Source organism: Populus trichocarpa, chromosome 13 (genome assembly GCF_000002775.5).
Source record: "Populus trichocarpa isolate Nisqually-1 chromosome 13, P.trichocarpa_v4.1, whole genome shotgun sequence".
Classification (NCBI taxonomy): Eukaryota; Viridiplantae; Streptophyta; class Magnoliopsida; order Malpighiales; family Salicaceae; genus Populus; species Populus trichocarpa.
Window position 1 is genome coordinate 8,909,869 of NC_037297.2, and position 72,089 is coordinate 8,981,957.

At 33.5% G+C, this 72,089-nt stretch overlaps 2 protein-coding genes across 4 annotated transcripts; both read left to right on the forward strand.

Moving 5' to 3' along the window:
• Nucleotides 1–1,329: 1,329 nt before the first annotated feature.
• On the forward strand, nt 1,330–23,842 carry LOC18104289 (uncharacterized). Of its 3 annotated transcripts, none has more exons than XM_024583702.2 (18): nt 1,330–1,740; nt 1,823–1,881; nt 1,977–2,108; nt 2,311–2,451; nt 4,757–4,813; nt 5,185–5,279; nt 5,560–5,692; nt 8,295–8,453; nt 8,826–9,016; nt 9,140–9,206; nt 9,897–10,030; nt 10,413–10,479; nt 13,152–13,214; nt 14,155–14,399; nt 15,164–15,293; nt 16,007–16,099; nt 22,223–22,408; nt 23,280–23,842. In XM_024583702.2, the coding sequence occupies exons 1-18, from the start codon at nt 1,407–1,409 to the stop codon at nt 23,571–23,573; spliced, it is 2,580 nt and encodes an 859-aa protein (XP_024439470.2). In that variant the 5' UTR covers nt 1,330–1,406; the 3' UTR covers nt 23,574–23,842. The 3 variants fall into 3 exon arrangements, with proteins under 3 accessions (XP_024439470.2, XP_024439471.2, XP_024439472.1); XM_024583703.2 differs by having other exon boundaries at nt 22,262–22,408; XM_024583704.1 differs by having other exon boundaries at nt 1,650–1,740; nt 1,973–2,108.
• A 16,647-nt stretch (nt 23,843–40,489) lies between these two features.
• Nucleotides 40,490–58,307, forward strand: LOC127904206 (uncharacterized). The gene is made up of 5 exons (XM_052446513.1): nt 40,490–40,745; nt 40,830–40,959; nt 41,068–41,395; nt 45,363–45,524; nt 57,906–58,307. Exons 1-5 carry the CDS (start codon nt 40,490–40,492, stop codon nt 58,305–58,307), a joined length of 1,278 nt encoding a protein of 425 aa, XP_052302473.1.
• The last annotated feature ends 13,782 nt before the right edge of the window (nt 58,308–72,089 follow it).

Genomic DNA, 72,089 nt, shown 5'->3' on the forward strand with positions numbered 1-72,089 from the left:
GATTTGAGCAAAACACGCTACCCCTTAAGCTTTGCCCTCATCGGACGTTTCAGATGACATGGTAGTTAGGAGATTTTTGTTGCCGAATGATGTTGCACGCCCTGCTCATAGGGTGCAAGTGATGTCTACTCGTTGGTGTGTGGCCCGCACGCGCCAATATATTTTTAAATTATTATTTTTATTTATAAAAATACTAATGCGCTCCTAATCCAAATAGAATATAACAAAAAGCCGTGAGAAAAATACTAAAATACCGTTTGACTCATCCTTTAATTTTCTTAACTTTAATAACAATGAAGTAATTGTACTATTTGTAAAAAATAAAATTATGCAAAAACCCTCTTAGCTTTTAATGTTTTTTTGCCTGTTAATGATATCTATGTAATTAAACTGTATATAAAAATATAAACTACTAAATTATCTCTAATCAATTTGCAAATGATCTCTAGGTCACATTAAAAATACCATTTTACTCTGTAAGTAAGACAAAAACTTTGTATTGAAAAGGGTAAACAATAATTATATTGTGCAAGTTCATAATGAATTATCTCACCGTTCTCTAGGTTTTTTTTTATAATAATTATAATTTATAAATTCAATTTTTTTCTTGAATTTAATTGACTATTCAATATATTTGCTAATTAGTTATATAACTTGTTAATTCTAAAATCCTATCGTGATAAGTATCTTCGAGGTAACCACAACACGCCAATGTTGTTCTCTACCTAGCCTTCGGAGCAAATAATAATTTCATTTTCTAAAAGAGAAGAAAATGACTATAAAATTCTCAACCACATACTAAAATAATTAATTTTAAAATTTGTTGTTTTCTTGTTATGTTTTTTTATCTGTTACAATTCACAGACTTATTAACCCTTCAACTTCGGTCCAACCAAATAAACCCAAACAAAGTTTTGTTTGATATTGTTTTTATTAAATAAAATTTATGTTTTTTATAAATGTTTTTTATATTTTAAATTATTTTGATGTGTTAATATCAAAAATAATAATATAAAAACAATGATCCATGATTGTTTAAAATAATAATAATAATAATTATTATTTTTTAATAAAAAATACTTTAAAAAAGAATCGTTATTACATTTTTAAATATAAAAAAAAATGATACATGATTGTTTAAAATAATAATAATAATAATAATTATTTTTTAAAATATATTTTTATTTAAAAATATATTATAATAATATTTTTTATATATTTTTTAAATTTATTTTTAATATTAATACATTAAAACAATTCAATAATAATAATAAAAATATCTCAGAACTTTTAAAAACTTCTATCGGCAAAAGACTCCCTTGATATTCCTTCGTTTCCCCTTTGATAGAAAGAAAAACCCCAACCAACTCCAATACAATAGAGTAATAATTAATAACAACATTTCCATGCCCATCATCTCTCCCTCTCCCTCATGCCAAACTCAAATCTCCACGATGTTCATCACCCTAAAAACGTCACCGTCTCTCTTTCACCGATACAGCCTCCATTTCCGCTCCTCTAATTCCTCGAAATACAAATACCGCTGCCTTCTTGACCAAATTGCCCCCGTTTCCGCCAACGTCATCGCTGCCGCCGTCGCCTCCTCTGGTTCTGGCTACCTCCATGGTGCAGTTACCTCTGCAATAACTCACGTAGCTGTTACCGCCGTCGCTATTGCCTCCGGCGCTTGCCTTTCCACCAGGGTGGATTTTTTATGGCCCAAAGGAGAAGAACAACCTGGTAAAATTATTGATTAATTCATAAAATTAAAAAAGAGAATAGAATAGAAATAGAGCTAATGACTAAAAGTCTAGACATACAGGTTGTTTTATAGTGGACGGGGTTGATGTGACTGGGTACCCGATATTTAATGAGGCCAAGGTTGGTTCGGTTTCTTGTTGCTTGTTTTAATCACCGTTGCTTCTTTCTTTGCTACCTGTAAAAAAAACCGCTTTGAATTAAATTTGTGAAGGCAGGTGGTTAAGGCTATTGCATTTGCTAAGAAAGCTCACCATGGCCAGTTTCGCAAAACTGGAGACCCTTATTTCACTCACTGTATCCATACTGCTAGAATCTTGGCTATGTTGGTTCCATCTACTGGCAAACGAGTATGCTTTCTAATACTAACTCCTGATTCATGTTGTTGTACCTTTCTTTTCTCTTCTTTCCTGCACTCGTAAATAACCACATGATGAACACCACTTCCATTATTCTACTTTGTTGTTAGTGTCCCACTTGATTTTCGTGTATTTTTGTACTTATTTTATGATTGCATTGAGTCTCTTGCTTATATTTTAAAGCCCGCTGCAGGCCATCGACACACTTGTTGCTGGGATTCTCCATGATGTGGTTGAAGATACAAGCGAGAGTTTACTCAGTATAGAAGAAAACTTTGGTGAGGATGTGGCAAAGTTAGTAGCTGGTGTTTCCAAAATTAGTTACATAAATCAGGTAATAATTTTATATTTGTAAACTCCTCCTCTCCCATTCCTTTTCTTTTCAATTTTGGAATGTGAACTTTATTGATTCTGGTTGGCAAGTATTGTAGAATTCAACCTTGTGGAACTGTGTATACCTTTTTTTCCGGGGTCAAGGTTAAGGGGATGGGCAAAAAACCATTGTGTTCCCCTTTGCTATTGAATTCCTATCATATCAACCCCTCTACTCAATTTTGTTACATACCAGCCCTTTAACATATAGGATGAACTAACCTTTCCATCCTTCTCCACGATGGAACTCCATTAGCTTGACCTCATACTATTAGTTGGCTTAGCGTTGACTAGTCGGGTGCTTCCATGTGACATGAAAATAATTTTTGGAATTAAAAAATAATAAAAAACCAATCAGGATTATTTGTAATAAAGGGAAAAAAAGAAAAATAATTTTTGAAATTTAAAATTTAAAAATTAATACTTTCATTCCATGTGGCAACACTTGATTGTTCAATGCTAAATCAACTTACGATGTGAGGTTAAACTAACAAAGTTCTGTCATGGAGATGGATGGAAGGGTTTTCACGTCCTAAAAGTTGAAGTAGAAGAGCTGGTATGGATTAAAATTGAGTAGAGGGAGTGATATGACTGAAAGTCGATAGTACAGAGACAAATAGTGATTTTTGGCCTAAAGGGATGCTTTCATTTTGCTGTCAACCCATAGACCATAGTTGCCTTTTGTAGATGAATAAAAAGATCCGTATACTACTCTCTAAGTCATTTGTTTTTGGAAAATTGACATTTGAGGATAGGTGGAGCTAGGCTTTTTAATGAACTGATTTGGGGATTTGAAGAGGTACGGAAATCATTTTGCATTGGATTTAACAATAAATTTTAATACGACAGTTTGTTTCTAGAATTGGAAAGATAAATGCATCTGAGGATGTCCTTTTCAGTTCCTTGCCTTTCTCCAGAAATGTTGCATGAGAGATGCGTTCTTTATCCATTTTCATCATTGGAGAAGAGGTCCTTTCAGGATAATTAGAGATGCCATGAAAAAGTTTTGGTGAAAAAGGGGAATGATGCAAGCCCATATAATAGATTTTTAAGGCTACATATTTTAGAAAGAAACATAAGATTTAATTTTAATATTTTAGTTCCCTACTTTAAGACTTCTTATTTTATTGGGTGCATATAAATAAACACCCTGGACAAATATTCCGTTCAACTTATTATTATTGATTGAAATAAAAACCAAGAGTTTTCTCCAAGTCTGAGGGTGTCTCTCTTACTTTGGTTAACTCAAGATTAAGTGTGTCTTGATTTGGTGATCTTGTTGTGGTTCTACGTTAGAGAAAAATTAAGACATTCTCATAAATAGTTATATTGTTAGCAAAACTATATACCATCACAAATAATTCTCATACAAAGCATATACAAATAATATATTTTATATTTGACCTTGCACATGAAGTTGCTTATAAAAGATCTATCCTCTATAACTATATGTAGTTCTATAAAACAATATGAATAAATTTAAATTGCTCCCCTGTTACTTGTTCAAATAATGATCCATAATCAAAACTTAGTCTTATCTTTTCCTTAAAAAAGTTTGAAGTAACAGAAATTAGCTATCACAGTCATGTATATGGCTCCGACAACTTTCAAAGTAAGCACTCATATAAGTAGTGACAAAGGAAATAGTAGTAGTTGGTAAAAAAATAAATGATGAAAGAAAAACAAAGGGTAAGAAGATTAATGGATTAACTGAACAGAATAATTTAAATTCTTATGTTTTGTCACCGCTATTTTTTGTTTCCTTTATTTCACTCTCATTTCAGTGTCTAGCATTTTGTCTTCCCTTTGCCTTTAAGCATAAGATCAGATATACACACACATAAGGGTCAAATAATTTTGATTTAATGCACCACATATTCTGTTAGTAATTAACCCGGGGGGAAAGTTGGCACTCCTCTTGACCATGTTGCTTCAACACTGATGCAAAAACAAAGATTTTAATATTCTATGAATTATGAAATTTAAGATCATATGGATGGAAATAGTCTCGATAACAGCTCAGGGGAAAAAAAGGAAGCCATGCTGACGTTGATTGAAATAGATAGTTTAGAGTTGCAAATTGTAATCACTTAACCTCATGGCCACAATAAACTTAAACTATTTGTACTATTCTTTCCCTAATATTGTAAACAAATTACTTTCCTCTGTTTTCTCATATGGTGATTGTCCTAATTTCTATAGGTCTATGTACTCTAAGATTGGTACGATTTTCAGCTGTTACTATTCACCTTTTTTTTTTTTTCCAGCTGCTAAGGAGACATCGTAGGCTAAATGTGAACCAGGGTACCCTCGGTCATGATGAGGTATCCAATGTGTAGTCTGCATTGTGAAAATTTTATTTTGCTTATTGACAGAGAATACTAGAGTTTTATTATTCTGTGATTATCATAATCAGCATCAATGTGGAGTAAATTATAAATTATTCCCTTTAGTTTTGCAAAATGAATTAAATAATCCCTCTTGTTTAAAAAAATTAATTAGTCCTTTGACGAGTGTCAATCATCATGGTTAATTTAATGTCATTTGGTGTAAAAAATGTTTTCTTTTCTCATAATTCATTTCATATTATATACTTCTTTTTTTTACCACATATCTACAATAGTTATCTTTTTTTTTCCCACAAAGATTTACAAATTTTTTCTAACTCCCTTAATTTTACTGTTCACGTATCAAGGCAAATAATTTACGAGTGATGCTCTTGGGCATGGTTAATGATCCACGTGTGGTGCTCATCAAGCTTGCAGATCGTCTTCACAACATGAGAACCATGTATGGACTCAACTTCTGTTAATATCCACAATCTATGTCTATTCTAAGAGAGGTCCTTTTTTTTTCAAAAATAAAAAATGTTGAAAAATTCTCAAATATTTAAATTCTTTCCTCTTCCTTATTGTTGATGGACGTGGTGGTTTGCTTCTAGGTTCTTTATGGTTTGAGACAATATGATAATAAATCATATGCTGTTTTTATTTTTGAAGATGCCTTTTGCAAGCGAGTCTACTATATTAATCACAATTCTCGATAATGTTTTTTTATTTATTTATTGTAGTTATGCCTTGCAACCTTCAAAGGCTCGAGCTGTAGCTGAAGAGACCTTGCTTATCTGGTGCTCACTTGCTTCCAGACTGGGTTTGTGGGCATTGAAAGCAGAGTTGGAAGATTTATGCTTTGCAGTTCTTCAGGTTTCCTCACAATTTTTGTTGATTGTTGTGAAGTGCATTAACATTGATGATAAGCCAATTGCATATGTAGGTTAATCTAAATGCATAAATTTATAATTTGTGGTTACTATGATTGTGTGGAAAACAGCATGATAAACTAGTAATTTTAGTAATGGATGTTGAAACTCCTATAAGCAAAGTGCTTGAATAAAGAGGAAATTTATTGAATATTCTTGGCCTAATAACATCTATTATATTCTTTCATTAATGATTAAGATTTTCTAGGTTTTGAGGAGTTTAGGAAGAGTCCAAAATGCAGTTTGGTAAATCAAACATAACTTTTAATTCGATCGTTGGATCGAATTGAAATATTGACAGACAATTTTGAAGGCCCTGTTTGCTTTTGGGTTAAAATTTCATGATGATTGAAGATTGAAAAGGTCTTCAAATAAGCCTCAAAAGTTACTGTGTGAGATTGTTTTTTTTGTATTTTGATTCTCTTTCCTCTTTAAATTAGGACTTTTAGTTTAATTAATATTTTACTATTTAGAAATCATAATGCTAGATAGATGAATTCTATTAGTTATGTAAATTTTAATTAGAAATTATTTTCTATAAAAAATTTTAAATCTAGAATTAGTATAAATAAAAATGTCTAGTTTATTTTATGGAGATTCAGATGATTATTTAAATTTTATAAAATACTAGAGTTTATTCTTTAAATTTCTCTACAGTTTAGGTCTGTAATCTTTAGAGATTAAGAACTTTAGTTCTATCCACGCTATACGTCACATCAATTGGTATGAGAAGATTTGTCAACTGATATAAGGAGACAATCTGGCATGAAAAGTCTGCTGGAGTGCTGCTACTGTTTTGGGAAGTTGTCTGCTAGTTTATGAAGAAATTTTGGCTGGCTTTTTCCTATTGTTTTCTTTTTGATGGCTGCTGATTGTTGCACAAAACAAAGACAGAAGGGAGAAGGGCTATTGGTTTGTAAAGTAGTGACTGATTTTTTTTTCCTGTTAACCACTTAGTTTAGTTGTGAGAATAACTAAAAAAACTTTTGCTCTGATACCAAAAATGACACGGGATAAAAAAAATATTTTAAAAAAGGTAAAATTAAAGAAGAAAAGCTTAAAATTAGAAGAAAGTGGCTGAAGAAAAGAAAATTGTAGATGAAGGAGAGGAAAAATCAGGGTTGAAAAAACAAAAGTCTAACTTTTTTATTAATTTATCATAATCTAACTATAATGTCAAAAAATTATTTTTAAATAATAAAACCCAAAATCAATTAACAATTAAACCAAAAGCCTACAAAAAATAAACTAAAGTCCAAAATAAAATAACATCAAACTTAATAAAAAAACCAAAATGAAAGTTCAAATAAATTAAACCTAGTAACATAAGCTAAACCCTAATTTCCCAACCAATGAACAATAATTGGACTATCCTCCATCATCGAAGGTCATATGCTTGTGTGAACTGTCTCGGGTCTGGTATCCGCACCAAAATAGCAATTGAAAATTTAAATACAATGAAATTGCAGATCTGATTGTGTTGGAAACCTCGTATTGTTGTGACGATCAAGTTTAGGATAGTACTAGAATATTTATTCTTGTTACGCTGCAGGTCAGATTATTTTTTTTAAATGTTTAAAAAATATTTAGGTATTGCTAACGTGTTATCAAGAAGGAAAAAAAAACTAAATCATGTAGGGATTTATCCAATTTGACTTGGTCGACTTGACAAGTTCAACAACCTGGACAACTAGAAAAAAACATAGTTTAACGCAAAAAAAATTCTAGACGACATCTTATTTTTTAAATATTGAGATTATAATATATTAAATTGACCTGAGTTAACCTAGGTTAACATGTAAAATCAATAACCTGAGCTATGAGACCGTGATAACTTCGTAAAAAGCAAATTAAAAATTATTTTGAAGTTCAATTCTCAATCAACCCAATGTTGAAGGATTAAATTGAAAAAAAATCAATTAAAGAAAGGATAAAAAAATGACTTAAGTCAACCCGCCAAACTTGGGTCATAAGACCGGGATAACCCAATAGAAAGTAAATCATTACAAATTATGAAGTTCAATTCCCAATCAATCCAGTGTTGAAGGATTAAATTAAAAAAAAAATCAATTAAAAAAGAACACAATAAAAACCTATATCAACCTGGATTAACACGTTAAGACTAGAGTAACCCATAGTAAGCAAACTGAAACAAACTATGAAGTTTAACTCCTAATCAATCTATTATTGAAGGATGAAATTGAAACAAAAATTAAATCACAAAAAAAGACAAAAAAAACAACAAGTTAACTTGTAGAAGCCGCGACCTAGGTCATGACACTATGACAACCCTATAGAAAGTTAATCGAAATAAATCACAAAGCTCAATCTCTAATAAATGTAATATTAAATAGCAAAATTTAAAAAAACTAAATTTAAAATTAAAGAAAAAAGCAACAAAAAAAAAAAAAAATACTGTTACAATAAAAAGTACGGAAACAATGATTTCCCTTTCTCAATTAGTTTTTGTACATCTTTTCTTTTCTTTTTTCTTCTCTGATTTTCTCTAATAACATTCTCAATTTGCTTGATGTTACGGCATGCAGCCACAGCTATTTCAAAAAATGCGGGCTGACCTATCTTCCATGTGGAGCTCTAGCAATAGACCTGGATATCTGAGAAGAATTATAGCTTGGAATGAGAAAAATTCAACTCTTGGTTGTGAAAATTCTGTGACAATTGACAAAGATGTCTCGACCATGAAGGTAACTATTGAATTGTTGGCAAGTACTCTATCCTCTTGCCTTTGATAACGAAGGAAAATAGAGATTTTGGGAGATAAAAGGTCAATGCCATATTTTTTGTTGTCCTTGATATTTGGATTTAATTAAGCATCCATTTGGTTTGTTCTAAAATAGTATCTTACCTTTTGTCTCATTTCCTTTAAATTATGGGTTATTTCTATTACTATATGTCTCAAATGTTTATCATTTAATGATTCATTGCATTAATGATAGATAGAATTTGTCACAATTATTTTTGTATGGTTACACTTTTTGTACAAGGTTGCAATAGTTTTGAAGTGGCTATATTAGTTGTCCACAAGTCATTTTTATTCAATTATTGTCGGTGTGCAGGATCTTTTAGAAGCTGTAGTGCCTTTTGATATCTTGCTAGATCGAAGAAAACGGTCTAAATTTCTTAATGATCTTGGCCTAACATCAGAGACTCAAACACGACCCAAGGTTGTGCAGGATGCTGGAATTGCTTTAGCATCTCTTGCTGTTTGCGAGGAAATGTTGGAGCGGGAGCTATTTATATCAACTTCGTATGACTTCTTTTCTCATTCACATTTCTTGTATATCATTCCAGAAGATTGACAATTTTTATTCTTATCTTATGCTTTGCAATGACAGTAAAACTCATGCAATGGATTCTACCATGCTTGCAGTTATGTTCCTGGAATGGAAGTAACTTTATCTAGCAGACTGAAAAGCTTGTATAGCATCTATAGCAAGGTTTGTCACATTATAAAATCAGTGATACTAACTTGAGGCTGGTATTTCCAAGCTTCTCTATACTTTTCCAAGATTTAATAATTTTGCCACTTGAGAATTGATTTTTGTTGCCATGAGTTTTGCTTTGAGGCTTTTGCTTTGTTGTAGTTCATGAGCATATTCTATATGTTTTCTTGACAATGCATTTGCATTCAGAATTTACGTAGTTAATAGTGTGTTATAGGTCTAGCAAGTAGTCTAAAGGAATGAGGTAGTAAACCAGCTAACTATAGTTTCTGTTGTTCTTGAGGGATGCATTGGTGATTTCAATTTGAATCGAGGAAGATTGGATATCCCAATAAAGTTATTGAAAGCATAATTGTGTGGGAGTAGGTGCAGATTGGATGTGTATTGCTTGATTTGTACGAGTGAATACTGGGAGTAACACTTGCAACTCAGTCCTTAGTACTCCTTTGGAAGTTTCGCTGTTATAAATGTTGAAAGAGTATTCTCAGGCCATTGATGGTGATTCATTATTTTGTCTGGCCTTTAATATTCTCTACATCTTTTAAATTGAGTGTTCCTAACCATTTTCTTTTCATTGCTAGTTAAAGTTATATGGGACAGTGGCCTTATTTTCATTGCTCAAGTTCTCACAGAGAGTTTTCATTTGATTATATTAGAACACGTTTCTATCTTTGCTTCCTCTAGATGAAACGGAAAGATGTCAGCATCAATAAAGTATATGATGCCCGTGCTTTGAGAGTGGTTGTTGGAGACAAAAATGGAACTTTACATGGACCTGCTATTCAATGTTGCTACAGTCTTCTTGACATTGTGCATAGGTACATGAACATGTTCATCTATATCCATTACATGCTAGCTGAACAGCTCGTATTTGCGTCTAACTCATATGGAATGACCAATTATTAACCATACTTGCCACTTGTCAGTTGAGGTATGTTGGCATCATTTATGATTTATTCTAGTGGTAATGTTACTTGGACGAGGTTACTACAAAGCTTGGTAGTGTTAGCTCTGGGTTTTTTTTGACCCCTCAAGTCTATACATCTTTATCAATTACTTTGAATATATTGGCATATTTTATGCATTTCATAAAAAGGACTGGTTCCTGTCTTTCTCATCTATCTAGCTATCTATGAATTGTCTCGGTCTGTACTGATTGTGACCAGATAATGGGTTATGTCTTTCTATCTTCCTTCGCAGGCTTTGGACTCCAATAGATGGTGAACTTGATGATTACATTATTAATCCAAAGCCTAGTGGTTATCAGGTAATAAATATATATGAAATGAGTCAATAAGTGCTATTAAATGCTTATTCAGATAAGTAGGTCTATTGTTGCATTCAAGAACGCTATAGTCTGACAGACATATAAATGTTTGCTACTAGCTATAGAGAAGTCACTGAAAAATCAATTAGCATTAAATTCCATCCATCTTTTCCATAGAGCCATAAATACACACTCGAAACAAAGGGGAGAAGAAAGGAGGTTTTAGAATGGAATTTTAGTTCTCTAATATAGTCTAGGGAAAGATGTAATGACTAAAGCCTAGATACATTGTTATTACATTTTTGACCAGCAGCTGAGGAGCCTATTTATTATCAAGTGACGTACTCATAAAACCAATCTAGGCCTACAGACTAACGAAATGATGATCTTTCTGAATTCTTCAATCTAGGCATATAGCTACTGCTGCTGCTGCTACTGATAACAAAACCTTACCCCATTTCAAATGACATTCTGATGTATAAAGATGTCCACTAAATCTCAAGACGTGAGGGTATAATTACTTTCATTATACATTTTCTCAACTTGGGTAAGTGAAACATAGAACCAAATGATAAAGGAAACAAACCTGAAGGTAACCAAACATGAAAAATCAGTTTATTTGATCAATTAAAACCAATCCCTGGAGAATGTCTATTTAGGCTCCTTATGCACCAAAGTCAAAGCACAAACTCAATAGGAATAAGAAAAGTGAAACATAAGATTCTTGCCCTATACTCTCTAGAATGCTTTTGTTATGATATCTCTCCTTAAATGAATAGCTTTTAATAATCTTGCATGCAGTGAGCATGAAATTGGTCTAAAAGGAATAGTATGTATTTGGTCTTATTACAAAACTTGGCATGATTTGCATTTGACTTGACGTTTGTTTGGCTATTTGTCTCGATAAAGCTAGGTCTATTCCGCACGCGCATGTCTTGTCATATTTTAAATCTTAACTTTTATTTACATTTGCAATCCCTCCACAGTACAATGCAAGTTCTAAAAGGATTATGATTAGTATGTACTAGATTTGTGGCCTGTGATTTATCGTGGTCCGGGTTGATTTTTCTGTAACATAAAAAATCGATGCTCAAGTGCTGCAAGTCTGTTTTAAAGAAAGAAAGAAAGAAAGAAAAGCCTCGAGTTGACCTGAGCTAGCATGCCAAACTCTCAACTTGAGTCTTGAGGCTGGGCCAGCCTTATAAAAAGCAAATTGAAAAAAATAAGGATAACCAATCCCCAACAATCCAAATGTAGAAGGCTAAAATAAAAAAAAGTCAACATAAAAAAGCTCAAAAAAATAAAATACCTGCAAACCCAGGTAAGCTCGCCAAACCTTGCGAGTCTGATATAAAAGTCAAAACAGGAAAAATTACAAAGTTTAATTTTAAAGGGAACCCAATTTGGAAGGATGAAACCAAAATAATATATAAAAAAATGATCCAAAAAAAATAGCCAGGTTAATTGGCCAAACATTGAACAATGAAATTGAAAAAAGAAGCGCAAAAAAAAAAAAACGATGCCAATTCGTATTAACTTTTCAAATTCATGACTCAAATTACTAAACTGGGAACATCCTATCCGGAAAAACCATAGTTAATTCCCAACAAATAAAATATCGAAGGATAAAATTAAAAAAAAACAATTCAATTATATGAGAAAGAGGATCAAATGTAAAATAAAAATAAATGAGAGGACAACTTAGAATTTTGAATTGAAAGGTAAAATTGAAAAGAAAAATTAAATTCACCAAACAATTAAAAAAAACATTAAAATAAAAAAATAACTACCAGATTTGAAAAAAATAACAAATCCTAATTATAGACCCAAGGATGAAATTGAAAACAAATTGAAATTTGACAAAAGGGACAAAAAAAAAAAAATGAGGATCAAAATTAAAATATCAATAAATAAGAGGACAATTTTGAATTTTTGAAGGGCTAGCGCGAATTTCAATGGGGTGGAGAGAGAATAGAGGAGAAGAAAGAAGAGGCTGCCGTTGATAAATTTGTTGCCTCAATCACTACACGTGTTGTTGAAGAGCGGGAAAGAACTCCACAATTTGGCGTGAGCCATGTGCTAGCTAGTTTTTTTATTTAATAATATTATACATTTATCAAAATACCATACTTCCTCGAAGCCAACTTGATTATAATAAAAAAACCTGGATGAAATTACTAAAAAGCTCCTAAAAGCAAGTTTAATAATTTTTGTTTTTAAGGCTATTAAAGTCATTTTACTATGTTAAAAAATTGAAAAAGACAAACACTTCTGAATGCAAGTTTAATATTTTTTATTTTTAAGATTAATTAAATTATTTTACCATGCTAAAAAATTATGAGAAGACATTTTGTTTCTAATTAATTTGATAATGATGAATGAACCCTTATGAAAAAATCGTTCTACACTTAAGACAAGTTATTGAGTTTTTTGGTAAGAGCAACATGAGAATTTTACTGTTTCAATCTATAGTAACCTGAGGGTACAATAAAACTCTGATTTTTTTTTTTGTTTTTTAATTTGGTCTTATTGTAGTTCTTACTTACAAAGTTTAGCATGATTTGCATTTGACTTAAATTTTTTTGGTTACGTGTCTCAATAAAGCAAGGTCGACTCTGTTTGTGCGTGTGTTTTTCATATTTTAAATCTGAACTTTTTGTTTACATTTGCAGTCTCTACACACTGCAGTACAAGGTCCCGATAATGCACCTTTGGAAGTCCAGATAAGAACACAGGTATGAAGTGAAATTTAAAATGATAATGCACCTTTGGAAGTCCAGATAAGAACACAGGTATGAAGTGAAATTTAAAATGTCAATTCTGTGATACGGCTCATAAAATTGCAATAGATCATTTTTTAGTGCTGTTGGATCAATTTTTTTACTGTAAAAAAATATTCAAATATTGATAATATGTTTTTTTAATAATCTTTTTAATTATGAACTTAAAATATAATACATATTGGATGATATTTTTTTAAAAAAGTATTAAGACAGTGACATATTGAAGCAACCCGGGTTAATTTGTTAAATCTGTGATATAAGTTATGAGATCGTGATAACTCTATATAAAACAAATTAAAATAAATTATGAAAGCCAATTTCTACTCAACCTAATATTGAAAGATGAAATTGAAAAAAGAGAACTAAATTAAAAAAAAAAAAAACGAAAAATACTACTTGAGTCAACCGAGTTACCTTGCCAAACCAGTGATCTAGGTCATGAGATGAATCAAAAAACATTATGAAGCCTAATTTTAAATGATCAATTAGAAAGTGGCAAAAAAAGAAAAAGAAAAAGAAAAAGCAGCAAAAATAAAAAAAAGATTCCAGTCAACTTGTTAAACCCGTAACTTGGGTGATGAGATTGAGATAAATTCATAGAAAATAAATCGAAAAAAATTACATAACTTCTTTTCTAAGGATCTAATATTGAAGGTTGAAATCTAGAAAAAAAATTAAATTAATAAAACCAGTACATAATTACATAATCTAACAGGAAAAAATAAATTGCGAAGCAAACACAATTCCCAGAACAATTTAATATTGAAAGATAAAAAAAAAAGGTTGATGGATAAATTTTTTAAAAAAACAATGAAGTAGTATTATGTGGGTGTGAATATATTGATTTGGCCACACTATGTTTTGTTAATAATTAATATCTATTCTCTCACAGAAAATGCACGAGTATGCTGAACATGGACTTGCTGCCCACTGGCTTTACAAAGAAACTGGAAACACGTTGTCTTCCATTGGAAGCACTGATGAATCTGAAACTGAAGCATCTTCGTATCTTTCCAAAGATATTGATGATCAAACTTCCATGGAAGATGATCAGTTTCAAAAGTACAGATCCCTCAAAGCAGGACATCCTGTCCTTAGAGTGGAAAGAAGTCACTTACTTGCTGCTGTTATAATCAGGTATGCTATGATTTCTTTCCTCTCACAGGAAAAAAATTAGAGAAAGTTGTTGATTATTTTAGGCGAGTGCTGTAGAATATGGTGATTTAGGTGCTTAAAAGTTAAAAACACTGGTCTGAACAATAAAGCTTTAGTCCCAAACTAGGTGGGTCTGAAGTTGGGCAAAATTAAAAACAAGATAGAGTACTACTAGACTCTCATCATGAGGTTCAATTAATTGCTTTTTGATTAAATGTATCACCGCTTTCTCACATATCTAGCAAAAGGTTGTACTTGATTCATGATAATTTTCTGCTACACTTGAAAGACTACGAAGCAGATTTATAATGCTCGAGTTATTCTTGCTTAGATTCCAACATAGGAACGTTAACAAGCCCGCCTATTTAAGGTCTGAATAAAACATCTACTAGGAAAAAAAAAACTTGACTCTGCTAGAGAAATTCCTAGCAACTTGCAAAATTATGGAATTATCCCCGACTCTACTACTGGGACACAGCTGCTGCTGGAATCGAAAGCACACTGGAAAACCTAAACTAAATTCCTACTTGGAATTGTCAAAGCATTTATGGAACCAAATTAAAGCTTAGGGTTGAATGTTTGTCTCCTTCTGTTCCTTGCCTAAATATTCACCTGAATCAAAGCTAAATTCATAGGTTGCATTCATGGTGGGTTTATTGTTTGCCATCTTATTATTTTTCATCCCATCACATTATAGCCAAACATAATGACTTAGAGGTTGAAATTCCCCAATATTTGCATTTCAGAGTAGAAAAGGGTGGAAGAGAATTGCTTGTTGCTGTTAGCTTTGGATTGGCAGCTTCTGAAGCAGTAGCTGATAGAAGATCTTCTTTTCAAATAAAGCAATGGGAAGCTTATGCAAGATTATATAAGAAGGTTGAGCTGCTCCTCTTTCTATATTTATTACGTGTAGTGAATTTTAACAATATTCAAGATAGATATTTGGAGATTCTAAACATCTCCCAAAACTTTTATTCTTTAATGCTCAAAATGCCATGCTTTGTGAAGTATAAAGAAATTGGCTTTTGAGGAAAAGAACTTGAGAAGAGTTTGATTGGAATTTTCCGAGCCGTTAGGGGTTTGAACTCTTTAGTCTTTTATTTTTCATAATAATCTTGTTGTTTGCAAACAACTTTTCCCATCACTTGGAACAAATTTTACAATGTTTGATAGTAATGATGTGAAAATATAGTGGTAGCAAAATGATGATGATGTGTTGTAATTGTGATTGTTGCAATAAGATAATGGTGGTGATAGTGGAGGAGGTGGTGGCGGTGATGACAACCACTACGATGGTAATGGTGGCAGCAACAGCAGAGCGGTAGTGATAGTGGTAGAGTGATAGTGGTGAAAGTGATGTTGGTTGAAATATTTGGATGATTGTTACTTGATAACTGTCTTATTTTATAGAACTTTATGATATGAAAATATTTTCTAAAAAATAAACTTAGTTTATAGTTTGATTGTAAAATATTATACACAAACCAATTTTTTTGTAAAATATTTTACACGAAACAAGAACCCTTAGATTTGTATGAATGATGAGGTTAATTACCGCTTGCGCTTTTATTGATGACTTGGCTTTCTAGGTATCTGACGAGTGGTGGTGTGAGCCAGGACATGGTGATTGGTGTACTTGCCTTGAAAAGTATACATTTTGTCGTGATGGTATGTACCACAAGGTATGTTTAATATGAACCTTTTTTTTTAATACATGTTTTATGTGACTTGATGAGAAAAGGTAAATGCTGACTTCATTGTTCCATGATATTTAAACATGGCATGAAATTTTTTTATAATGTGAAACTTACATTTTTCAAATAAGAATTATGAAGGAGAGTCACAGTATTTTGAAAAATGGTAGTTCATCACTTCACATGTTGTCAAATGCAAATATGAGTGATTTCTAAAAAAAAGCTTCCTATAAAGGATTTTTCTTTCTCCCAAAGCAACTGGAGGTAGTGTTATAATCTCTCAGCTCCATTTCCCCATTTCCCTAGCTTGTACTAGTGTTATTGACCCTATAGCAGGCCTTTACCCAAGCAAGAGTCTAGGTCAATTGGTCACTAGTTAAACCAGTAGGGCATTGGTAGAACTGTTATCTCAAGATAAAATAAGATTGTGATTTTGTAATCTTTTAATTTAAATTATAAAAAATAGAAAACAAAACCCAAATTTTGTAGAGATTACTTGGTCGCAATTATGAAGCCCACCTTTATTTTTATTTTTTTTGAGGGAAAAGCTTGTTAAGAGCTAGAAGTGAGGCTAGAGACTTAAAGACAGGTGTGTTGGAGTGTGGAGTGGGGTCTGTTGTTTGGTGTCGGTGTCAATTTTTATTGGTTATTTATTATAACTTATACTTTTTCTCAAGGAGTTGACCTTTTGTTGTTATTGTTTATGGAAATATGTATTGTATATGAGAACTAGATTATTACCCCAAGGACTAAACGATGTGGGTTTCTTGATCATGTGGTCAAGTAACCTTTAATGAAGTTGAAATATAACTCGAAAAGCTGAAAAACCAGGTTTTATAAAATAATGATATAGAGGTAAACCCAATACATAAGAACCAAAAGTATTGGAATAAACTTGGACTCAGATATAACTCTGTACCTAACAACTCGAAGTATGTAAATGATGCCACGAAACCAGTTAATTTTCGATAAGGTGGCTGTACGATTTTATTTTATTTTTTTGCAGAAAAAAGATGTTCTACCACAAACAATCAAAAGGAAGAAACTCACGTTTATTATCATTAAGTTGCTGAAATTTACGGCTCCAAAAAAAATTATATAGTCTCATCTAAATGACCCTAATGCATCCCTTTTGGATTGCAAGCCAATGGGTCCAATCTAAGGATTAACTACCATAAGTCCAATAATGAAGTAAACCCTAAACAATATTTAATGGGCCATAACTAATCCAAATTAAAAATATTTGTTCAACTTCAAATAAATAAAATAGGATAATAAAAACAAAGTTTTCATGCTAGAATTTCTCCATGTAGCTAAAATCTCAAGCTCTCCTGAGTGGTGTTTTGGTCGAAACTTTTAGTGTTAGGAATTCATTCAACTAGGAAACTTTGTTTTGATTGCTATAATTTTCTTTCTTATATTGCCCCTTTTTAGTCTTCTTGATGTGCTAGGAATACCTGCAAAATAAGAAAAAAAAACTAAGAAAAAGATCTCCTTAGATGCCATCACATCAAGTCGATGTGGGATTTGAAATCCTTGCAAAGCATGAACTCCAATTATTCAATGAATCCAGGCCATATTAGGAATCCTTGTAGCCCAAGTCCATGCATAAGTTTAGGGTCTAAATAAGTATCATTTAATCTGCATTTGCTGTTCAAAATTAAACCATTACAGATTTGGATTGATTGGGCTGAAAATAGCCAAGAAAGAACACTTTGTCGACGAATCTGCCAAAACAGTAACAATAACTTCGACCAATTTAAATAATATGTTCTTGAACTTTGATTGACTTGAAACTTTACCACAATATAATTTCATATGTCTAGTATCTCTTTGTAAATTTTCAGCTCGCTCTGATATATGGTTTGAGAGATATGCTCGATCTCGCAAAACTAGTTAGTAGGCATTTCAAGTCAAAATTCGGACTTAACCTGATTCATATCATCTCCTCTCTCTTCAAAAGGATTCTTTCTCGAATCTATAACATGAAGATCATCTCTTGAAGAAAACAAATGAGTACCAAGCTGAAAAATAGCATCATCATTAAAGTTCGGAAGAACTTTGTTAGCAAAGAAGATCTCCTTGATATACAAGCGTCTCCCTGATATACTAGCTCATTTTCAGCCATCTTTTCCTTTAATTTCAGCCATCTTTTCCTTCAATTTCAGTTGCTGATTAAATATTTGCCTAGGTGTCAAAGGTGCAAGAGTTTAGGCCTTCCATCTATCTCAAATGAATATTTATTTGTTAATCCATCATTCATGACTCTTCTATTATACTGCCATGGTCTACCAAGCAACAAATGACTAGCTTGTATTGACACAATTTCACATAACACTTCATCACAATAGTTACCAATTGAAAAAACAACTAAAACCTGTTTTTTCACCTTCACCTCACCACCATTATTCTATCACTGTTATTTATAAGGTATGTGATGTTTGGTATTGTGCAAGTTTAACATTTTTACTAATTTAGTACTAGTTACATTAGTGCAACTACCACCTTCTAGAATTAAAGTTACATACCTTATTCTAAACATGACATCTCATGTGGAATATGTTCTCCATCTGATTTTCCAAATCATCCACCTTGACATGCATATTCAGTGCTCTCATCATCACAAGTGTTTCCCTCAACCTGATACTCAACACAAACATCATCAGCATCTTCCAATGGTGACATCTTTTCCTCTTCATCCTCCCCATCAATCTCAACCTTATTATTGGTTTTCATAACCATGACTCTTTTGTCTAGATATTGTGAAGCAACATGATCTAAACCCAAATAATGAAAACATTTAATATCATGGTTATGAGAAGTAGAAGTATCATTGTTACCTTTACCAGCGCCTAAGATGTCTTTCTTCTCTCTTGGGTATTCGATTTTTACCCTCATCATTCGGCTGTGATGGACCAGCCTTGGTGTTAGCCTTCCCATTAGGTTTTCAAGGTGCCAAAGGGCGTAATCATTGGCTTTGCTGAATGGTACCTTTCTGTTTAAGCTATCTCTCCACCTTCACGACCAGATGAACCATTTCCTCCAACTCCACAAAATGATGCAACTCCACAATATGAGTTATATCACTATTAATTCCATTCATGAATCTAGCCATAGTAGCCTTTCTATCTTCCTCAACATTAACCCGAATCATAATAAGTTTCATCTCTTTGAAGTACTCATCAACACTCTTTGTATCTTGGCACAAACTCTGCAATCTTTGATACAACTCTCTGTAGTAATGGCTAGGCACAAATCTCATCCTTAAAATGGATTTCATCTTATTCTAAGTATCAATTTGCCTCTTATAATTCTTCTTGTGGTTTGTCATCAACTAATCTCACAACACAATGACATAGTCATTAAAAACAATCACAACAAACTTGATTTTCTTGAGCTCTAGATAATTATGACAAAAAAAAATATCCATTCCACTTTCTTCCACTCTAAATAAGCTCCCATATCATTCTTTCTCTAAAAAGCCAGTATTTTCAACTTAATAGTATCAAAATCTTCACCAAACTCAATATTATGGTCACCATACCTGTAATTACTTCTTTGGTTGAAATTATCATCATATCTATCATCTTCATACCAATGATTCCGCTGCTGTCCAAACTGTTCCCATGGCCCAACGACATATTATCAAAATCAATATCACTCATGTCCACATTATTAGCCACAAACTCATCCACATCGGTGTTAACTTATCTAACAACCCTTATAATATTAAATTCTCTTTGCTCAGGTCTATTTTGAACCTCATCTTGATCATTACCACACTGCCTCTCCAACCTATACAATCTATCTCCAAATTTATTGGCTTTCTGATCCATTCACTGATTCATAATTCGCAACTAAGTTCCAATCATATTTTCTTTTGTCCGTGGTGCCATGTTATTGCTTGACTTAGCCATCTTTGAATCTAAAAAATTGGTTAGTTGATAAGAAATATATATTCTTCACCCATTTCCTCACGTGTTTACACTCTCGTGTTTTACTTAAGGATCTGTGATGATTCACAAGATACTTTACGACAAGACGAGGATATACTAGAATTAATAAACGATATGAGAAACTGAAATTAACACAAAAATTATCTCTAAATTATAGAAATAATCTAATTGAAACTTAAAACAAGTAGGAAAACCCGTAACTACCCAAATTTATTTGAACCGAACCGATTAAATAACTTTTAACCCAAATCGATTTGAATATACAACAAAAATTTTCTGGACGATAAGTATTTTGTTTTATCAAGAAACCCTAATTAACGCAAACCCTAGTGCTAGGCGTGAAGACAAATCAATAATGAAAACTGGTCACTAAACATTTTAAGGAAAAATTCACATCTAACTTGATGCATATCATTTAAGATACACCTAGCAAATAAAAGAGGGGAGTAGAGGGCGGGCGGGATAGTCCCTATAAAAAGAAAATAGCAAAAATACAAGATTTAAATTTGATTAAATTGTGAAAAATGTCAAGTCAAATTGAACCCTTTGGTTTCAGATTTTCAGTTATTTTTTGGGTCCATTTATGTTTTTCATTACGTTGACCATGATTTGTTAATTGATGGAAGATAGCCAATATCATGATGACACGTGCACTACACCCTGTATTAAAATTAATTGCTCCATTTTTTTTATTTCCAATTTTATTGACCTTAATAAATTTTAATTGTATTTTACTTCTAATTTTTCTGTGTTTTAATTTTTTTTGTTGAATTTTTAATTTCAATTTTAATTGGCTACCTTTGGTCAATTAACAAATCATAGTCAATCTAATGGAAAACATGGACGAAGGGTTTAAAATAACTTAATTCTAGAATTAAAGGATTTGATTTGATCAAATTATAAGTAGAGGGTTTATTTTAGCTAAATTCACATATCACAGAGGCATCCGACAATTTTCAGTCTTGTTATAGTGGGACTGTAACATGTCAACATCTGATTGGCCAGCAACTGGTCAACTGACATCGTTCAATCAAACTTTCGGACATGGATGGAGGATCTAAAATGGTCCAATTCAGGTGGTGGAGGGGTCAAGTCAATTATAGTTTTTTTTTTTTTTTTTCATGTGTGTGTGTGTATATATAATCAAATTGATATGATACATGGACATATGGTAATTTTAATTCCTAAACTGCAAGGTCCCTGACAAATAAAAAATTGAAAGGAGTTTGGACCTTGCCTCTTTAAAAGAGAGCTTTGCCATTGCTTCTTGCTAGTAGTTCCAACTTCCACCTACAAACCTGGCTTCTTGGCTTCACTTTTGCATGGATGGGTCATCTAGATTAGAGTCATCGAGATTTTAATGGATCAATTGCTTAAACAATCAAAATATTAATTCGGAATGGATTGGTGCCAGATCTACTGGTTAGCTGGTTCAACCAGCCTTACCTTTTATATAAACAATGTTATGTATCCAATTTCTTCCACCAGTTGCTACAATGAGGTAGACACCCTAAACTGAATGTTTTTTTGCAACCTGACCTTCCTGTTGGAGCTTCGGAGGTAGGTTTAATGATTGTATTCATGATTCATGCTTCAAACTAAAAGAAGCAACCTCAGAATTTCACTGCTTGGGGTAGTTCTTTCCCTGTCTTTGATTAGCACTGATGATGGTGGAACTTCCATTGCAAACTGTCTTTTATTCTTTTCTTTTGCTTCTGGAAGAGCTTGGTCAAACAATAGAAAACACATTGAATGTAGTTAGATCTGTTTTTGTTTGAGAGCCTTGACTTGCTGTTATAAATGTGTGGTTGGGAGAAGATTTAGCTAGAGTACTAGATGATTGCTAGGATTGCTGCCACTCTCCTCTCCCTTTCCCGCTTCTTTCCTGAATGCTTTTCAAAACCTGCTTAAAATATGGAGGATCATAATTAGATGTGGGAGTGTAAAACTATGAGAACTGTGGTAATAACAACTGTCTAAACATGATATTTCTCGTTTAGGTTTTGTGCTACCCTTCTACAAGTGTCTATTATCTCACTCACCCCTTGCTTCGTTTGGTGAACTTTTATATCTATGGACAATCATAAATTAGCCAACTTAAGTGGAAAATTGGACTTTCTATGAGAAATGAATGAATTCATATGTTATCATGCAGCAAGATCAATTTGAGCGCCTATTGCCAACCTTCATCCAGGTTATTGATCTAATGGAAGAAGAAGAATCTGAATATAGAGCTGTTCTTTCTGCTGTTTTTGAGGGCAAGCCAGTTGATTCTATTGCATCTAGGCCAAACATAGACACTGTTGCTTCAACTTCTATGGAAGCTAGCATCAATAATAAGGTTAGTTTTATTATCCTGTTATTTCTTAACCCTGATAACTAACGGGTCAAATACTAAAGACATTCTTATATTCTTCCCCAATTTCATGTCTTGCTGCCATTTCTATCAATTACATATAGTTTCAGTTTCTTACACACGTACAAATATTATGTGTGAGAGATCCTTTCAGAAGTCTTGAAAATTGGTCACTTTTGTACTCTCGCTCACACGTCCACATGTCCACATTTTCCTTTAGCTCCATGCATGATTTACTACTGTTTTATGATAACAAGTCTAGGCAGTGAGTATCAACTAAAGGCTTAGCATATTATTTAAGGAACATCACAGGTGTGAATTGAGAAATATGTGTTGTGAAACATGCTTTATTTGCAACAAGTTTTTACATGTTGCATTTCTCTTATCATTTCAAACTGAGCTTAAAAAATGGGGAAGGATTTTGAAACCGTTCTCTCGCTTAACTAATTACATGATTTATTTTGCATCATCCGCCAATTAAAAGATAACGGAATTCATCTCCCCTCCCCCTCAAATTCCATAATGAGAAGCAACAAGGGTCCATAACAAGTTCATCATGATATTCATAAAAAAATTAAAAATCACATTGGAACATTGATCAGGAAATATCAAGCTCTCAGCCTATCTTGTTAGATTAATGATTCACTCTGAACTACATACAGCTACATGTAATCTTCATTTGTTTACTGTTTATAATGTAGAAATATCTGTCGCACAAATCTACGTCTGCTCAAATAAGATACCTACGAGTGTCCATCCACAGAGGCATGCATGTGAGCCCAGGCACATGTTCTTGCCTAAATAGGATAGGAGCTGCTCAGAACATTCTCATGATTGAATTTTGTTTTACTTTCAGGTGCGTCTTTTAAGGACAATGCTTCAGTGGGAAGAGCAACTACGATATGAAGCAATTCTTGGGCAACCAAAGCATGAGCGGAAGTCTTATAGTAGTCTTGAATCCGGTGGCCTGGGGGAAGTGGTCATTGTATGTTGGCCTCATGGTGAAATAATCAGGTTAAGAAGTGGTAGCACTGCTGCAGATGCTGCAAGAAGAGTGGGATTTGACGGAAAGCTGGTTTTGGTTAATGGTCAGTTGGTATTACCCAATACAGAGCTCAAAGATGGTGATGTGGTTGAGGTCAGAGTTTAAATACACATTAAAAAATCAATTGTAATTGTCTGGTGTAGATAGAAGGAGAGGTAGAAGTCATAGCCATTCTTATGAAAATGTGATTGTTGTAGGGGGCAATGGAGCTTAGCATTCAATGATTACTCCATCCCTGGTTGGAGGAAATATCCTTTGCCGATAGTTGTCATGATATTAGGAGAACATATGTCAGCAACATTTATTATTTTTAATATGTTATTTTTTGCTATCTTACTATTTGTCTCTATAATAAATATATTGTTTTTCATTTATTATTTCCCCTGCAAGTTTAAAAGATTTTTTACCACGTCCTAATAATAGCACGACACCCTTTGACGAGGAAGTTCCATCAATACGGGTTGGATGAAAGTGACATTAATCTTGAGTATTGTACATAAAATTAATAGCAATAAGAAAGCATCCTTCTTCTCTACAAACGGTTTACTCGATTCCCTCCCTACATTATGAATTCTCATACCCCGGATATTGACCATGTCTAGTGGTTATGATTATAATGGATTGCTCCCTAGCCTTCAATGTAGTTTCACACTGTATGTGGTATAAGCACACTGGTGTGTTTTTCATCGTATTTCAGAAGTGTTTTTAAAAAAAATTGATTTTTTTTTTATGTTTTCAGATTTTTTGATGTGCTGATAACAAAAATAATTTTTTAAAAATAAAAAAATTATTATTTTAATATGTTTTGGAATGAAAAACATTTTGAAAAACAACTGTTACCATACTTCCAAACACGTTTTAAAAAAAAAGAAAAAGAAGCTGTATCTTTAGAAAAAGAAAAAAGAAAAAGAAGCTATATAGTTGTGCATAAGGAATTTGGAAACATGTTCAGTTATGAAATCGTACAAAGTTTGGGATGTATTTACGCCATGAGATATGTGTTTCTTGCCAAATTTTCTAATTTGTAATTCGTTTTATACATGTTTTTCATGTTAATGTCTGCGTGTCTCCATACTAGGCTGGAATTGTGTCATTCAAGGGTAATAAAGGATGAATAGACTTAGGTTACAAAAAGAAACGACGGATCCATTATCCGGAGGAAGTTGGAAAAGGTCTGCTTAAAAAAGTAAGGGGAGGGAGTTTTGGCTCGTTTCCACTATCCCAATCTAGCACCTGCATATTCGCGATGCATGGCAAAACAATCGTAATTGGACGCATATGTATTTCCCCAATAGGCCAGACTGTAGTGGTAGTTGATGAAGTTGAAAATCTATAATGATGAGGTGACTCTTTTCAAGGATGATATAGACCAGAGATTATTAGAGATGATGATTATGTTAGCTGGAAAAACTAGAAAACATGTAAAACTATACAAAATAGAAATATGAACTCTAGAGAGGAAACATATGTTCTAATTGAAAGGAATTCTCCTTTCTGATATTTCTTTGATTTTGCTTTACAAGATGATGTTATATACATAGACTTGTTGGTATAACTAACTTTAATATGTTAGTAACAAACTCTAACTAACTCTAACAAGTAACCACTTTCTATTTAGCTACAGACTTTAACTCTAATTTATCAATCACATTCTGTATATTCCAACATCTCCCCTCAAGATGAGAATGGATATTCATCATTCCCATCTTGCTAAGAAGATGATGAAAATTGAGGCAACCGAGAGGTTTGGTGAGAATATCAACCAACTAAAACCTGGAAGGAATGTGGATGATTTTGATCTAACCCTCCTGCAATTTCTCCCTAACTAGATGACAATCTAGTTGTATATGTTTAGTTCTTTCATGGTGTATTGATTGGAAGCAATTTCTGAAGCAAGTTTGCTGTCATTATACAACAATGCAACCTGAGAATGTGTTATTTTGAAATAAGCCAACAAATAAACTAACCATTGAAGCTCATATGTGGTAGTTGTTAAAGCTCTATATTCAGCTTCTGCTGAGGACCTACTGACAATAGGTTGCTTCTTTGATTTCCAAGATACTAGAGAATCCCTAAGGAAAACTGAAAAACCAGTGACACTCCTCCTAGTATCAATGCAACCACCTCAATCACTATTAGAATATGCCTTTAAATGCAAATCAGAATCCGCTTTGAGAAATAAGCGTTGACCTGGGGTTGCCTTAAGATATCGAAGGACTCTCTCTGCAGCTTGTAAGTGCATTGTATGAGGATTGAACATAAACTAGATGGGAGCTTGGACTGCATATGATAAATCTGGTTGTGTGATTGTGAGATAAAAAAGTCTTCCAATAAGTCTTCGATAGGATACATGATCAGATAATAAAGGACTAGAATCATTAGCAGTGAGTTTCAAAGTTGATTCTATAGGAAAGCTAATGGGTTTAGAATCAGAAAAACCATTGTCTTCCAACACATCTGAAGCATACTTTCTTTGGCAAAGAACAATACCTTTAGCAGATCTGGCTACTTCAATGCCTAGAAAGTATTTCAGCTTACCCAAATCTTTTATAGTAAAAGATGCATGAAGAAACCTTTTTACAGTAGCTATTTTTGCAAGATCATTGAAAGCTATGATCACATCATCAACATATATTAACAACGCCATAAAGTTGGTTGATGTTTGTCTGATGAAAAGACTGGAATCTGACTTTGCCTGACTGAAACCAAAATGCAGTAAAAAGGAAGATAACTTGGAGAACCATTGTCTAGAAGCTTGTTTCAGACCATATAAGCTCCTTTTGAGTTTACAAACTTGAGAGTCATTTGTAGTGGAAAAACCTGGTGGCAATTGCATATAAACCTCCTCATTTAAGTCTCAATGCAAGAAGGCATTATTAACATCAAGTTGATGTAAATGCCATTGTTTAACAACAACAATAGTAAGAAGAACTCTAACTGTTGTCATTTTTGCAACAGGAGAATTAGTGTAAAAAAGATCAAGTCCTTCCTGTTGAGTATAGCCCTTAGCTACTAGTCTAGCTTTGTACCTCTCAACACTGCCATCAACCTTAAATTTCACTCGATATACCCACTTATAACCAATAACAGTTTTGTTTTGAGGCAAAATTACAAGATCCTAAGTTTGGTTTTGCTCAAGAGCTTTAATTTTATTAGTCATGGTAGTTTACCAATGAGGAATTGAGCTGGATTGTTTGTAAGACTTTGGTTAAAAAATAGATGAAATAGCAGAAGTGAAAACTTTATGTTTAAAAGATAATTTGGAATCAGACAAGGAGAATATAGAATAGGGCTTACCAGAGAAAGAGCAGCTATAAGATGCTGGATTTGCCGAATGAATCTGAGTCATATTATCACAATAATATTGCTTCAAGTAATTAGGTAAATGCTTAGTTCTTTCAGACCTTCTAAGATTAAGAGCATCATTATTTTCAAAAGGTGGAAGTTTAGGAACAAAATTTACTAAAAGTAAATCTGTAAGAGGAACAGAGTTTTGAGAAACTGATTTAGATGGGATACAAGAGATGGGTTCATAGGTTTGAGGAAAATCTGGAAACACAAAAGATGTATGAATTGTATCTGGAATAGATAGAAATGTAGATTAATGGAAAACTACTTTTCGAGAGATAAAAGTTTTGAGAGTTGATAAGTCAAGGACTTTGTACCCTTTGATGTGTGGAGGATAACCAAGAAAAATACATTTTGTGGCTCATGACTGAAATTTACCTCGGTTGCTTGTGATTGTGCTAGTAAAACATAAACAACCAAAGACTTTGAAATAGTTATAGGTTGGTGGTTTTTAAAACAGAAAATGATATGGTGTTTGATTATTGAGAATGGATGAAGGAGTACAATTGATCAAATGAGTGGCTGTTAGAATACAATTTGTTCAGTAGGGTAAAAGAAGTTTGGACTGAAACATGAGAGATCTAGCTACATTTATAGGTGTTGATGTTTTCTCTCAACCCTTCTATTTTTTTTAGGTGTTTCAACACAGGATAATTAATGAATAATGCCATTCTCTTGATAAAAAGCAGACATATTAAACTCTTGGCCATTATCTGATCTAGGAGTTTGAATATTAGTGTTAAAATGAGTATGAACATAAGCTAGAAAGTTGGTAAGAATAACTCTAGTTTCAGATTTGGATTTCATTAAAAATAACCAGGTAAATCTAGTGTGATCATCAATAATGGTAAGAAAAAAATCTATAACCAGAGTAAAAAGGAATTGAAAAAGGTTCCCAAATATCAATGTGAACTAATTGAAATGCTTGATTGGATTTATTAGTTGATAGAGGAAATGACAACCTTTTTTACTTGCTTAGCTAATGGACAGATCTCATAAACAGAATCGCAAGTAACCGTTATAGAAGAATCAAAACTACTTAGGAGATTAATTTTTGTAGTTGGAATATGACCTAAACGAAAATGCCAAAGATTAGAGGCAACACTACATGATTCGACTAATGAACTAGAAGGTAAGCCAATAGAACTAGGAAGCATTTCAGTATTAGATTGATGATTAGTACTTAAAAGTGCATTTTTATCAAGGTTTTATATCATCATTTTGCACTTGAAGTATCAATAACTCCTTAACTAAAGCATGTTTTATAATAACATATCTAATAATATAAGATACCTTTAATTTATGGTAAATGTTCATCTTAAATGCAGGCCTATCACATAAATGAAAGAATTGATTGATGAGTTGAAGTACTGAAATTGAAAGGACAAAGAGATGGGCAAATTTAGAAAAGAGATGATTGGTGCAGTCCAAACTTGAACACTGTTCGGTAATCGGGTCATATCTGGAGTTGTAGATCTTGGATTTAGGTCCATTTTATATGGATGGAAAGATAAGACATAGGCCTACAACTTTCATGTGGAGCCCAAGATTTAAAAAGGCCGTTTTCAAGTCCAAATTGCAGCAACAACAAAGAAGTCCGAATCTGTCCTGCAGCCCAGACACTGTTTAGTGTTCAGCCCATATCTCGAGTTCTAGAAGTCCAAATGATCTCAAATGTTTACCCTGGAAAGATGAGACAATTCTCTAGAACTTTCATGATTGAAGTTTGTTCAGATTATGATGTCATCAATGACGTTTTTGGCAGACAAGAAGATAAGGATTGTCACCAAGTCAAGATGTGGCCACCCACTCATCAATTAGTCAACAAATCAATAGTTCTGAATTTTGACCTATAAAAGGAGGCATTTGCCATGTATTTAGGCATCTTGATTTTCAGATCAAGATCATGCTCTTGCTCTCTCTTTATATTTTGTAATGCTTGAGTTTTGCTTATATTAATTTCTTGCTTATGCTTTTCATTTCCTTTCCTTGTTTATTTATGTTTCTTTCTTTCATTATGTGTTGCTAAGTTAATTATGTCAAGGTGAAAAGGGTACACTAATGGTGTAAGAATAAGTATAATATAAACTTAACATGGACCTTAATGTTGGATACTAACATGTTTTATATTTGTTATCTTGTTCACTTTTAATACTTTGCTTGTTAAATGGTTAATCTAGATTTATGTTGTATAACACTTGGTACAACAAATACTTGGCACTTTCATAGCCCATACTGTATGGTATAACCGACACCTGAGCTATGAAAGGAACTTGATTTGTTGTTAACATAAGTTATAATCATGAATGCCTGACAACATTTACAAGTATTAGCATTATTCGAATAAGAAAACTAATGTAATCATGTTAACAATTTATAATCCGATTGGAACCTCCTTTGTGTGTGGTTTCCAATTGAATAATAAGAGTTTATACTATACTTGTTTGAAATACCATTAGTGGATCCTCTAACCTTGACATTTGTTGTTATCATTTTTTAATCCTTACGTTAATCTACCATCTCAAAGTTCTCATCAACTTCTTCTTCTTCTTTATTATTATTATTATTATTACTATTATTGTTGTTGTTATTGTGTTGTTGTTATTGTGTTGTTGTTAACTATAATTTATACAATTAACCTCCCTGTGGTTCGACCCCGGTCTTGCCGGGTTATTTATTACTTCGACACTCCTGCACTTGGGAGAAGACATCAATCTTTTGGTCGTGTCAATTGAGCAAATGGTTTGTGAAGATGGTAGAGGCCAGATTGAACTTCAGCAAGCCTAATCATCCTCCACTTGCTTAGATCTTGCAAGATACATTTTGATTGAAGAAAAAATAATCTAATAAAATTATAAGTAGTTAATCTTGAGATAGAAACAAGATTGATATTGAAGGATGAAATATAAAGAGCATTGTGTAAAACAATATCAAGGGAAAACAGTTCCAGTAAAAACAATTGGAACCGTTTGACCATTTGGTAAATGAACATTGGAAGGTGTTTTAGGCAAAACAATTGAATAAAAAAGAGGACAACAGATCATATGATTTGTTGCTCCTATTTCAAGAATCCAAGTGAATTGATTCTGTGATAAAGAAACAATATGACAAGAAAATGAAGTACCTGATGCATATGCAACATTAGCATTAGCAGTAAAGGTTATGTTTGAGTTAGAAATCCTATTTGCAAGAGTGATCAGATTTTGAATTTGCTCTTGAGAGAAAGTATTGTTTGCAGTGGATAATCTTTGAAAATTCTTAGCAATAGTTGATGTAGAAACAAATCTTTTTCATCTTGGGCCTTTCCATCCAGGGGGATATCCAATTAACTAAAAGCATTTATCAACAAGATCTTGAACAACCATAATGAGAGCAGATTGCATCAAACTTGCCTTTATGTTTAGTAAATCGATTGGCATATGTTGAACTTGGTCTTGAGGATTGATTCACAGATTGTTTAGCAACCATTGCTTGTGAATCAATATAAATGCCAATTGATTTTTCAAAGACCTCTGACTTTTTTTTTGCAAAAGTAAAGAAAAAAATCTACTCATAGATGGCAAATGAGATTGAAACAATAGTGGACTCCTGACTGCATAATAAGAATAATGATGACCCACAGGAAACTTGATGACATAATTTAATTGCTGTTGATCTGTCAGATGCTTTAGAATATTACATGAACAATGATAAAGATTTCCACATTTGCAACTGGGAATTGGATGATAATTGATGTATTCATACCATAAAGCCTTGAATTCACTAAAATACTCAGTGACAGATTTGGATTTCTGATAAATAGAACTTAAAGATTTCTCCAAAGAGAAAACCCCTGGTCCATCACTTTTAAGATATCTAATTCTTAGTTCTTCCCATATATCAAAAGCTGCTGTGAAGTAAAAAAGACTACCATGAATATCCTTGGCAATTGAATTCATTAGCCAAGATATAATAAGATTATTAGATCTTAGCCAGGCAACACGAAGGGAATGATCAGTGGTGATAGGCTGAACTAGAGAACCATCAACAAAAGCAATTTTATTTTTCACTGTTAAAGCAATTGACATGGATTGACTCCATGCAATGTAATTCTCACCAGTGAAGATCTCAGAGACCAGAAGAGCACCAGGGTTGTCAGAAGGATGCAAGTAGTAGTAGCCGAATGAATCATCAGAAAGATTCTGAACAAAAGCATTGGATGAATCAATATGTGTCTTAGAAGCATTATCCTCAAGATGATCAGACATCGTGAAGCTTAGAAAGATCAAGAAAATGGTGAAAAAAAATGATTTTACTCTAATACCATGTAAAAATATACAAAATAGAAATATGAATATGAGAGAGGGAAAAATGTGTTCTGATTGAAAGGAATTGTCCTTTTTTATATTTCTTTAATTTTGCTTTACAAGATGATGCTATATATAAATATATATACACACATACATATAGACTTGCTGGTATAACTAACTTTTATCTGTTAGTAACAAACTCTAACTACTAACCACTTTCTAATTAGCTATAGACTTTAACTCTAATTTATCAATCACATTCTATATATTCCAACAAAACAAGTCCCTTTTGTAGGATAGGGGAGCTTCCCATACTTAAATTTGTACATGCATGGAGGAAAATGAGTCCAAAGAGAATGTGTTATGCGTTGTAGAGTTTCTATATGTGAAAGAAAAAAAGAGATTGGAGATGATGAATTGAGTAAAAAAATGAAGATTACAAACCTTTTACCCTAAAGCTTATGCTTTTTTATATGAACATGAACCCTAGCAACTTGCATGAAGATATGGACAAAGATGTCAATACTTTAATCACCTATAGTCTTAGACTATGATTATAGCGGAAGTATCTTTGGAGATGATGGATCACTATTGAATGCAGATATTGATGTTACGAACATTGTCTACTTGATAAAAGCAACTCCAAAGATGTGTGAGCATTTAATATGTGTACATTTTGTAACTATAGTGGGTGTGGGGTAGGTTAGGATGCCTAGAAGGACCCTAGTTTGATCTTTTCCCTTTAAGGCACATCTAATTGATAAAGGATCAAAAGTCTTTGTCTGATGGGTTGCTTAGAGACCCATTCGGGTTTGTGCCATGTTGGTGATGGTTGTTAAGGGTTGGTTGTCCATTGCGTGTAAAATTCTTGTCCATTATAGTATACAATGTGGGCTCCTTGTAAGGTCCATATGTCGTGTGTTTTAGCTTGGCTAATTAGTTGCCCACCAAGTCTTAGTGGCCTAAGGCATTAGGCTGACTAAACCTTTGTGCTCGGGTGGCATATTTATTTAGTCTTAATGAACAACCTTTACGTCGTTAAACACAGCTGGGATAGCGCCATTGACTACTAGATCTTGTCATGGATAACTGTCTAGAGCAAATATCCCAATGGGTTGATGAGATGCTTATACAAGTGAATTGGATTATGTGTACATATGAGAAGAGTAGAAAAGACATGTATAGGTGAGTGACTGGAATTTAGGATTGCATGTGAGAAAGTGCATGGTGTTTGTGTCTAAATGTGCACAAGTCATTTAGAAGACACATGGAGCATGTTTGGTGTTTGTGAGCACACGGGGACATGTGATAAGGAACCAAAAATCATCACTTGAGTATAGATTAGAAGAAGCGCTAATCAGATTAATTATAAGGTTAAAAAAAAATTAAAAAGATATTTAATAGACTAATTCAAGATATTTAAGCCAAATAAGTTTCAAAACTTCAACAATAAATAATGAAATTTTAATTAATTTGATCCATGCAAAAGAAAGGAGACTAAGTCATTTAGCAACACTGGGCTGCAATAGTGACAAAGTCAGCAGACATGAGTTATTATTTTGGCAAGGAATCTTGATTTACCACGGACTCATAGTTAGCAGTTGATTCTTTATTTGCTAAGGAAATATAAATGGTAGCTTTTGGGAGCTTTAATTATTTGATAAATATTTTTGTGTTTTACAAGGATATAAAGGGTGTCAACAATTTTAATTCCGAGGCAAGGTTAACAACAACATAACTTATTTATACAAGCATAATTATTTTAGCAACTCTTTTAGGAACTCAATACCATACTAATTAAAATCAGATTTGAATTTTTTTATATTTATTTTACAAACTTTGATGTATTAATTTTAATTGGGTTTTACTTACATCCCATTATTCCATCAAGGTTATTTATTTTGTGAACTATAAATACCTTTTTTGAGAGGGGACAAAAAAAGACACTGTATTTTTTAGAAATAATATTGTATGTGTGAGGTTTTGGTCATACTTTTGGTTATTCATTGAACTTATCAAGAATTATTAAAGATTAATTATCTTTGTAGCGTTCATCCTTATACTTTTAGTTCTTGATTTGTTATAATTAAAAGATTAGGGTCTTTCATCCAATAATTTTGGTTTCTTACTTTAAGTAATCATTGGATTAAGTTTTCTATCAATATAATTTTAGTTTTTTTAGGTTATTTATATTTTGTTTATGAGTTCAAGGATTCTTACCTTACCATCAACATTCACATCGACATGTATTTAGCATTTGGGAGCACATGTAAGCTTGTGTTTGGTTTTTAGTAAAGTGTCTAGACATTTAGGAGAACCATGTAAAAAGTATGATGTATGTGTCTAGTGTCTATAATCATGTATGAATGTGTATCTTGGTTTAGGAGCATGTGCAGATGCCTATCTAGCATTTAGGATTTGAGTTATAAAAGGCCCCTTTTTTTTTCCTCTCTTCCATCCTTCCCTCCTCACATATTTTTGTTGCACTCCTTTTCTTTTAATGTTGAGTTTTGACATTTTTTTTTTGCAGTTTTTGGTGAATAGTAAGGATAAAGTTCTATCTAGACTCGAAGCCATCTTAAAGGCAGTGAGTCAAAAACTCCTAGGGCTTACAACTCCTATATCCTGGCACTTGGGTAAAGAAACAGCTAGCTCCTACCAAATAGGATTGGTTCTACTATCGGCTGGGCTATACCAAGCCCACTAGACATTGAATATCTATAGAAGATGATATAATCCCTTTTCTTTTCTAGGTCTAATGTTAAGGCGTACTTAAACAAGCCAATGTCGAATTGTTAGGTCAATTAGCCCAATTCCCTCCCAATATGGGAAAATTGGAGAATTCCTTTGATTCCCAGATATAGGAACTATATAAACTTTCCATGTTTATAAGTCATCTGTCTTCGTTGTTTTTACTTTTACTTCTTACAAGTTTTTTTTTTAATATCATATTTGTTTGTGTTATAGCTTGCCTAGATTCAATTCCACAATATTAAGAGATATAAGGTGAAAAAAGAGGGGGTGCGGCCACCTCTCCTTAAGATCTCTGATAAAATATGTCGTAACTATCATAAAAAGATAGAGAAATGAAAGGGCTAGTGAAGAGAATTCCTGTTTTGGAGGAACATTTAAGGTTACCCAATACAAATTTTTCTTGGGCATCTAAGAGAAAGTTGATGCCATCAAAAACTTGCAAATGTCTAAGAATATCCATATGAACTCCAAGTTCTTGTTGTGAGAAGAAAGGCAAAGAAGGAAGGAGCTTGAGTCATCCTTGACTTCAACAACTTTTGAACATGATGCTCTTACATTCGAGGTTGCACGATTAAAGAAGGTAGGCAATTCCTCTAGAGCCTTAAAGCAACATGTATGAGGATAAACAAAGATAGAGAGGATGAGGCATTGGCCTAATGGTTATCAACTCTAATTTCAGTAGACTAATAAATTAATTTAATCTAAATGAGATTATCATACTTGAAATTATTTAATGTTGTATCTATAATGTGATTGAGTTTGATGGAAACAACAATGGATTACAAATTCTTATCATGGATATTTCAAGTATTGAAGCACAACATTTTAAAAGAATGAAAAGGGATTATATAATTTTTAAGTCAAGAAGCATTATTTTTAAGAATGTTTCTTGAAGTGTGAAGATTTGAGCTTTAAGTGATCAAGATATATTTCATATGCTCGTGTGATATCAAAGGAATTTTCACCAGTGAAGGATTTATTTCTAGGTTTAGCCTTTTTTTTTCTCGGCAAGTCTTGTTCTTTAGGCCATCATTCTCTATAAAGTTAGGCACTCAAATAAAGGCAAAAACTTCATTATCCTCTTTATTAGATTCATCTAACAACCGTTTAATATGGGTGGAAAAGAAGATGGTCATAAAAAAAGGTCAATGCATGGAATTATGTTGGTTAATGATGACCTTTTTTGGCACAAGACGTAGATAAGGTTCTTAACCAACATCTCCATATTGATAAAAGAACTTCAATGTATGTTCTTTCATGCATTCACCATCTTCTTTCGAGAATTGTTTGCAAGCACTAATTTTTACGACTCTTAAAATAGGATAATCAACATCCACACAGTCTGGGTAGGGTTTGCTTTGTTTTTGCTCAATTGTATTAGTAAAGCCATTATTTATCTTTAATATATATTTTAATTTATGAATTTAATTTTTGATAAATGAATCTAGAGTAAAGATAAAGTCTATGGAACAAATACACTTTGCAAAAGAAATTATAAAGATGTTATAATTATGATATTCCTATCATGGTTGTTAAAAACGAGTTTTGACTCGTAAAATCGGGTGATTTTACGAGTCAAAAGGGATAAAATGTGTAAAATCAGGTTTAAAACTCGAAAACCGGTAAAATCGGTCAAACTCGCATAAAATGCGGTCAACCCGTAAAAAACATGAAAACCGGTCTGATTTCATGATTTGTGCTGAAATGAAAAACAAGTAAACAACTATGAACTGCCCTTTCTGCTTTACCCTTTCCCCTTTCCCCTGTTAACATATTCATTCCCCTGTTAACATATTCATTCCCCTTTCCCCTGTTAACGTATCCATTCCCCTTTTCTGCTTTACCATTTCCCCTTTTCCCCAATCAAAATCTGCAAGAACCCCAAAATCACCAGCGACCAAGCAGATTAAGAAATCAGACTGAGAAATCGGTCCCATTCTTCACTCTCCACTCACCAGCAGCGCCTTTGATTTTACACGTTTCGACTCTCCACTCACCAGAACGTTCTTGGCGAGAAGAAGGTAAGAATTTATTACCAAGCTTTTTTTTCTGTATGGTTTTTAATAATTGCTTGCTATCAGGTCACGAGTTTTTCATTTTGTCATGTTCTGTGTTTTATTCAATGGTGGTTTATTTGAAATGGAATCTGGTATTTGAGCATTTAGGATGCTGTTGTTGCATGATAATTATTTCCTTGCTATTTTGTGTTCTGGCATGAGAAGAAGGTAAGAATTGTTGCATAGATTTTATGATGTGGCTAGACGGTGGAAATGTTCTGGACATTGTTTGTTTTTTTCCTCTCCCAAATAATTACAACATGCTATCTTTGTGGTTTTTAAGAACCAGGTGAAAGAGAGCGAGGAAGTTTTATGTTAGTGAAATTTGCAGTTCTTGAGAAATTGTGAGGCTTTGAAGGGATGCTGAATTGTTAGAGATTTGTGGAGTTTTGTTACTCCATGGTGTTTTTCTTTATTAATTTAAAATATGTATTCTAAAATTATATCCTAATTTGGTGTTGATTTAGAAGGCAGGGGTATTAAAGGATAACCTTTTTGGGATATAGAATTATAGATTCTTTCACGTGTATTGAGCATGCTTGCTAGTTTCATGTGTATGGGAAAAGATGCTGGTGCTGCTGCATCCTATAAGTTAACCATTGGTAGTTTACATGCCATTATAGGCAATTAACTTTAAAAATATGATAGACTGATGCCTCGGTAGATTGAAAACTTAGTTTCCAAAAAAAAAAAATCTTATCATTAGCCCCATGATTTTCTGCTGTTAAATGTCAGAATTACAAAGTCATCCAAATAAAAAACAACACATCATTGCCATGATAAGCTTCTCATAAATTGAAACATCCAACAACAGCCTTGAATGTAGCATTACAGATCAGCAAAGAATAGTTGCTGGCAGGCATCCAATAAATATTGTCGTGTTGGAACTTCTGAAGAATAGAGAGAGTTGCCGCAGGAGGCCAATATGTTTTCTACATGTTTTACTGTTGCCTTGTATGCGAATGTATTATGCTAACGATTGGATGAGCTTATTTTGAATTCTTCCACCAACTTTGAGAAGCTGAAGTGCTATCGGTGAGTAACTAAGCAAGGGAAGAACATTCTAGGACATTATCTGCATAGTTATAGAAAGAAAAGAAATGTGTTTAAACATGAATTCTATTCTATACTGGTGCCAATATTGATTGATGAGTTTTATTCTTCTGCGATGTTTTCTGAATGATACTGTCTTGATTTCTCTGTGTTCCTATTTTGTCTAATATTTTATAGATGCATAATTGTATTGAGGCAAATGGATTGTTTGGTATTGAGGTTGCTAAGATAACAAGGGATAAAAAGACTCTAGCTAAATGGTGGGATTCTTATGGGGATGAATGTCTAGAGCTACAAAAATTTGCAATTTGAGTTCTAAGCTTGACTTGTAGTTCATCTGGATGCGAGCGAAACTGGATTGCATTTGAGATGGTAAGTTTTTTTCTTCTTAATTTTAATGTTTTTATATTTGATAAGAATCTTATATGTTATCAATTTGAATTGCTTACATAGGTTTATACGAAACAAAGAAATCATTTGCACCAGAAAAAAATAAATGACTTGATATTTGTAATGTGCAATCTGAAATTAAATGATAACCAAGTCAAAAAGCAAGCTAATGATTTTGGTGAAGTTTTTTTTATCATCTCTCATCTGATGATGATTGGATAACCGAGGGAGAGAAACATGATGGTTCATCAAACTTTGATTTGCTTGGTGTCATTGATAGTACAACACGAAGGAAAAATGGTAAAGAAGATGAAAGTGACGATGAAGAAAATCTTAATGATGCTGGAATGGAGTGTCATGGAACTGAAGATGATTTAGAGATTCACAATGATGTCAATCCAGATAATTCAAGGAGCTTGGAGTTAAATATTATTGACAATATTGGTGTTGGTGTTGGTACTAGTAGTAGCACTAATGTTCATAATATCGGTGCTGGTACTAGTAGTAGCAGTAATAATCCTTTAGATGGTAATGATTTTGATGAATGTTTTAGGAATAATGAGGAAGATAAAGGCAATGAGGATGTGTTTAGTTTACATGACACACCAACAGATTGTTTGTTTTAGGTTTGTTAACTTTTAGTTAATGAAATTCTATAGACATGTATGAATTTTTGTTTGAATTATGTATTTTAAGGTATTTGGACATCTGTATTGTTTATTTCACTTTTATTTTAATTGTGTTATATTATTATTTACTACTTGACTGGATCTTGCAATTTAGTTAAAACATTTTACTTGTGATTTTATGATTTTAGTTAAAATATTTTACTTGCGATTTTACGATTTTAAGATTCGAGTTTATATTGTATGTTCTGTGTCATGTCAAAAAAGTGTTTTTGACAACTTTGATTCCTATTGTATCAAAATATTGTTTCTAAATGTTCTTGGTCAATGCTCTCTTAATCAGAGTTTTAAAACCCGGACCGGCCTGGCGGGTCGACTCGGGACCCGGCCGACCCGGGCCTGGGACCGGTCCCGGTGGAGGCAAAAACCCGCTTGGGAATTGGCCAGGCGAAACCCGGTCGACCCGGGACCCGGTCCACCCAGGTGAGACCCGATCACTTTTTTTTTATATATATTGGCAGTCATTAAACGACGTTGTTTTGGCCTTTTAAAAGGCCAAAACGCTGAAGATTGAAGAGTGAAGAAGAACGTAGCAATATTGGGGACAATTGCTGCAAACCTAATTAACTCAACTCTTTGAAACCCAGCAGAGGAGCAGAGGACGTCTTGACTATTGATCGTTGTTGTTTCTCTGCGAAAAAGGTTTGAATCTCCTTCTTTCACTCTCTGTTTTCTTTATTCTTGGTCGTTTTCTGAATTACTGGCACCGATTCCTTCGCAGCCCAATTTCTGGCATCAATTTCAATCGCTGACATCGATTCGTTGTTCGTTGATTCATTCGCAGCCCAGTCACCTTAGGTTTGTTTCTCTAGGCTGATTTCTGAATCAATTTCTGTCTTTTCTTTTCTGCAGCTCGATTTCAACTTCTGCCAAAAAAATGAAAACTCTGCTGTTTGCAGTTTTTAATGTTAATCGATGATGAACTCTAGAATGTTGTTACCGTGATTCTGTTTGTGTATGATTTGATGCTTATTACCATGATTCTTTTGATGCTGTTACGGTGTTACCATGATTCGGCAGTTATAAGTTAGCTGTGTGGTGGTGTCTGTATTGTGTGGAATTGAATTGTTAGTTTGTTACAATTGTGTTGAATTACAAGCCAACAAAATGAAACCATGATTCTATTTGTTATCGATTTCAATTGCATTGTTAATTTGTTAATTTCCTAGAGCATTGTTAATTCTTTTGCCTAATTAGATTTGTTAATTTCCTAGAGCATTGTGTTGAATCTGTGGTGTCTGTATTCAGTGTATTGTGTTGAATTTGTATTGTGTCAATTGCATTGTTAATTCTTTTACATTGAATGAAAACCATGGGGCTGCCATTGTTAATTTCCTAGAGCATCAACTGAGTAGTCTTTTTCTGTTATGTGTGATTAACAATGAGGCTGTCATTGTTAATCTAATGAATGGATTGCAAAGTGAGTTGGCTTGAAATTATATTCCCTATTATAAATTATGTCAGGTCTTAAAATGTCTTCACATGATGGTAGTACTCCAAGTAGTGATCTTTCAACGACCCAATCATCTCAACCTTCAATTTCCATGTCAAGTGGTAACAGAGGAAGAACAGATTTAGCATGGGGTCATTGTAGAGAAGCTCCTGAACTTAGTGTTGGATGTAAAAAAACTAAATTAGTTTGTTTATATTGTGCTAAAGTATTTGCGGGTGGTGGTATTAATCGATTTAAACAACATTTAGCTGGAGCTAAAGGAGAAGTTGAACAATGTCGCAAATGTCCTCCTGATGTTCGACATCAAATGGTTTTGAATCTTAAAGGAAATGCTGAAACAAAAAAAAAAGTTAGAGAAATGCAAGCAAATTTCAATCCATTTAATGCACAATAAAGGGAGCATGAAGAGATGATGATTAGGCACTTAGAAGATGATGATCATGGTGATGATGATGATGAGGATGATGAGGATGTCAATACTAAAAAACATATGTTACCACCGAAGATTGCAAAAAAGAAAAAGATTCAAAGCACCAGCACTGTAAAACAATCGACTACAAGTTATTGAAAGCAGAAGAAATCTGCAACATTAGGGACATATTTCATGCAGAGAACAACTCCTGGTGCTCAAAAGTCTCTTCAGAATTATTGGCAAAGGAAGGAAGCAGTTGAACGGTGTGATCTTGCTTTAACGAAGTGGATGATTGATGCATGTGTGCCATTTAATGTTGTTAACTCTGTGTATTATCAGCATGCCATAGATGTTGTAATAGCCATGGGTCCTGGTTATAAATGACCAAACTTGCATGCTATTCGTGGTTATTACTTGGCAAAAGCGGTTGATGAAGTCAAGATTTATGTTGAGACTTATTGAGAGATTTGGAAGAAGACTGGTTGCACATTAATGGCTGATGGATGGACAAATCAGAAGAGGAGGACTTTAATTAACTTCTTAGTATATTGTCCTAAAGGAGCAGTTTTTTTGAAAATTATGGATGTATCAGATGTCTCAAAGACTGCTAGATTGTTGTATCAGTTGTTTAGAGAGGTTGTTTTGTATGTTGGGGTAGAAAACATTATGCATATGGTGACTGATAATGCTGCAAATTATGTTGTTGCTGGCAAGTTATTGATGGAAGAATTCCCTTCAATATTTTGGTCTCCTTGTGCTGCTCATTGCATCAACCTCATACTCCAGGACATTGGTAAATTGCAGTCATTTTGTTGTGTTGTTGAGCATGCTTCTGGTATCACAAAATACATTTATAATCATTGTTATCCATTGTATTTGATGAGGAAGTTCACTGGAGGAAAATAAATACTTTGTCCAGCTCCTACTCGTTTTGCTACCAATTTCATTACATTGCAAAGCATTTTAGCTCATAAAGATGAGTTGAGAGCTATGGTGACATCTAGGGAATGGGTCTCATCTGCTTATGCTAAAGATAGCAAAGGAAAAAAGTTTGTTGAGAGTGTGCTAGACTCTCTGTTTTGGGAAGAATGTGCAATAATTGTGTGAATGAATGAGCCTTTAATTCGAGTTCTACGAATGGTTGATGGTGATGATAGACCTTCGATGGGATATTTGTATGATGCTATTCATCATGCAAAAGAAGAAATGATGAGGAGATTTCAAAAGAGAAAGGCTAGAGTGAAACGTTTCATAGACATTATCAATAATCGGTGGGATGGACAACTTTATAGAAATCTTTATGCAGCGACATTTTGGTTGAATCCTCTATTTCAATATGATGCAAATATAATGGATAAACATATGAGCACCATTTCTGGACTTCTAGATGTTCTTGAGAAGTATGCACATGGAAATCTACCATTGCAAAGTAAGATTACAAGTGAGATGAAGTTGTTTAGGAATGCTGAACATGACTTTGGTCGAGTGTCCGCAATAAATAATCGCACCCTTATGCCTCCAGATATATAATTTTTATATTTAAAAATATTATTTGACATAGTCTCCTTTTACTTATTATTTTTTTGTATAGATGAATGGTGGATGACATATGGAACCAGCGCTCCAAATCTACAATAGTTGGCTATACGAGTGTTAAGTCAAACTTGTAGTTCTTCGGGATGTGAGAGAAATTGGAGTATGTTTGAACATATTCATTCCAAGAAGAGAAATAGATTGGAGCACCAAAAGCTTAATGACCTTGTTTACGTCCATTGCAATCTAAGATTGAAACAAAATTATTTTTCTTTTCTCTAATTCCTTAAATATTATTTTATCTTGTTTGGTAACATTATTAATACTTATATTGTGTTTATCTTCACTTTTAATATATAGAAATTATTGGAAAGGATGAAATTATGATCCAATTAATGTTGAGACAATTCTGACATTGAAAATTAGGTAGTAGAAGATGACCTGTCAATCTTGACAACTAAAGAAGCAGAGAGTTTTCACCAAGCTCTATCAACTATGACCATACAAGATACTTTAGATGATGGTAATTAATGATTGATTATTTAGTGATAAATATTATTTAAAATAAATTTTGTTTAACACATAATATTTATTTATTAATTGTGTTTGAAATGTAGATGTCATAAATGTTAATGATATTGAAGATGATTGTGACGATGAAGTTTCAAAGGAGCATGTTGATGATTTATTAGGTGTTGACGAGATTGGCTCAATTCCATCGACATTTCATCCAAATTTTGCTCCTATGGACACAAAAGAATTTAATGTGTTCATTCAATAAAAGTGAATGTGTTGTTGATTTTGAATTTATGTTGTTGGATGTTTTGTTTTAAATATTTTAGAATTTATGTGGTTAGATGTTTTATTTTAAATATTTTAGAATTTATATTTGGTTTGTGTTTTGGATATTGAATTAAATTTATGTTGTTGGTTTATAATTTAAATTTGGTTTATGTAAGTGTTGCATTGTAACTAGTTATATGTTTTTTTTATAGGTGTTTTTTTTTTGGGTTGACCCGGGTCAACCCATCTGACCCGTGACCCGATCACTTGATCGGGTTGATGACCGGGTCGGGTTTCAAAACTATGCTTTTAATAATGGACATATATTATAGTTGTTGAGACTAGTACATATTATGTTACTTCCTTTATGAAAAGAATCAATTGATCTCAGAAATTGAGGTATTAGATATACGTAAAACTAGTATGCAGGTGTTTGACAGATAATATGTACATTGAACTGACACGTATGAGAATTCCATATGAAGATATCATTTGTGTCTTTGGAAATGCTCACATGAAGGTTGTGTAAGTGATCCTTAGACTTGAGATCACTAAGTTATTTTATATAAAGAGTGTTATTTTTTGATCATGTTACATATTATTTTGGTAAAGGTAACACATGGGCAAACATTGGATATAACATGAACTATATGAAAGTATTTGAGTGATCAAGAGAAGATTCATCACCCTAGGTGAATTAAAAAAATTATTCCACATGTTCTCAAATAGTATTGATTATTAAATTCTTGTGCAAGGTAGAATGAGATTTGAAAAGAGTTTCAAATCTTATTCAAAGGATCAATGACTATAATGTTGCGAACAAATATGATTTGACATGACACACACACTCCATGATAAAATGTCTAAATCGAAATATTATTGATGAAAGGATAATTATTACACTGAGAAAGCAATCATTGAAAGGTTAAGTTAAACCACTTATGACTTTCCTAATATTTGAGGGATCATAATACGTTTCTAGACGGTGCATTTGATCTTCAAATATAAATTAATCAATTATTGAATTGATAATAAATTAAATTGTTTAATTTATTTAATTCTATTCATTTAGAATTATAATTTATATTTGGGTCAACATATTAGGAACCTAATGGGTCACACACATTAAGAACTATTAGTCATAAATTAAATTGAAATAATTAATCAAGTGTGCCTAGATTGAAAATAATTTTAGAAATTAAGCACTAGAATTGTTTTTAATTCATGGATTATAATTCTAGTCCTAGAATAATCAAGTAGTGACTTGATTGATTAAATTATTAAATTATCCTTAAATAATATGAATATTATTTAAAGGGAAAATAAATATTTTGTCATTTATAGGTTTTTAGGATTCCCTATAAATATAAAGTTATGCCTCTTATTTTTGAAGAGGTTGTCTGTTAGACAAAAAAAACTATGTAAGTCATAAAATAGAAATCTAGCACTCTAGGTATAGCAATCCATTTCTCCTAAATAGAGATTTATGAGACTTTTCACTGTAAAACCCGAGAATAAACCTTTATAAAAAAAAATGGAGATGGTTAAATATTTGGAGAAAATCAAATAAATTAAATTGCTACGGGGGATTTAAAAAGAAGAAAAGAGGAATAATTCAATTGTAAAAAAGGATGAAAGAATCGGCCAAAGTATAATTAAAAGAGAATGAGACTATAAATATCACATTCTCTCCTCTATGTGGCCAAACATTTGAGAGAGAAATAGGGGGAAGATTTCAGATTTTTCCTTCACCAAATTTGAGAGAAAAACAACTAAATTGTTAAGTTTACACAAGTTTTAGATTACTAGGTAGAAAAAAACATCATTTGACAAGGAATTAACAAGAAGTAAAGTGAAGAAATTGTGAAGGAAAAAGAGGGGAGGGGCCGACTACATGCAAGGAGGGGGGAGTTAAAAATCTTCAATCAAATCAGAATTTACACCCAAATTTCCTCAAGGTAAGAAGCTCTAAATCAATTGTAAAAACAAATTTAAATTCAGTAAAGAATTGTGAACCGATTTGAAGTTTGAAAATTAGGGTTCTTAAGTGAAATTTGGGGGAATTGCAGAAATGGTTGAAATTAAGTTAATTAGAGTAGTGTAGGTTGCCTTAAACATGTAACCATGCAAAAATACTAAAGAAACACCAATGACCAAAAGGACAAGAGTGGCCGGCCATTGTGGGTTAAATAAGAGGAAAATAAATTCTGATTTTTGCATGATAAGAACCTTGTGATATGTTGCTATAATATGAACGGCGTCAAAGGTGATTTTCATTCGTTTGCTTGTTAGTTCTTAGGAGTCGCCACCTAGTATTTGGTTTAGGGTTACTAGAAAACCCAAGTGTACTGGTCTTGTCAGAGATTCACGAGTAAGGGACTGGTTGTGGCTAGGAAAGGTATTAGCACCTCTAGTGCACCCTACCTGAGGTAAGCTGCTTCGTGGTTCGATGTAATTTAAAAGTTTTGACAATTTATCTTCTTGCGTATAAAAAAAGAAAAAAAAAGTTCTCCTCAGTAAGAAAATCCTTATCTTATCAGACAAAGAAAATTTAACGTTTCTAACATCAATAAAAAAACAAAACAAACTTTTTTTATATATATCTTATGTATAAGATCAAAATCCTGGTCATGTGCAAATCAAAACATAAAATTCTTTTTTTTTCTTTTTGATTTTATAATTCTAAAACATACATAAAAGAAAATACAAACACACACAATTTTTTTTTCATTATGTTTTTCTCACACACACACATTTACATGTTATAAAATAATAATAAAAATTAAAATAAATCAAAACAATACATTATACAATTCAAAAATTACAAAATAGACCCTAAAAAATCCAGGAATTGCAGGGGAAGACTTCTGGAACTGCAGGATCCGTGGCGGCGCGTCTTCTCCACGCGCCACCACTACTAGCGGTGCGTGGGTTCACGCGCCGCCGCATACAGGACCTTGAAATCAGGTGGATTTGGCTTCGCTTCTTCCGCCCTTTCCTTCCTTGCCGGCAGTGAGAACCACCATCACCTGCAACAAGAAACCACAAGCAATCTATTTTAATTTTTTTTAAGATCTGTTTAAAGCCTTCCAGTCACTTTTCCTCACGATTCGTTTTTTCCTTCTGCTGATGGCAGATCTGGCTGTTAGGTTGCTACGAGGCTGACTTTGTTATTGTCGCCTGCGACCGTCGAAGCCGCTATGGAGATGGTAGTGGCTGCCCGGTCGGAGGGAAAAAAGAGCAATGGCATCTGGGTGTAGAGGCAGTAGCTGCTGGGTGGTGGCGGCTGGTTTGCTGGGTATGGGAAGTGCGGGTGGTTGAATAGAGATGGATTTAGGTTTAGGTTTCCTTGTCTTTCCCTTGGTTTTTTCAAAATTTCCCCTCTCTCCTTTGTGTGTGTTGTGTACACTTGTATTTATAGGAGAAGTGTGGCTTGGCCACAAACACATTGGTCCCTTAATTTCTTTAATTTCTGTAAATTTTGATTTTTCTATTTTTTTATATTTTCTTTGAAAACAAGCGATATCAACGTCGACTTAACGAGGAAAATTAATGATTGTAAAAATAATGCGTTAAAAGTTGAACGCGTTCAAAATACCTTTGAAAATTTCAATTCTTTTGAGACGATGTTGAAAATGCTAAAAACAATGCAAATATATCCAAAATGCATTTTTTTGGGGTTTTCGTTGTTTTTTGCTATTTTTGGTTTTTTTTCTGAAAATTTATCAAAAACATGGGTAAAACATTGTGTAGCAACAGATGCCCCCTCTTTACAATGCTTACGAAGCAAAACTCCTCAATGTTTTGCATAGTAAGCTTTGTAAAGAAAACATATCTTCTTGTCTTCCTAACTTGCTGAATGATCCACTCATCTAAAGACTTTACTTTTTTCTTTTTCTGTTTCCTTTTCTTTTCTTTCTCTTCTTTCTCTTTTTCTTTTTTTTTTCCTTTTTTTTAACCTAAGATCCCATCTAGTGATCTCCTTTAACCAGAGCCAAATAAAATGTTCTTCCTGATGGCAGGGTTTGAACTTTTTTTTTTTTTTCTTTTGAGAATTTCCTAATGGTAGGGTTCTTCTCACTTTTCTTCCAATGCTAAGATAATATTGATGGCTCGATCAACCTGAGATCCCATCTGACGATCTCCTTTAACTAGAACCAATGTCTCTGTGTGTAGCTTGGTCAACTTGAAATCCCATTTGGCGACTTCCTTTAAACAAAGCTAAAATCAGTGTTGCGGTTGGGCTAACCTGAAATCCCATCCAGCGATCCACTTTAACATGAACCAAAATCTGCGTGGTTGGGCTAACCTGAGATCCCTTCTGGCGATCCCCTTTAACCATAACCAATATTCTGTGTGTGGTTGGGCTAACCTGAGATCCCTTCTGGCGATCCTCTTTAACCAGAACCACTATCTGTATGGTTGGGCAAACCTGAGATCCCATATGACGATCCCCTTTAACCAGAACCAAAGTTTGTGTGTAAAAAGTGATCTCATTCTAATGGGTGACCTATCCAGGTGAAAGATGTGGAGTGTGGTCTCATTGTAATGTGTGACCTACCCAAGTGGAAGATGGTCTCATTGTAATGGGTGACATACCCAAGATGATAAAAAAAAATATGACTTACTTGATGAAGTCCTGAAAGGATGACATGGTTGGAAAAATTGATGCTTCCTGATTGCAGGGTTGACTTAATAATTCCCGATCGTGGGGTTTTGAAAACTTGGTGCTTCTCGATTGCAGGGTTGACCTGAAAACTCCTCCTGATGACAAGGTTGATCTTCTCATTTCTTTGAGATTTTCCTAATGGTAGGGTTCATTTAATCTTCTTCTTATTCCATGATCAAAATCGATTCTTTGTTATCATCAATGCAATGTTTCTTTCGTTGTCCACAATCTCACTAGACTTCGTCAAGGATTTTTCTGTCATAACTAAAAAATATGTGTGCAATGATTTGAGGTTAGATGACATGCATGCATCCTTACCTGATTTGAAATATAGGTCCCCTCTCTTTGATGCTCCATTGTCATAGGGTGCGTTTGTTTGCATTCCAAAGCCTTCTTTATTCTTTCGATGCATTGACTCATTCATGTGCTAGCCATCCACTCAGCTATAAATGCAGTGCCCATCCTAGGCTGCATGCGAAGATTACTGCTCTCGTTGTTTATCAAGCTTGACTCTACCCATAAGTGTGGTGTTGTTTGATTCATCATTAAGAAGCTTAATCAATCATTCCTCTTCTGGATTCTTTTGAGAATTGTTCTCTGATTGGATGTGTACCTCTTGCCAATACACATCAAGAGGTTTTCTAGTGTCCACCTCGTCTTAGATTGTAAATCAGTCATGAACTTGCCTCCAATTGAAACATACCCTTCAAGTATATGTTATCATCTACCTTTTTGGAAACGTCGAATTATCTAGACATGCATCTCATAGCTTCAGTAAAAGGCTCTTTTGTTGAATGCTCAGTGTTCTTCTCAAGAGATTCCTCTCAGTTCATCTAATCAGATTATAAAAAGAAATGCATTGGAATTATCAATGATGTTCAATTTATCACCCATATTCATGCGGTGAAGTCTGCCTTTGAGCTACAAAACAGATGGTCCCACAATCAATCTTGGTGGGGGTTTTTTCTCCATTTATTAGAATGCAACTACACAATAACATTTGTTAGAAATCATAGCCATGTTTCAGAGGATAACCCAAGATGAAGATGTCCTTCAGATGCAGTGTTGCTCATCAATTGTTGTTGAAATTCACTATATCATGGATTGTCTTTGCCCTCAGTTGATCTGAATATGTTCGTTCACTGATTTATCATTTGAACATCTTTCTTCGCTCCTAGCTGATCTGAATACTATTTATTTTCCGTCTCAAGGTCCACTGTATTACCCCAACCGCTCAGCTTTTCAAAGGGTGTCAAGAAGTGTTGATGTCATTCTTGTTAAGGATTTTGCAAATTCGGTCAATGTTCTTCTTGTTTGACAATCTTGTTCTGGAATCAACTCTCATATTTCAAAGATCATTTCTATTCAAGTCTAATTGTTGAAATGAAATAAGAGAGATGTCAGTTTTGGAAAAGATTTTGAAAATCAAGCTTCTTCGATAAAAAAAACCCAACACACGCCATTCCAAATATGCAATCTTTTAATTGTCTTGTATTTTTAAAACAAAAATTGACCCATTGTAAGATTAAAATGGCTTTTCCATGGTTCTTTGTATCCATTTTAAACTCTGATTTTGGATATATCTTTTAATGGTCTGTGATGAGGTGACCTTTTGTGGATTTCAAGAAACAAGATGTTCAAGTCAAAACTTGAGACTTTATCAAGAAAGATTGTTTCTTTTTCTTAGTACCAATTTTATCAGCATGCATAATAACCAGTAGCTTGATTCATGAAGTCACGACCCTTATGGAACAACTCTTCAAGTTTTGAGATCGTCATTTATCGGTTCAGATTGCTTACTTGATTAAAAAGGGCTTTTTAAAGCACGTAATGCAGGCTATGGTTCATGGTTATGAAAGAAAGGAATTTCACAAGCTCAAAAGGTGTTTGAGGTTTCAAGAACTTAGGATCAACATCAATTATTCATCAATCTCTTTTCCTCTTGTTGTCTTTATAGAGAAAGTAACCTATAACCTTGTTAATCTCAAAGATCAGAATTCTTTTAACATAGGTCATAATGCAAATCCAGCTTTTTCTTTGATGAATAACCAATCTAATCTTTTTGAAGACACTATAGGCTTTATCCTAGACACACCAAAAGACATGAAACTTGATTTTTTTGGTGTTGACTTTTGGCATTTGCTGTGTCTTTCTTCAATTGAAACCTATTTTGCCCCTCTTAGAATTGATAGGCATTGTCCTTCCTTTCCACCTTTTTTTTTTTGCTTTTACATAGCCTTCCTCAAAGTTTCTTTGGATGGCCCTCAATCTATGACTTTTCTTCTTCTAGCCCTTTCTCAATCATTAGACTTTTGTTCTAAGCCTTTCTTTTACAAATTGATTCTATTAGTGTCTTCAAAATATCTCTCATTTGCCCCCAGTGTGGGGTGTGATCATGGTTAGGGTTTCTTTTAAAAAGAAATATTCTATCAGGCTCAAAATGGGATACAAGGGATATAACCTTTAGAAAGTGAAGGGATATCAAAGATGACATTTTCTCATTTCAAGCAAGGTCGGTTAGAACCGATAAATTTTGACTTTGTCTAGTGTAATGATTTGGACTTATAAGAAGCATGATTCACGAGTCCATAACTACCGAATCCACTCATGTCATTATGCATACTACTAAAACCTAGTTATATGGTTTGTGGTTCAGTTTCATGTATGAGTTCAAAATTGTTTGGTCATCTCATGTCATTTCAACACACATTAAGTCATTTCTGTAATCAAAAGACTTTTAATCTTTTAGGATTGATTAGCCTTAATTTTACGTGTTGGAGTTTGATCAAAAAATTTTATCAAAATACGCATTGAAATAAACATCTCATGCTTTCAGAACAACAAAGAGACAAGGAAAAAACATGTTTTTGTTAAAGGATAAGACGTGATCCCAAAACAAAATGTAGAATGATAAAACTCCATAACAAAATAACTGACAATTTAACACCCTTCTTGGATCAACCTTTCTGGCAATATCTGTGTTTGCCAAGCATTTTCGATCATTTGTCATTTTGAGGATGTTGTGGTGACAATATGGCCGATGACATCATCTTTTGAAAACTCAATTCGCTTCTTGCTCACCATTCAAATGAATGGCCCAAGACCCCACCATGATATTAACATCTCTTGTCGAGATTACCACCTAGAAAAACAATGGTTGCATTGGATTTAATGGAGTCGAGGCAACAAGTCTGGAACTTGGCAGATGCTGTTAAGCAAACTTGAGTTGCAGAGGTATGTCCATCTTCGCAAAGACATTTGAGCAGTTGATGCTACAATAAACCTTTCCTTTTATTGCTTGAAATCTAGTATGGTTTGATGTTTGTGTTGCTGGGTTTACCTTTGAATGTTTTTGGTGTTCTTCATTCTTTCTATGTTTGATCATATGTTGAATCTATTTTGGGTTTGAGTCCTTATTTTGTTTGTTTTTGGATCAATCCAGTCAGGTCAAAATCGAGTCAGTTCTTAGCCCTTGTTTGGTTTGGTTTTTTTTTTTTTTTGTCAAGTTTTCTTTGGTTTAAGGGTGTGTTTGGCAAACACCCTTTAGGCTTGTTTTTGGTAGTTTTTATTTCAAGAAAAATTGTTTTTTTTTGGCCAACATGGCTTTCGAAAAAACAAAAAAAATATAATAAATAATAATAAAATAAAAAAGTGTCTTTTTGCGTATTACATACGGCCAATTCTCTCAAAAATTAAAAAAAAAATCATCTTTTTGCTTAAAATATAGATATATAAAAATACATGTTGTGTTTTGGCATTTTTACAAAATATATATTAGCATGCATTTTGGATTTAATAATCATTTTATTGGATCCATGAGAACGTGGTCTTTATTTCAATAACCTCTACAAAATTTAATTCATGGAATTAGTGGTCAACATTCTAGTATAAATGATGGACCAATTTTAATGTCAGGAGTTGAGCAGAAAAATTCTCATTATTATTTTAAATATTCACCAATTTTAATTGAGAGTATTTTTATCGCAATACATGAATTGCGGAAAACTTGTCTATAAGAATTTATTTGGGCACATGAGCCCATAATAAATTCAAAATGCTAGATTTATTCATTCGAAAAAATTCTCATCCTATGCCATATATATACCACTGATTAGGAACCCATCAAAATCTTTAAACCACATTCAAACCACACAATGCAACTTACCTTATGTAGGGTGTGCTAGGGGTGCTAATACCTTCCCTGGCCACAACCGGTCTCTTACCATTTGAATCTCTGATAAGATTTGTAAACCTCAAAAACATGAATGCATGAGATTAAGTAAATAGAGAGGAACCCATTGGTAAAATACAAAAGCTCTAACTTAAAATATGAAATACACATAACTAAATAAGGAGAAATTGAGACCTAATGTGGGAAAGGCTAAAGATGAGAGTACTAAATTGAAAAGGCATGAATAAGAGAGAGATGAAAACAAAAAAAAATGAGAGAGAAAACCCGTCAGCCCTAGGACGAAAAGGAGGGCTGACGACAGAAGGGAAGGGAGGAAAAGAAGCCATTTTCTCTCTTCAACACCTCCTCTCAAAGAAACAAGTAGAGAAAACACATGCAATCAGATCTATGAGAGGAAATAAAGGGTTTGAGTGAAGATTAAACACCAGAAACCAAACAAATTTAGGAAGAAAAAGTGAGAGGGTTAGCGGCAACTAAAGGAAAGTGAAGAGAGACCAAAAGATTTGAGAGAGAGAGCTTTGAGAGGCAAAACAAAAACATAGCTAGGAACAACCTAACATCCTTCTAGATCAATTTCCAATACTTTGGGCAAGTTTTATTCAAAAACACTAGCTCTTAGATTTGGGTTCATGAGGGATTTTCTGCGTAGATGGAAGGTAAGGATAAAGTGTGAATGAGAGATGAAGAAGGCTAGATGATGTTTTTTTTAAAAAAAAAACAATGATGAAAAAGATAATTAAGAGAAGGCTTGAAAGCCTTTAGCCAGATCTGAATAAGAAATGGGGGAAAACCTTTTTGATGCTAAATTATGCATGCATGGTAAAATAACAAGTGTAAGATCATACAAGAAACTACAAGGTGCTGAAACTCAAACACATAAACAAATTCTTATGATGCATGCTCTTGTGAAGCTTAATCTTTGAATGATTGAAATCCCATGTGTGATTATTTATGTAGAAATGATATATTCTATATATAATAGTGATAAAAAAAAAAGGAATAAATGCATGAAAATGATTGTCTGTGTGTTATACATACAAAATTGAAAATCTGGACAATGTTGTTAGCTAACTTGTGACAAGACATTTTATCTTGTTAAAAATAGAATTTTGGATGTTTCCCTTTATGAAAATTGTATAATTGGATGCTAAATTTTAAATGGGACTAGAATGAACTAAATCAGAGCTATATAACTTTAGATATTGGTAAAACCCCAAAGATAGGCCAAACTGTAAAATTCTAGACATAATGTGCACCAGACTTTAAACCAAAAATTTAGATTTACAAATGGGAAAATTTAGGTTAAATGTCTGTATAAAATTATGTTCAATGATGTTAAATTTTATAGGGAACAAACCTTACTCCATTTGAAGTTATATAACTTCAGATATGGCTAAAACACTAGAAAAGGGTCAGGTTGTATGTTATAGGACAAACCCGAGTGCCATAGTATTTCGGTGAATTTAAACATGTAAACAACAAAACTAAGTTTAACCCTCTCATCTAAGTTGTATATTTATATCTTACCTCACCCTAAAAATAAACCCCAAATAGAAACGAGTTCTACAACTCTAGAGAGGAAAGAAACACTAAGCGGCGTCCTAGTGTTTTGTCATGTATTGTAGAACATCATGAGTTTTGATATGAAGTTAAATGAAGTATTTCTTGTGTTTATATAAACATGTTAAAGAATGTACTAACAAAAAATATTCGTATGGTTTAAGGGGAACACCGGATACAGGATCTTCTATCGGAGGAGCTCACTTGACCAGAAAAGGAGGTAAGTGAAATTTAGTCTACAATGCATGAAGTTAAATATGAATTTTTGAATTTATGATGAATACTGAAGTATGAAAGTAATATGGATGAATTATGATTATGTTGTGAGATTGATGTAATTGAAATGCTTTCGTAAAGAGCAAAAAACCAATATGAGGATCATTTCTAAAGTTATCAGAAATGAATGAAATTAAATTGCCTCCAACTTATAAAGTTAGATATAAATTTTTGAATTATTGATGAATATTGAACATGAAAGTAATGTGGATGAATTATGAATATGATGGGAGGATTAATGAAATTGAGTTGCTAGCACAATGAGTGAAAGCCAATGTTAGGATTGTTTCTGAAGTTTCAGAAACTAATGAATTTGAGTTGGTTCCGCAATGAGAGAAAGCAAATGTTGGGATTGTTTCTGAAGTATTTCGAAAACCAATGAAATTGAATTGCTTTTGCAATGTGTGAAATCCAATGTTGAGATTGTTTCTGAAGTTTTGGAAACCAATGAATTTGAATTTGCTTTCATAATGAGTGAAAGCCAATGTTGGGGTTGTTTCTGAAGTATTTGAAAACCAATGAAATTGAAGTTGTTTTCACAATAAGCAAAAGTCAATGTTGGGATTGTTTCCAAAGTTTTGGAAACTAATGAATTTTAGTTGATTTCACAATGAGCAAAAGCCAAATGTTGAGATGTTTTCCAAAGGTTTTAAAAACCATTGAATTACAAAGACTAGTATGGTGAAGTTTTCACAAAATTTTTGGTGATTTTGAATGTTAATTAATTTATGAATATGTGCATATATGTTTGGTGTAATTATTGTGGAAGATGAAATCATCATTCGTGAAAACTTCTATAAGATTTGATAGGAATAATAGGTGCTCTCATTTTTGTTACACTTAAAAGTAAAACTATGCTCGTAATATGAAATTTTGCTTAATTTATCTTTGTTGCAGGACATTCGCAAATTAGTGGACCAAGTAATTAGGCAATAGACAGACTTCAGGACATCCGGAACTTTTGTTGTGCATGTAATAAATTTTGTAACTTAAACAAAAAAAAAACAATAACTCTTTCCTTTCATAATGATGTTATTCTATCTATGTTTGTCTTATGTAATGAAGTCCTGAGACAAATACTTTATGTAAGATGATAATTATGTATTTTTTGTAACTAATTTCTATGTGTGTTTAGAGTAATCTACTCTCTTTATATATACATATATGTCTTGGGACCAACATGTGTCACACCCGGACATCGCAATGACCGATTAAAATTTCTTGATTGGAAAAGAAACAAATATCTGGCATCTAGTTCTTTAAGTGGAAACGGTCTAGTGTAAGGAGTCGCAACCTAGTATTATGCTCACTAGAAACCCTAACTGGTCAACATAGATTCTAATGGTATGGGACTGGTTACGCAAAAAGGGAAGATGTTATCACCCCCTAAGCGTTTAACCTGAGGCAAAATGCATTGCTAATTTTGTCTACAATTGCTAAGAATATGTTCTTTTTTTTTCTTTTTCTCCTTTTTTTATTCTTCCTATCTTGTTCCTGACTCTAGCGGCAATGAACAGTTTTTACAAATATTTTCAACTCTGGCGTTGGTAAATATTGCACAAACCCAAAACAATGTGATATTCCTGACTCTAGCGTCAGTGAATAATTTTGCAAAAAAATGAATTTGAAGAAGAATATTTCTCTGTCATTTTCTTTTTGTTTATCCTTTATTATTATTTGCTCTTTTTAGATGGAAATAAAAAGAAGCATTGCACAACATATTTGCATTTAACAGTAATAGTCCACAGATTAAGCACATAGCTGAAAAAAATACAAAACACAAAGGAAAAATATAAAACAAGGTGCGAGGGGCCCATAAATAAATCAACGAATATCCCCAAATATTTTTGGAATTTTCTAATATTGAAAAAAAGCTCATTTGGCCAAATATCAAACTAGAATGAGCATAAAAATTATGATCAAGACATAAGGGTGTGTTTTGCCAAACACACCCTTAGTAAACACAATTTGGGCTGCCTGGGCATAAAGCCCACACCCGGCCTACTCTTTTTTTTTAACTTTTTTTTGGGGCTGGGTCCAGCCCAACCAGTATGGGCTGGGCTGGACCCATCCGGACCAGCCTCGTCACTAGCCCAAGCTAGTGACCCGGCTGGTCCAAAGAGCAAGCGTGCGTGAGCTGTTCACGCACGCTTGCTACAATACCTATGTAATTAAAATGCAAAACGAGAGAGAACAAAAGCTTACCTGGTTTGCAGACTTTTTGAACAAGAACCAAGCAGTGCAAGGCAACCTTTTCTTTTTTGATTCCTTTCTACTCTCTTTCCTTTCTTGATCTTGTTCTTCTTATTTGTATGGTTTCTTCTGGGGTTTTTTTCTTACTCTCTTTCCTCCCTTGTTCTCTTTCTTTCTATCATACTTTCTTTGTTTTCTGTCTTTTCTCCTCTCTATGTTTGTTTTTTTTTTTCCGTCTGGTTCTCTTTTTCTCTCGATTTTCCTCCTATTTGTTCCCTCTGTTTTTTTAGGCTCTTTGTTTTTCCTCCCCCTATTCCTCTGGAGATCTGTATTTATAGGGAACGTCCCTGGTCCTCCCTCCGTGCACGACTTTTCTCTTGATAAGTGATTAGTATTTAAATGCGCATTTTATCAAGGTTTTATATCATCATTTTGCACTTAAAGTATCAATAACTCTTTAACTAGAGCATGTTTTATAATAACATGTCTAATAATATAAGATATCTTTATGTTATGGTAAATGTTCATCTTAAATGCGGGCCTATCACATAAATCAAATGATTGATTGATGAGTTTAACTACTAAAATTGAGAAGACAAAGAGAGGGCTAAGCTTAAAAAAAGAGATGCTGGTTCAGTCCAAACTGGAACACTATTCAGTTATCGGATCTTAACTGGAGCTGTAGAACTTAGATTTAGGTCTGGTTTATATGTATGGAAAGCTAAGATATAGGCCTAAAACTTTCATGAGAGTCCAAGATTTAAAAGTGCCATTTTCGAGTTCAAATGGTAACAACAACGGAGAAGTCAGAATCTATCATGTAGCCCAGACACTGTTCAATGTTCAGCCCATATCTTGAGTTCTAGAAGTCCAAATGCACCGATTCTTATTTTGCTGGAAAGCTGAGACAATTTTCTAGAACTTTCATGAAGACTATATGTTCAAATTTTGATGCTAGCAATGACGTTTTCTGCAGACAAGAAGATAAGGAGTGTTACCAAGTCAAGAGGTGGCCACCCACTCAACAATTAGTCATCAAATCAATAGTTCTGAATTTTGGCCTATAAAAGGAGGCATTTGCCATGCATTCAGGGATCTTGGTTTTCAGATCAAGATCATGTTCTTGCTCTCTTTCTTTATATTTTTGTAATGCTTAAGTTTTGCTTTCATTAATATCTTGTTTATGCCTTTCATTTCATTTACTATACTTATATAATCATGTTCTCCTCTTGTTTATTTATGTTCCTCTTCTACATTAGGTTTAGCTAAGTTTATCATGTCAAGGTGAAAAGGATACACTAATGGTGTAAGAATAAATATAATATAAACTCAACATGGACTTTAATGTTTGATACTAACATGTTTTGTATTTGTTATCTTATTCACTCTTAATACTTTGTTTATTAAATGGCTAATCTAGATTTATGTTGTATAACTCTTGTTACAAAAAATACTTGGCACTTTCATAGCCCAACTGTATGGTATAACCGACACCTGTGCTATGAAAGGAACTTGATTTGTTGTTAACATAAATTAACATCATGAATACCTGATAACATTTACAAGTATTAGCATTATTCGAATAAGATAACTAATGTAATCATGTTAACAATTTATAATCCGATTGGAACCTTCTTTGTGTGTGGTTTCCAGTTGAGTAATAAAAAGAGTTTATACTATACTTATTTGAAATACCATTAGTGGATCATCTAACCTTGACAATTGTTTTATCATTGTTTAATTCTTACATTAATATCCCATAAAATTCTCATAAACTCTTTGTTTTATAAAATATATATATTTGTCATAACCCAATTTTTTACCATTTTTATTTTAATTATTATTATTACTATTATTATTTACTGAAAAATGATAATAAAAAAGAAAAAGAAAAATGATGATAAAAAAACAAATAAAACATGAAATAAAGAATGAATTTGGGTCAAGGGCAACATGATTGGAAGTTTAGAGATTTAATTAAACTTCTAACTAGTTTAATTAATCAAATCAAGGGTTTAATTGCAGAATTGATAAGTCGTGAGACTTAATTGAGCTTGGAATTAATTTAATTAATGAAATCAGGGACTTAATTGAAGAAATACCAAAGTTTGGGGTTAATTGGGGGCACAATTGCAACAGATTAAATTCCAAGGACTAGCATGTAAAAGGCGCCGAAATACAGGGTCCAATTACAATTTACCCAGGGGCTTGATTACACGATTTCAGAACTTCAGTGATCAGATTGAAAATGGCTATTCCCATCACACAAACGGCGTCGTTTTTAGAAGATTATTCATCGCCTTCTTCGCCTTCTTTCCCAGGAACCGTTTCTGGAGTAAAGGCTTGAAGACCGTTTCAAATGCTTGGCATTCTCTGGCTATAAAGCCAGATAAGATGAGAGAGCGCGCGAGAGGAACTGGCGGATGAAAAAAAAAAGAAGAAAAAAAAACAGGGAGGAGAACAGGAGAAGGACAGGGAAACGAACAAGACAGGAGAGAGCAAATTTTCTGCCCCTGTTTCTTCTCAAAGAAACAGAGGCGTTCGTGCCTCATAATCGTGAGGCATGAACACGTGAAGAAAGGCCATTCTCTGGCTTTATAAAAGCCAGAGAAGGCCACAGAAAAAGGGGAAAGCACGAACGGAGACAGAACGAATAACACAGAAAAAAAAAAAAACAGAGAAACAGAGAAGGGGAGAAAAGCAGAGGAACGACACAGAGACGAGGATCAGCCCCACCATCGTCTTTGTCCCTTCATCTCAGAACTGAAGGTGACAGAATATAAAACCAGGAGCAAAGGAGATGCAAATTCAGAGAAAAAACACTAGCGGACGAAAGCGCAGAGACGAGAACCGGCATTGACCATCGTCGTCACAGTCTTCAGCAACCAGCCTCCAAAACCAGAGGCAGCAGAACAAAGAATCAGAAACAAGAAAAGAGGACAGAGGAAAAACAGAACAGGGAAGGCAAACAAGCCCAACACAGAGACGAAAACGAGAAAACACAGAGGAGGGAGCTTCCATTCAACCAGCAGCACCTCAGGCCTTTATCACCATCGAGACAGACAGGAAACGAGGAGGGTGAAGACATCGTCCGGCCAGAGCTAACCGGTCGTCACCATCGTCTTCGTCTTTACCCCGCAGCTGCACCAGAAGCTGGATGGTGCAAACGCAAGACTGGCAGATTACTTTGATGTGATTCAGGCACCAGCACTGGTGGCCTCGTGACTGCTATGCTAGCTGCCCCTAATGAGCACCAACCGCCCTCAACTTCGTCTTCATCTTCAGGAGCAGCAGACCACAGGTAAGTTTTTCTTCATCTCTTCTCGCTTTTCAGTTTTAATTCATGCTATACTGTTCATGTGAATTTTAATTCACTTCACACTTAGACACGCGTGAACCAGCTCACGCGTGTTGTTTGCCCAGCCGGGTCACTTGCTTGGGCCAGTGACCGGGTGGGGCTGGCTGGGTTAGCCCAGCCCAAAAAAAATATATGCATGCATAAAAATAAATTTATTTTATTTGTTTATTCACTGATGTTAGAGTTAAAAATAAAAATACTGAGTTAAATTTATAGCTACGTAATATTTACCAACACCAGAGTTGGAAATATCCGTAGTTGACTATTTACTGACGCCAGAGTCAGGAATATTACAAGTAAACCATCATAGCATAAATCAACAAATTTTTAGCAATTTAAGACAAAACCAGCAATGCAGCTTACCTCAGGTAGGGTGCGTTAGGGGTGCTAATACCTTCCCTAGCCACAACCAGTCCCGTACCATAGAATCTCTGTTGACCAGTTAAGGTTCCTAGTGACCGTAATACTAGGTCGCAACTCCTTAAAGGAGATCTTTTCTCTAAAAAAACAAGATGCCAGATATCTGTTCTTTTTCCATAATCAAGAAAAATTTTAAGGTCGCCGCGATGTCCAGGTGCGACAATATTATTTGTAATTTATATAGTTCATCTCCCTGTGGTTCAACCCCAGTCTTACTGGGTTATTTATTACTTCGACACTTCTGCACTTGGGATAAGACATCAACTCTTTGGTCTTGTCAATAAGCATGGCTAAGAGGGAGGTGTTGGTTTTTTGCTGGGACTTGGACACTTGAGGTTCGATCCTTATCTCCCCGGGGTAGTAATCTTCATGAAGATAAGATTTGCAATTTGTGTTTTGGTTGGAGTGGGATGCCAGTGTTTCACAATTTCCTTTCCTTCTTTGTAGGAGGGCTTTCAGTGTCCGAGGAAGAGGAAGAAAACAACACATGTTTGAAACAGTGCTGTTTTGGACTAGGAATGACTTTCTCAATTTGGTCCTTGAAGTTGCCAAATTTTACATCAAGCCCCTGATCTTTTAATTTCAAATCTCAACCCCCTTAAAAGTAGATTAAAAAAGCAAATTGGTCAAAATTGGGTTATCTAAACATGTATAAGTGCTTTAATAAGTTCTTTTTCCTAGTGTATATTTTGAGTTATATTCTTGTGAATGTATATGATGCTGATAATGAAAGGTGAAATGTATATATATGACGTTGAGAATGCTTTTGAGGTCGAGATGACACGAAATGAGATCTAAGGTGAACGATCTATGTGGTTATAAAGATTTTGAAATGAAAGTAATTGTCGATAACTTGGTATGCACATTTATAAAGGAAACTCTGCTAAAATTTTGATAGATATTTTGGTGAACCTTGTATGAATCCATTTTATATATAAAAAAAAATTGACCAATGAAAATGAGTCACATAGAATACGTATAATCAGTCGAATGATGTGACCTTATTATAATATTTCATACTTAACCTGTTTTGAAGGATTAGGGTGTTACAATTTTGGTATCGGAGCCCTGGTTAGGGTTTTAGGAATGATGTGGTGATAAAATGAAGTGCAAATAAAATGATGATTATTTTAGATATTGATAGGAAGCTAAATGTTTGTTTCAGGATGGTACGTACACATAGAGGAATGATAGTCGAGCCATTTTTAGGACAAGAACAAATAGATTATAATGATGAAGTGGGGGATCATGAAGTTGATCTAGTGATGACACTACATCCCATTCACGGAAGAGTCAACAACAGGTGGTACCAAGAGAGCCACCTATTCAGAGGGGTATTATATTATCCTCTACTTCAGAAATGCCACAATGAGAGGCGCCATCAGTGACAACTTAACGAGAAAGGGCTCCTCCTGCACCACCACCAAAGACATCTCCTCTATTGTCGGACTCTACTTATTTTAAACAACTGGTCAAGGCTATTATGTCAGGTATAACAAGGGCTACAGGTTCGACCAATAGGGAGACTACTCATACTTTTATCCATTGGGTTAAGAACATGAAGGATATGGGATGTCGGCCTTTTTTGAGGGATGAGGATGCAAAAGTTGCAGGATAATGGTTTCAAAAGATAGAGGAGTTGCTTACTCAGGTTCTGGTGCTTGAAGAGATGAGAGTAAACTGTGTGCCACAACTGTTGGTTGAAAGTGTTCAGACTTGGTGGACCGCAGTGAGGAACCGTAGGCCAGGAGAAACACTTAAATGGGTCGATTTTGGTAGAGAGTTTAAGGTCAGATACTACTCCTGACAACATCAAAGAAGAAAGGAACAACAGTTTTTAGGGTTAAAGCAAGTAACCATGATTGTGGGATAATATGAAAGACGTTTCCAAGACCTTACCACTTTTTTCATTGAACTACTACCTACAGAATAACACTGAATTGAAAGATTTTGGGATGGTCTCGAAAGAGAATTGAGAAAGGGATTGGTAACTTTCCAACCTCACACCATGAGGGAGTTGGTAGAAGTGGCACAAACTTTGGAGTCAGTTTTGAACGAGGAACAACCTCACACTTGGAGACAGGATGGAGCGGAGAACATAAAAAGAAAGGAGCCTATTCTTGGCTTAAGCAGACCTTTTTTCCTTAAAAGGTGTAGTGGAAAAACCCAAACACAGAGTTATAGAAAAAGGGATAGCCTTTCCATCGGGGGATCTTTAAGCAGGTATGCTCAGTTATGCCGAGCTGCATATGGGACTGGTGGTAGTAGATTAGGGTCGACTCAGGGTGGTGGGTCATCAAACATTATGGATGGAAAAGTTTTTTCCTTTTCACGATGTGGAGTTTGTAGCCACTTCCATCTAAGAGATTGCAGGGTTACGTCCGGAAAGAGTTTCATTTATCAGTAAAAAGGGTATAGGTTGAAGAATTGTCAATATTTAGAGGATGGGTGTCATTTATGTTTGGAGTATGGGTATTTTAGGAGAAATTTCCCTAACCGAGCACATGCTCAGAGCCAACAACATTCAATCACTATAGATAGGCCAATCAAGGAATATATTCAGCTTGCTCAATCAGGTGCGAGTATGAGTAGAGGTCGGGGTCGGGGTCAGAGTCGATTAGACAAGACCCCAGGTAGAGTGTACCATTTAAACCAACAGACAGCCAGGGCATCGACAGAAGTAGTGGCAGATATGACTCTAATTGATGGTTTTAAGGGTTATGTACTAATATGCCCAGGGGCTACACATTCATTTATAGCATAAACATTTGTTAACAAATTACAAATACCTGTAGAAAGTTTAAGTAAGGGTTTAATAATTTGTACTCTATTAGGGGAAGAGATAATAGTAAATGATGTCTATAGAGGGTGTCGAGTGAATGTAGGAGGGTGTGAATTGATGGTAGACCTAATTCCTTTAAAGATATAAGATTTTGATGTGATCCTAGGGATGGCTTGGCTTTGCATATATCATGCTAATGCAAATTATCATACTAAAGTAGTGTCTTTTAGGACACTTGATGGTAAGGAGGTGAAATTTAAGGGTGAAAGAAATGAAATGTGTGAGGGATTAGTGTTAACACTCACTGCTAGAAAACTAGTGAGGAAAAGAGGTGAGGTCTACCTCGTCTATGTAATAGATAAGGAGTGAAGAAATGAGATTGTCAAAAATCCCAATAGCACAAGAATTTTCAAAAGTATTTCTAGAAGACTTGTCTGGATTACCTCCAGGACGGGAGGTTGAAGTGTCAATAGAAGTTTTTTCGGGTACAACCCTGGTATCACAAGCTCCTTAAAGGATAGCCCCAATTATGTTGGCAGATCTTAAGACTTAACTACAAGAGTTATGTTGGCAGATCTTAAGACTTAACTACAAGAGTTATTGGCGAAAGGATTTATCCGACCTAACAACTCATCATGGAAACCACGATGTTGTTTGTAAGGAAGAAAGATAGAATATTCCAATTATGCATAGATTAACGATAGTTGAAAAAAGTGACAGTTAAAAATAAATATTTGTTACCCAGGATTGATGACTTATTTGACCAGCTAAAGAGGGCACAAGTGTTTTTGAAGATTGATTTAAGATCGAGGTACCACCAAATGAGAGCTAAAGAGCAAGACATCCAAAATATGGCTTTCAAGACTTGTTATGGACACTACAAGTTCTTAGTAATGTCTTTTGGATTAACAGATACCCCAATAATGTTTATAGACATAATGAACAAGGTCTTTCAGCCGTATCTGGATAAGTTTGTAGTAGTATTTATTAATGAGATCCTAGTCTACTCCCACTTCCGCGAAGAGCATGAGCAACATCTAAGGATAATGTTGGAAACATTGAGAACAAATAAGTTGTATGTGAATTTGAGCAAATGTGAGTTTTTGCTATCCAAAGTGGTGTTTTTAGGCCATGTTATATCTAATAAGGGGATCTATGTGGACCCTAAAAAAGTAGAGGTTGTTTTGAAATGGGAACATCCCACAAACATGATAGAGATTCAGAGCTTTTTAGGATTGGTTGGGTACTATCAAAGAGATTTTCAAAGATTGCTTCCTCAATGACCCAAATGATCCGTAAGGGAGTCAAGTTCGATTGGACAAAGGAGTGCGAGGGGAGTTTTCAAGAAATTAAGAAAAGATTGACATTGGCCTAGTGTTGGCCCTCCTAGAGGGATCATAAAGGTTTGTAGTATATAGTGATACTTCCAAGAAAAGGTCGGGGTGTGTACTAATGCAGTGTCACAATGTAATTGCCTACACCTCCAGACAACTAAAAACACATGAGATAAATTATCTGATGCACAATTTAGAAGTAGCCACAATTGTATTTGCATTACGGGTTTGGATATATTATTTTGTACGGGGCTCAGGTACAGATATTTACCGATCATAAAAGCCTTAAGTACTTGTTGATGTAGAAGGAATTAACACATACGCCAGATAAGGTGGGTAGAACTAATCAAAGATTACGATTGCATAATCGATTATCACTAGGAAAAGAAAATGTCGTAGCTGATGCCTTGAGCCAAAAAAGCAAGGAAAGGATAAATGGATTAATAGTATGAAACCATATGGAACTTTTGGAGTTAGAGAGTTTACAAGTCTAATTGGCAAACCATATGACTTATTTATGGGATTCGTTGTTGGCTAACTTAAGCGCTCAACAAGTTTTGTGAGATAAAATTTAGGAAGAATAAGAGAGAGATGTGAATGTACTTAGAGAGAAGGACAAGATGGAGGGGAGTAAGAATTCACCATTTAGAATGTCGGAAAATGGAATAATAAGGATGAGGAATATAATATATTTGCTCGATAACAGGGATTTGAAGGAAGAAATACTTAAGAAGGCCTATGAATCGAAACTGGTAATCCATCAGGGTAGTACGAAGATGTATAGATATTTGAAGATTTTTTATTGGTGGCTCAAAATGAAAAATGAAATAGCGGAGTTTATGGCTAAATGTGCATTGTGTCAACAAGTAAAGATTGAACATCAAATACTTGTAGATGGGTTGCAACCCCTTCCAATTCCTAAATGGAAGTGGAAATACATCACAATGAATTTTGTGACAGAACTATCGAAGAGTAAGAAATGAAATGATGCAATGGGGGTGATTGTAGTCCTACCTGTAAAGATGATGGACTCGGTAGATAAACTGACCAGGGTATATGTAAATAAGGTGGTTAGATTGAATGGTATTCCAATTTCCATAGTGTCAGACATGGACCCACGATTTACTTCTAAACTATGGCCTAGTCTCCAAAATGCCATAGGTACAAGATTGAAATTAAGCATAACGTAGCATCCACAAACAGATGTTTAATCAGAGATGACCATTCAGATATTAGAAGACCTATTGAGGGCATACATTCTAGAATTTGAGGGATATTGGGAAGATAATTTACCTTTGGTGGAGTTCACTTACAATAATACATGCTACGCTACTATTGGTATGGCACCATACGAGGCCTTGCATTGGGATGAAATTGGGGAAAGAAAACTATTGGGACCAGAACTTGTTCAAATCATCACTAATAAGGTGAGAGTGATAAGAGAAAAAATGAAGGAAGCTTAGGATAGGTAGAAGAGTTATGCCGATAATAAGAGGAGACCCCTTGAGTTCTCAAGGGGAGACAAGGTATTCTTGAAGGTGGCACCATAAAAGCATATCTTCCAATTTGGAATGAAGGGAAAACTTGTCCCACTTTATATTGGCTCATTTGAGATTTTGGAGAGAATTGGGCATGTGGCTTACCGATTAAGTTTACCTCCCTGTTTGGAGAAAATACACAATGTATTGAATGTGTAGTAATTAAGGTAAGCAGAAATTGATCCATCATAATTTCTACCACAAGTTCCTATAGAAAAAAAAAGAAGATTTGACGTTAGAAGTGAAGCCAGTGAAGATCTTATATCGAAGTGAGAAAGAACTGAGGAACAAGAAAGTTCAGCTAATAAAAACTCTTGTGAATGAACTCATAATTTGAAGAAGAAACATGGGAGAGGAAGTCAGAAATAAAGAGGAAGCATCCTACATTGTTCTCTACCACATGTACATCATTTGAAATTTCAGGGATGAAAAATCTAAAGGGGGGAGAATGTAAACCCCTAAAACATGAATGCATGAGATTGAGTAAGAAGAACCCAATGGTAAAATACAAAAGCTCTAACTTAAAGTATGAAATACACATAAGTGAATAAGGAGAAATTGAGACCTAATGTGGGAAAGGCAAAAGATGAGAGGACTAAATTGAAAGGCATGAATAAGTGAGGGTCAAAAATAAGAGAGAGAGAGAGAGAGAGAGAGAGAGAGAGAGAGAGAGAGAGAGAGAGAGAGAACCCATCATCCTTAGAAAGAAAAGAAGGGCTGACAACAGAAGGGAATGGAGGAAAAGAAACGTTATTTTTCTCTCTTCAAGACCTCCTCTCAAAGAAACTAGTAAAGAAAACACATGCAATCAAATCTATGAGAGGAAATAAAGGGTTTGAGTGAAGATTAAACACCAGAAACCAAGCAAATTTAGGAAGAAAAAGTGAGAGGGCTAGCGGCAGCTGAAGGAAAGTGAAGAGAGACCAAAAAATTTAAAAGAGAGAGCTTTGAGAGGCAAAACAAAAACACAACTATAAACAACCTAACATCCTCCTAGATTAATTTCCAATACTTTGCATAAGTTTTATACAAAAACGCTAGCTCTTAGATTAGGGTTCATGAGGGATTTTCTAGGTAGATGGAAGGTAAGGATAAAGTGTGAATGAGAGATGAAGAAGGCTAGATAATGTTTTTTAAAAAAACAAAAATGATGAAAAAGATGATTAAGAGAAGGCTTGAAAGCCTTTAGCCAGATCTGAATAAGAAATGGGGGAAAACCTTTTTGATGCTAAATAATGCATGCATGTTAAAATAACAAGTGTAAGATCATACAAGAAACTACAGTGTGTTGAAACTCAAACACATAAACAAATTCTTGTGATGCATGCTCTTGTGAAGCTTAATCTTTGAATGATTGAAATCCCATGTGTGATTATTGATGTAGAAATGATATATTCTGTATGTGATACTGATAAAAGAAGGGAAGAAATGCATGAAAATGATTGTTTGTGTGTTAGACATATAAAATAAAAAATCTAGACAGTTTGTTAGCTAAAAAGTGACCAGAAATTGATCTAGTTAAAGATAGAATTTGGGATGTTACCCTACATGAAAGTTGTAGAATTGGATGTTAGCTTTTTAAAGGGACTAGAATTACTTAAATCAGAGCTGTAGAACTCTAGATATTGGCAAAAACCTGAAGACAGGTCAGACTGGAAAATTCTGGACATAATGTGTACCAGACTTTAAACCAAAACTTTAGGTTTACCACTAGGAAAATTTGGGGTAATTGTCTTCATGAAAATTGTGTTCAATGATGTTAACTTTTACAAGGAACAAACCTTACTCCATATGGAGTTATATAACTTTAGATATTGGTAATACACTAGAGAAGGGTCAGACAATATGTTATAGGAGAGACCCGCGTGCCATAGTATTTCGATGAATTTAAGTGTAAATGGCATAACTAAGTTTAACCCTCTCATCTAAGTTGTATATTTATAACTTACCTCTCCAAATAAATAAAGCCCAAATAAAAATGAGTTCTACAACTCTAGAGGGGAGAGAAACACTAAGTGGCGTCCTAGTGCTTTGTCATGTATTGTAGAACATAATGAGTTTTGATATGAAATTAAAAGAAGTATGTCTTATGTAAAGAATGTGTATGTAAACTTGTTAAAGAATTTACTGATGTATCTTTTATCAGAGGAGCTCACTCAACCGGAGAAGGAGGTAAGTGAAATTTCATCTACAATTTATGAAGTTAAATCTAAATTTTTGAATTTATGATGAATAATGAAATATGAAAGTACTATGAATGAATTATGATTATGATGTAAGATTGATGTAATTGACATGTTTTTTTAAAGAGTGAAAAACCAATATAGAGATCGTTTCTAAAGTTATCGGAAATTAATGAAATTGAATTGCCTCTAACTCATGAAGTTAGATCTAAATTTTAGAATTAGTGATGAATACTAAACATGAAAGTAATGTGGATGAATTAAGAATATGATGGGAGGATTAATGAAATTAAGTTGCTGTTGTAATGAGCAAAAGCCAATTGTTGGGATTATTTCTGAAGTTTTGAAAATCAATGAATTTAAATTGCTTTTGCAATGAGTGAAAGCCAATGTTGGGATTGTTTCTGAAATTTTAAAAACCAATGAATTTGAATTGCTTCCGAATAAAAGAAAGGCAATGTTGGGATTGTTTCCGAAGTATTTTGAAAACCAATTAAATTGAATTGCTTTTGCAATGAGCGAAAGCCAATGTTGAGATTGTTTCTAAAGTTTCAGAAACCAATGAAATTGAATTTGCTTTTGCAATGAGCGGAAGCAAATGTTGGAATTGTTTTCGAAGTATTCGAAAACCAATAAAATTGAAGTTGTTTTTCGCGATGAGCAAAAGTCAATGTTGGGATTGTTTTTGAAGTTTTGGAAACCAATAAATTTGAGTTGCTTTCGCAATTAGCGAAAGCCAAACGTTGATGTGTTTTCCAAAGGTTTTAGAAACCATTGAATTACAAAGACTATTATGGTGAAGTCTTCGTAAATATTTTGGTAATTTTGCATGTTAATTAATTTATGAGTATGTGCATACATGTTTGGTGTAATTATTGTGGAAGATGAAATCATCATTCGTGAAAACTTTTATAAGATTTGATAAGAATAATGGGTGCTTTTATTTTTGTTACACTTAAAAGTACAACTATACTCGTAATATAAAAGTTTGCTTAATTAATCTTTGTTATAGGACCTTCGCAAATTAGTGGACCAGATAATTAGGCAATAGACGGACTTCAAGACAACCAAAACTTTTGTTGTGCATGTAATCAAATTTTGTAACTTAAACAAAAAAAAACAATAACTCTTTCCTTTTGTAATGATGTTATTCTATCTATGTTTGTCTTATGTAATGAAGTCCTTAGACAAATACTTTATGTAAGATGATAATTATGTATTTTCCGTAACTAATTTATATGTGTGTTTAAACTAATCTACTACATATATATTTGTCTTGGACCAACATGTATAAGTTATTTAATTGGTTCCTTTTCCTAGCGCATATTTTGAGTTATATTCTTGTGAATGTATATGATGCTGATAATGAAAAGTGAAATGTATATATGATGTTGAGAATGCTTTGAGGTCAAGATGACCCGAAATGAGATCTAAGGTGAACGATTTATATGGTAAACTTGGTATGCTCATTTATAAAGGAAACTTTGCTGAAATTTTGATAAACCTTGTATGAATCCGTTTTATATATATATAAAATTTGGTCAACAAAAAGGAGTCACATAGAATACTCATACTCATTCAAATGATGTGACCTTATTATAGTATTTCATACTTAACCTGTTTTGAAGGATGGGGGTGTTAGAAGATCAATACACTCGGGTTTCCTAGCGACCCTGAACCAAATAACTAGTTGGCAACTCACTGACCTGCCCCGACACCATACGTCCACGTGTGATAGAATGACTACTCTGCTGGGGAGAATATTGTTTGTAACAATATCGGACTACGCTTTGTGTTTTATGTGGTTTATTTGTTTTTGATGTGTTTAAATTTTTGCATTTTGCTTGTCTCATTTTATTTATGCTTTAGCATTTTCTTATGCCCGTGCATGAATATTGGATATGGATGAATATTTTCATGCATCATTAGTTTATTTGTAATATATCATTTTGAAATGCACGTATATGGAAACTTCAGGTTAAGTGGGGGAGTAACGACTTACCGTATGACTTTTAATCAAGGTTTAAGTTCTTAAAACCATCAAACTTTTTTTTTAATGCTTGAACTAGTAGTGATTGGTATACGTGCCATCCCATTACCTATTGAGCCCCTATATTGCCTTCATAAGGGTGATCACTAGGATAACAAGAGACCCTTTTTTAGAGACTAAGTAATAAACCTACCCTCTGTCTCACGTAAAAGGATTAGAACATGCCTTTAGAGTGTATGATCCTTACACAAGGCAAGCTCGTCATAAAGCATCTTGAGTTCAGGACTTACAAGTGGCACAATGGTTGTCACTCATGAAATTTTCATTGTAGAGTTTGGGCAAAAGTCAAAATTCTTGTTCATCATGCAAGAGTTACGACCATGTATCACCCTTTTAAAGGGCGAGTTCATCATATAAAAGCATGCTCATACATTTAACATGCATGCTCATAATTTGAAATATAGGTTCCCCAAATCTGGTTTTCTCTTGACGAATCAAAAGTTGCCAATGTCTGATAGTGTTAAGGAGAATTTGTTCATCTTCTAATCTCAAAGAATCGTTTACGGTTTTCTACAAACTGATAACAAGAATCTCTGCTCTACCATGAACTCAACTTGTGACCTATGCTCGGATGTTATTTATGAAGTTTTAATGCATTCATCAATGGAGACTGCGGGGAAATGTAGTCTTCTTTCCAATAAGTGCAACAAAATCATCACCTACATCAAATAAAGAGATGTCAGAAACATTAAATATAGCACGAACACCATACTAACATGGTAGATCCACTTTATAGACATTGTTATTAATCCTCTCTATAATCTGAAAAGGACCATCTCCTCAAGGCATCAATTTTAATCTCCTTTGTTTATGAAACCTTTCCTTCCTCATATACACCCAAAACCAACCTCCTGGTTTAAAACCTTACTAATTTATGTCCTCTTTTATCTTTGAATGCATATTGGTCATTCTTTTTCTATATCTATTTGTGTATCTTTGCATGTAAGTCTTGCACCACTTATGCTTTTTAATTACCATCAAAACTAACACTTTCATCAAAAAATAAAGGAATTGAATCTAATGGTGTTAAAGGATTAAAACCATAAACAATCTTAAATGAGGAATAATTAGTAGAATGCACACTTCATTATATACAAATTCAATAAATGATAAACAATTTTTCTATTTTTTTAATATTCTTTTGAACAATAGCTCTTAATAAACGAGTTAAAGTCTTGTTTGCTACTTTAATTTGATCATTTGTTTATGGATGACAAGTAGTAGAAAATAAAGTTTTAGTTCCTAACTTACCTCACAAAACTTTCCAAAAGTAGCTCAAAAACTTAATATCTCGATATAATGCTCCTTAAAACACCATGTAACTGAACTACTTCCCTAAAGAATAGATTTGCTATATTTATTGCATCATCAATTTTATGGCAAGATATGAAATGTATCATCTTAGAAAATCTACGTACACCAAGAAATAGAGAGCCCCTTCCTTTCATTGACCTAGGTAATTTTAAAGTGTTCCATTAATCTGCCACCATTAGCTTCCTTTACAATCAATTCAAGCATTGAACAACTAGGCACACATAATCTTTTATCTTCAAATAAAAATCCATCATGCCTAAGAAATCAATTAGTTGTTGTAAGTTGATATTGGAAGAAGAACATACCTTTACAATAATGCATATGCAACTATATTTTTCTTACCTTGCTTGTATTTAATGATATATGAAAATATCTCAATAAGTTCCACCTACTTAGCATTTATACGATTCAACTTACCTTAACTTTTCAACTATCTCAAAGATTAGTGATCGATATGAATCACAAATTTCTTAGGTCAAAGGTAATGTTTCCAAGTTGACATGATCAAATAATTGATGTCAAATAATGATGACAACAATATATATTTATTAATTAACTACGTCAAATAAATAATAAACCTACTTTCATACTTCTCTTAATTCATTATCAATTATCTACGTCCATACAAATTTGTACACATTAATTTACGGAAATTATAACTCGACAATAAAATTGATAAAATATAAAATATATCTGTTAAACAAGTCATTATTTATATCATCACAACATTTCTTAGTTGGTAATTCAACATAAGTTTCAATAATTTACAAACAAATACAATTTTACAAAATCTAAAACAAACCATAACATGTACAAAATCATGTATCCATACAACAAGTTTGTTTGAGAAAAAACAATAAAACAAGTAAACACCCAAACAAAATACATATACAACAAAAATATACAATTAAAAAAATTAACATTTCAAAATTGTATTCAAATTAAAAAAAATAGTAGATTTAGTTACTTAAAATAGAATATCCGCAATAAAATTGTTGGTGTGACTAGAAAAGTCGAGGAAGGATGGCTTGTGTTGAGATTGGGGGTGATGTGGGGAGAGGGGAGGGGGGTTGTTAGTTGCAAATTTGGGAGGGTTTGTTTAGTTGTAGAGGGGAAGAAGGAGAAATAGGAGAGGGGACGGTCGACAGCCAGGTCATATATTAACTATTACCAATGGAATTACCAATGAAATTATTTTGTTTGTCAATCCGTCGGCAATTTTATATGGCTTTTTCTGTTTGAATCCAATTGTAATTTTGTCAGTAAAATTTTCCATAAAAAATTATATGTTATCGTACTTTTTGAGTTTTTTAAATTCCTTTTATTCCGACTATAATTCTCTCGTTATTTATTGACAGAAATATTCCGTCAGCAAATACTAATAAAATTAATAATTAAATATATTCGGTCAATAAAATTCACTTCAAATTACTAACGGAATTTTCTATTAATAATTATGTTTGTATTCATAGATTTTCTATCAGAATCTAAGCCAGTTTTACCTACAGAATACGAGCTAGACCAATTATTTTATTGTCTTCTCGGACATACTACTATGACAACATTTATGGGCTTAGTTCTAACTTTTTAGAGAATAAAAAAGTAAACAATTAAAATGGATTTATATTCCATACCTATCAAAATATTAAAAAAAATATATGGATAGGTATAGATATATAAATAAATGGTCGTTTTGCAGTCCATGTACTGAACGATTCAAATCATAATTATACTAGACATGGTCATGAATTAATTAACCAGCTACTTGTGAAATTTAGTCATCATTTAGAATTGCAATTTCTTTTATTGGTGAAGCAATATCCAATTGAGTAATTTTAAGAATATTAATTTATTTTTTCCGGAAACTCTAAAAGATATTGTAAAATTCTAAATTTGTTTTGAAAAAGCTAAGTTGAATGCCAAAATAATATCTGAAAAATACCACTAACATAGTAGAATGTTTTTAGGGATATTTTTGTTTTCATGGTCCAAGA

Coding starts and splice junctions, on each gene's coding strand:
- LOC18104289 (XM_024583702.2), top strand. CDS start 1,407: ATGCCCATCATCTCTCCCTCTCCCTCATGCCAAACTCAAATCTCCACG. Junction 10,031..10,412: donor CTTCTTGACATTGTGCATAG/GTACATGAACAT, acceptor CTTCCTTCGCAG/GCTTTGGACTCCAATAGATG. Junction 22,409..23,279: donor AAGCTAGCATCAATAATAAG/GTTAGTTTTATT, acceptor TTTTACTTTCAG/GTGCGTCTTTTAAGGACAAT.
- LOC127904206 (XM_052446513.1), top strand. CDS start 40,490: ATGGATGTATCAGATGTCTCAAAGACTGCTAGATTGTTGTATCAGTTG. Junction 40,746..40,829: donor TGTTGTTGAGCATGCTTCTG/GTATCACAAAAT, acceptor TACTTTGTCCAG/CTCCTACTCGTTTTGCTACC. Junction 45,525..57,905: donor GGTGGCGGCTGGTTTGCTGG/GTATGGGAAGTG, acceptor ATATAAAACCAG/GAGCAAAGGAGATGCAAATT.